Below are 72,089 nucleotides of genomic sequence, written 5' to 3' on the forward strand. Positions count from 1 at the left end.
CCCTCCACTGAATCAGGATCCTCCTCCGAGCCACCAAGGACGCAAAGGCTAATATTCCAGCCTCCCTCGCCTCCTGTACCCCCGGTTCCACCCCAACCCCGAAGATCGCAAGTCCCCATCCTGGCTTGACCCTGGACCCCACCACTCTCGACACCGTCCCTGCCACCCCCTTCCAGAACTCCTCCAGTGCCGGACATGCCCAAAACATATGTGCATGATTCGCAGGGCTTCCCGAACATCTAATACACCTGTCTTCACCCCCGAAAAACCGACTCATCCTTGTCCCCGTCATGTGGGCCCTATGCAGTACCTTAAATTGAATGAGACTTAGTCGCGCACATGACGACGACGAGTTAACCCTCTCCAGGGCGTCTGCCCATGTCCCGTCCTCTATCTGTTCCCCCAGCTCTAACTCCCACTTATCTTTCAGCTCCTCTACTGGTACCTCCTCCACCTCCTGCATAATCTTATAGATGTCCGAGATCTTCCCCTCCCCGACCCAGACCCCTGATAGCACCCTCTCACTCACCCCCCTGTCGGGGAGCGCGGGGAACCCCGCTACCTGTCGTCTGGCAAATGCCTTCACTTGGAGGTACCTGAACGTGTTCCCCGGGGGGAGCCCAAATTTCTCCTCCAGCTCTCCCAGGCTCGCAAACCTCCCCTCTATAAACAAGTCCCTCAGTTGTCTAATACCCGCCCTCTGCCAGCTCTGGAATCCCCCTCCTGTGTTTCCCGGCGCAAATCTGTGGTTCCCTCTTAGTGGTGCCCCTATCAGACCTCCCACTTCCCCCCTGTGTCGCCTCCACTGCCCCCAGATCTTGAGGGTGGCCGCCACCACCGGGCTCGTGGTATACCTCGTGGGAGGGAGCGGCCATGGTGCCGTTACCAGTGCCCCTAAGCTTATGTTGCCGCAGGACGCCCTCTCCATGCGCTTCCAGGCTGCCCCCTCCCCTTCCATCATCCACTTTCGTACCATCGATGTATTTGCCGCCCAGTAATATCCGGAAAGGTTGGGTAACGCCAGCCCTCCACTATCCCTACTCCGCTCCAAAAAGACCCTTCTAACTCTCGGGGTGCCATGTGCCCACACATACCCCATGATACTACTCGTTACCTTCTTGAAAAAGGCCCTGGGGAGGAAGATGGGCAGACACCGGAACAAAAACAAGAACCTCGGGAGGACCGTCATTTTAACTGACTGCACCCTCCCTGCTAGCGACAGCGGCACCATGTCCCACCTCTTAAACTCCTCCTCCATCTGCTCCACCAGTCTGGAAAAGTTCAACTTGTGTAGGGTCCCCCAGTTCTTTGCCACCTGCACCCCCAAATACCTAAAACTTTTAACTGCTCTTTTGAAGGGGAGCCTCCCAATTCCCTCCCCTTGGTCTCCCGGGTGTATTACAAAGACCTCACTTTTCCCCAGATTTAATTTATATCCCGAAAAGTCCCCGAACTCCGCTAGTATCCCCATTACCTCCGGCATTCCCCCCTCCGGGTCTGCCACATACAACAACAAATCATCCGCATAGAGCGAGACCCGATGTTCCTCCCCTCCCCTTGTCAGTCCTCTCCACCCCCCTGAACCCCTCAGTGCCATCGCCAACGGCTCAATCGCTAATGCAAAGAGTAAGGGAGATAGGGGACATCCCTGCCTAGTACCTCGATGGAGCCCAAAATATTCTGACCTCCTCCCGTTTGTTACCACACTTGCCATCGGAGCTGAATAGAGCAGTTTTACCCACTTGATAAATCCCTCCCCAAACCCAAACCTTTCCAACGTCTCCCACAAGTATTCCCACTCCACCCTGTCAAATGCCTTCTCCGCGTCCAGCGCTACCACTATCTCCGCCTCCCCTTCCACTGCTGGCATCATAATCACATTTAACAATCTCCGAACATTTGTGTTAAGTTGGCGTCCCTTCACGAACCCCGTCTGGTCTTCATGGACTACCCCTGGCACACAGTCCTCTATCCTGGTTGCCAGGACCTTTGCTAACAGCTTGGCATCTACATTTAAGAGGGAGATAGGCCTGTAGGACCCGCACTGGACCGGGTCCTTGTCCCGCTTCAAAATCAAGGAGATCAGGGCCTGCGACATTGTTGGAGGCAGAACCCCCCCCTCGCGCGCCTCATTGAAGGCTCGCACCAGCACTGGACCCACCAAGTCCACAAATTTCCTGTAAAACTCCACCGGGAACCCATCCGGCCCCGGCGCCTTCCCCGCCTGCATCTGGCCTATCCCTTTAATTAGCTCCTGCAGCTCTATCGGCGCCCCCAACCCTTCCACCAGCTCCTCCTGTACCTTTGGGAACCCCAATTTGTCGAGAAAGTTCTTCATTCCCCCTCTCCTCTTCGGCGGTTCAGACCTATACAATTCCCTATAGAAGTCCCTAAAGACCCTATTCACCTCTTGCCCCTTCTGCACTACATCCCCACCCCTCTCTCTCACTCCCCCAATCTCTCTGGCTGCATCTCGCTTACGAAGCTGGTGTGCCAGCATCCTGCTCGCCTTTTCCCCGTACTCATACGCCGCACCCTGCGCCCTTCTCCACTGCATTTCCGCCTTCCTAGTGGTCAGTAGGTCGAACCTGGCCTGCAAGCTACGCCGCTCCCTTAATAGCCCCTCCTCTGGCGCCGCCGCATATTTCCTATCTACTTCTAGGAGCTCCCCCACCAGCCTCTCCCTTTCCTGCCTCTCCTTCCTCTCTCTGTGTGCCCTTATGGAGATCAGCTCTCCTCTAATCACTGCTTTCAAGGCCTCCCAGACCGTCCCCACCTGCACCTCACCTGTGTCATTCGTACCCAGATAGTTCTCAATGCCCGTTCTCACCCTTCTGCACACCTCTTCGTCCGCCAACAGCCCTACATCCAGGCGCCACAACGGGCGTTGGTCCCGCGCCTCCCCCATGTCCACGTCCACCCAATGTGGTGCATGGTCCGATATCGCAATGGCCGAGTACTCCGTGTCCTGCACTCTCGGTATCAGCCCCCTGTTCAATACGAAAAAATCGATCCTAGAGTACACTCTGTGGACGTGGGAGAAAAAAGAATACTCCCTCGCCCTAGGCCTACCAAATCTCCATGGGTCTACCCCTCCCATCTGCTCCATGAACCCCCTTAACACCTCTGCCGCTGCCGGCCTCCTATTCGTCCTGGAACTCGATCTATCCAGCCCAGGGTCTAACACCGTATTAAAGTCCCCTCCCATGATCAGGCCCCCTGCCTCCAGTCCCGGGATGAGGCCCAGCAGGCGCCTCATAAAACCCGCGTCGTCCCAGTTCGGGGCATACACATTTACCAGTACCACACTCTCTCCCTGCAGCCTACCCCTCACCATCACGTACCTGCCCTCCTTGTCTGCCACCACCTCTGCCGCCACAAACGACACTCTCTTTCCCACCAAAATCGCCACCCCCCGGTTCTTGATATCCAAGCCTGAGTGGAACACCTGTCCCACCCACCCCCTTCTCAGGCGGACCTGATCTGCTACCCTCAAATGAGTCTCCTGCAGCATTGCTACATCAGCCTTCAGTCCCTTCAGGTGTGAGAAGACCCTTGATCTTTTGACCGGCCCATTCAGCCCCCTTACGTTCCACGTGATCAATCGGGTCGCAGAGCGACCCGTCCCTACTCCCTGTCGATTAGCCATGTCTTGTCCCTTGCTCGCCCCGGGTCATCCCTTCTTTTCTGACCCGCTTCCCATAGCGATGGCCCCCCCCCCCCCCCCCACCCCCCCCGGCTCTCCCCTTCTCGTCCCTGGTCTTTCTAGCAGCAACCCGGTGTCCCCCCCCAGTCCCCCCCCCTTCCCCCCCCCCCCCCCCCCCTGGCTAGGACCCCTCCTAGCCGCGATGTACCCCACATCGTGCTCCCGAGAGTCAGCTGGTCTCCGCTGACCCGGCTGCTCCTGCCACATTCCGACTCCTCCCGGTTCACCCCATCTGCGCCCGTGAAAGATCCCCTTAAAACCCCCGAGAACGACCCGCATAATCAACCCGCTCCCCCCCGTCCCGTCTCCCCAACTTAACGATATAAATACAAATACCCAATGGCAACTAAATACATAAATACTTAACTACATACTTAAATAACAAAATAATTAACTAACTATCAACTAACCGCGTGCCCAACCATCACCCTCCATCAAACAGTATAAATAACCGCAGATAACCATAACCCGAAAAGAAAAAAAAGGAACCAAAAAACCCCCCAAGCACCCAAAGAAAAAGGGTAGGAGGGGTAAATAACTAAGGGAAATTGGAAACGGGAAAAAACACCCCATAAGAAGCTAACGACCCACAATAGAGATTTCAACAGTACAAATATACAGAAACACCCACCAACTCGAAACCTTCAAAATATTCAGAAAAGTCAACCGTTCGAGAAAAAACACCCCAAACACTCCACGAAACTGTTACCCAGTTCCGACCTGGCCTGAAAAAGAAAAGGGCCACTTGCACAATCAAGAGTCCCCCGGCGGCTACGACCGCCGGTGCTCCCAGGTTTTAGTTCGTGTCCAACTTTTCCTCTTGTACAAAGGTCCAGGCCTCCTCTGGGGACTCGAAATAATGATGTTGGTCCTTGTAGGTGACCCACAAGCGCGCCGGTTGCAACATTCCAAATTTGATCTTTTTCGCGTGTAGCACCGCCTTTGTCCGGTTGTACCGGGCCCGCCGCTTTGCCACCTCCGCACTCCAGTCCTGGTACACCCTTACCGTCGAGTTCTGCCACTTGCTGCTTTTCTCCCTTTTAGCCCACCTCAGGACTTTCTCTCGATCACTTAGCCGCTGGAACCGCACCAGCACCGCCCTCGGGGGCTCGTTTGCCCTAGGCCTCCTGGCCATGACCCGGTATGCCTCTTCCAATTCCAGGGGCGCCGGACCGGCCCCTTCCCCCATCAGGGAGCTCAACATCTCCGCCACATATCCCGGGAGATCCGACCCCTCCAGGCCTTCTTCCAGGCCCAGGATCCTCAAATTTTTCCTCCTCATCCGAGTGTCCAGCTCCTCGAAGCGGCTCTGCCACTTCGTGTGGAGTGCCTCGTGCGCCTCCACCTTTGCCCCGATGACTGTGGCCTCCTCCTCCCTCGCGGCCATCTCCTGCTGCAGATCTTTAATCGACGCCTCTTGGATCGCCTGGGCTCCCACCAACCTGGTGGCCGTCGCGTTCATGGACTCTAAGAGTTCCACTTTCATCTCCGTGAAAAAACGGAGGAGAGCGGCCTGCTGCTCCTCCGCCCATTTCTTCCACTCCTCCGGTGCACCGCCGGCCGCCATTTTGATTTTCTTCCCCCGCTTTTTTTGGGGAGCTGCTGCCGTTTTTCTTGCCGCTCCACTCCGGGTACCGACCATAAAATCGGTCTAGTTCTCCTCAGGGGACCTTCCCCCACCGGGATTCGTTTTTTCAGCGCCGTTGGGGCCCTCCAATTGGCCCAAAAACACCTTTGTTGCAGGAGCTTCCAAATGTGCGGCTTAGCTAGTCATAGCCGCAACCGGAAGTCGTGACTGCCCATCTCATCTGCTGTTGAAGCTTCATTCATATCTTTCGTTATTTCTTGTAAATTTTACCTTCTATAATCTCTGATGCCTTAACTCACAGCAAGTCCTGTTCACATATCAGCCCCTACACGCTCGGCTGAAATGGCTCCCAGTCACGCAACATCTTAATTTTAAAACTCCTGGTTAAAAATGACATTGGGCCCGATTGGATGCCCTCGTCGCACCCGTCTCGGGACACGATGAGCCCGTGAATTCTCACGAGAGGCTCCTCGCAAGATTTGCAACACCTCACGAGATCTAACAAGATCTCACGAGACATTGTGATCCGGATCCCACCTTCGGCGGACAGGATCCAGATTTGCATATTTCAATCAACAGTTAGCCTCATTTAAATATGTCGGTGGCGGAGTCTCCCAAGCACAGCGATCAAACACCCACGTCTGAGACCGAGCTGTGGTGCTATTTAACTCTGGTCCAAACAAACGTGGACCAGGCATAACGGCACTTGGGGATTCTCCCAGGCCATCGGAGGCTCCTGGGCAGGCTGGTACACTGACACTCCCACTGCCATGCAGGCATCTTAGCACTGCCAGGGTGACAGTGCCAAGGGTGCCCCGGGGATTGGGCCCAGGGTGCTCTGCCCTTATGAGGTGGGGTAAGCTGGAGGACCCTTAACAAGTAAATTGGGGGGGGGGGGTCCGTAGGCCGTGGTAGGGGGCTGAGAGATCGGGGCAACATTTAGAAATGGTGACCAATCTCTTACTGTACTGACAAGCTCATCAGTGCAGGAAATTAAAGTGCAGCCTAGGTGGAGCGTTCCACGCTGCGACCAGAATAAAAAAGGTCCCATTTGATAGCGGCGTCGTTCTCAGCGCTGCAGGCAGTGAGGAACACACCACCAAATGTCCCCAAAACAGGACTGTTTTCCCCCCCCGTTAAATCGCACCCGTTGTTTTCAAATCCCCATGGAATGGTCCTTCCTTTCTCTGTGAGCTCCACCAGCCTCAAGGCCTTCTGAGATATCTGCAGTCCTTTAATTCAGGGTTCTTGACCATCCCCAATTATAACTGCTCCACCATTGGTGGGTGTGCATTCAGTCGTCTAAGTCCCAAACTCTGGAACACCATCCCGACATCGCTCCGCTTTCCAAGCTCGCTTTCTTTGACCAAGCATTTAATCATTCGACCTAATATCTTCTCGTGGCTCAGTATCATAATTTGTTTTATTAGGGCAGCACGGTGGCACAGCGGTTAGCATTGCTGCCTCACGGCGCCAAGGTCCCAGGTTCGAATCCCGGCCCTGGGTCACTGTCCGTGTGGAGTTTGCACATTCTCCCCGTGTCTGCGTGGGTTTCACCCCCACAACCCAAAGATGTGCGGGTTAGGTGGATTGGCCACGCTAAATTGCCCCTTAATTGGAAAAAATGAATTGGATACTCTAAATTTATTTTTAAAAATAATTTGTTTTATAATGCTTCTGTGAAACGTCTTGTGTTGTTTTGTCACACCAGCCGTGTTTCATAAGTATAACATATAAATGTTCATCAGCTGAGGGAAAGCTGATCAGCAACTTTCCTTCCCGTGTCTGAGCCAGTATCATAAAACTTCACGTGGTCTAGTGTCATTGCTTGCAGGATATGTAATTCTGGTTGGACAGGAGATTCCAGGGATGGTGATAATGGAGTCAGGATTGGTTGAAAGGTATATGAGTAGACTATGCCAGGTCATTGCCGGTCGAGTCTCTGGGAAAGCTTTCCCAATTTTGGCTTCAGTCCCCAGGTGTTAGTAAGAGGACTTTGCAGAGTCCTCGGATGGTGGGTGGTGAGTCTGGTTTTATTATTCAATCTTTATGCAGCTGTTAGCAATAACTGAGTGGCTTGCTGGGCCATTTCAGGAGGCAGATGAGAAAGAGTGCTGTGGGTCCAGAGTGACATAAAAACCAGACTAGGTAAAGATGGCAAGTTTCCATTCCCAAAGGATGTTTTGAATCACGTGGGTTTTTATAAAAATCTGGTCGTTTTATGCTGAATCTGAGGATGACTATGTCAGGCTATTCTCTGACCAGTCTGTGGGCCAGGGTTGACTTGGCTGGGTGTGCCTCCAGTATTTCACTTTTACTGATGCTAAACTGCAATAACTTCACATTTCTATTAAGTACTAATCAGCTTTATAGAAAATAATTTGATATAATGTACAGAAATCTGTCTGTTTCTTGAAAAGAATGGACTAAGAATGTCAAACTCTCAGAGAGAAGTTATTACTTTGAACACAGAAAACATTTGGGGGAAAAATTCAACTTTATTCTTAATTCCGTTGAATTGGGAGGTTGCATGGTCAGGCTCAACTTGCCGGTAGAAAACTATTGGGCTCTCAATCGCTCCTCTGACAAAGGATATTTTAGTCCATGCATCAAATGTGAATACATGTACAGCATTGGATTAAAATCAGACTAACTTCTTCAGAAGAAACTACAGATACTATTGGGTGTGGAAGGAAGTGCGGTTAATAAATAATTCACCCATTGGTTTATTTTCAGAATACATTGGAAAAACAAACTCAGCTGGAAGAAAAAGTTTCAAAATCGAGAAAAATACATTTTCAATAAATGATATTTTACAATCTCTCAGTGTAAACACATGATAGAATTCATAGAATTTACAGTGCAGAAGATGGTACTGTCACTCCTCACACTGTGAGCACGGTTCGCTTTGTGAAGTAAAATAGTGCATTTGATTGTGGTCAGATTTGAAACTTAAAAAGACTATTAAAATTCAGTGGCTAGCTGGTTTTCAATTAATTTGGAAAAGCAAAGGAACTCAAAGGTCTGCGGTAAAAGCTTTTTGTCTGCTGGGTCAAGCTTATAAATCATGCAATTGAGCATACACAGACAAACACATACTAAAATCTGGTAACTTCCATCAGTTGATCGCATTTTGAGAAACAAATCAACTTCAAGCTGAGGGTTTGAACATCGGTTTTTAACACAGGCCCATACGTACAAACCTCAATGATAGAACTCAAAAGACATAGGAGGCAAGTTTAATTTTAAATGTTCTCATAGAAATTTAACTTTTAATCCATGCTCAGGTATAGAGGTAAAATGGTACACATCAATATTTTCATGAAGTATTTTGTGTGATTTTATTGCTTCCCTTTTGCATTTTTATTAATGGTAGCTTCTGCTAACTGGGCAATAAGGATTCTCCAGAGAGAAGGTTAAGAGCAAATTCAACAGTTTTTTGAGAGTAAAGAGGGAAAAACTGTTTCTACTCACAGGAAGACACGGAGCTAAGATCATTGGTAAACACGCCCGGAGTGTGGGTAAAGTGGTTTTTTGGAGCGATTATTTTAGTGATTTACTATGATCTGGAATATGCAGTCAATAACTTCCATAAGGCAATTGGAATCTGAACAATCTGCAGGACTATGGGGGAGGCTCAGGGAGGGCGGGGGGACTATGGGGGAGCCTCAGGGAGGGCGGGGGGACTATGGGGGAGGCTCAGGGAGGGCGGGGGGGACTATGGGGGAGGCTCAGGGAGGGCAGGGGGACTATGGGGGAGGCTCAGGGAGGGCAGGGGGACTATGGGGGAGGCTCAGGGAGGGCGGGGGGACTATGGGGGAGGCTCAGGGAGGGTGGGGGGGACTATGGGGGAGCCTCAGGGAGGGCAGGGGGACTATGGGGGAGGCTCAGGGAGGGCGGGGGGACTATGGGGGAGGCTCAGGGAGGGTGGGGGGGGAACTATGGGGGAGGCTCAGGGAGGGCAGGGGGACTATGGGGGAGCCTCAGGGAGGGCGGGGTGACTATGGGGGAGGCTCAGGGAGGGCGGGGGGACTATGGGGGAGGCTCAGGGAGGGCGGGGGGGACTATGGGGGAGGCTCAGGGAGGGCGGGGGGACTATGGGGGAGGCTCAGGGAGGGCAGGGGGACTATGGGGGAGGCTCAGGGAGGGTGGGGGGGACTATGGGGGAGGCTCAGGGAGGGCGGGGGGACTATGGGGGAGGCTCAGGGAGGGTGGGGGGGACTATGGGGGAGGCTCAGGGAGGGTGGGGGGGAACTATGGGGGAGGCTCAGGGAGGGCGGGGGGACTATGGGGGAGGCTCAGGGAGGGTGGGGGGACTATGGGGGAGGCTCAGGGAGGGTGGGGGGGACTATGGGGGAGGCTCAGGGAGGGTGGGGGGGAACTATGGGGGAGGCTCAGGGAGGGCGGGGGGACTATGGGGGAGGCTCAGGGAGGGCGGGGTGACTATGGGGGAGGCTCAGGGAGGGTTGGGGTGGACTATGGGGGAGGCTCAGGGAGGGTGGGGGGACTATGGGGGAGGCTCAGGGAGGGTGGGGGGGGGGACTATGGGGTAAGCTCAGGGAGGGTGGGGGGGATTATGGGATAAACTCAGGGAAGGCGGGGGGGGGACTCTGGGATCAGGTCGGGGAGGGGGGGGGGTGACTCTGGGATAAGCTCAGGGAGGGCGGGGGGACTCTGGGATAAGCTCAGGGAGGGCAGGGGTCGGAGGTACGATTAACTGGATAGCTCTTTCAAAAGCAGAATGGTCTCCTTCTGTGCTGCAAGATTTATGATTAGTTTTTTTTTCAGTCAGTCTTTGGTAATTTTTCATTGATAATTTCCCACCTGTTTTGGGTTGAGTTTCTCTTCCTTCTCAGTTCTGATTTGCGGCTCTTCCGATTGATAAAATCAACTTGGTGTGGCACCAGAATGTGACACATAGTGAGACTGAGAGAACATGCAAATATATCTTTTTTAATAGACAAGATATGCACACATACATAAGACAGTTAGATTTAGGACCATGATTCTCCTGTTCAGTATGATAAAAGGGTTAAATTATGAGGACATGTTATTATGAGACTCGATCTGGTGAAAAGTCATTGACCTTAAAAGTTAACTGCTTCGCTCTCCACAGATGCTGCCAGACCTGCTGAGTATTTCCAGCATTTTATGTTTTTATTTCAGATTACCAGCATCTTCAGTATTTTGCTTTTGTATGGACTAGACTTCTATTCCTTTTTGTAGAGACGATTGAGGGCTGATCAAATTGAGATTTTCAACAAAGACGTTAGTGGACTGGTAGACAGAAAAAGTATTTCCTCTGTTGGATGAGTCCACAACTAGGAAGTAGAAACTTAAAACTGGAGCGAGGGTGATGTCGGCAAGCTGTTGTGACGGGGGTTAATTGAAAATTGCGAAACCAAGGTTGCTAGGTTGTCAGCTAAAAAGGATATTAAGGTTACGAAACTAAGGCAACTGAATGCTAGAACTGGCCCAGAGGAGCTTGCTCCTGTTCCCATATTCCAGTTCTGTCAGTAAGCTCTACAATCACCAAGTTACCGTGAAGATAAACTTATTCTCTGTGAAATACGTTTCTAAATAGGGTACAGGATCAAAGGCATCTAAGGTACAGATACACAAATCACTAAAAGTTGCAACACAGGTTAATAAGGCCATGAAAAGGCAAACACAGTTCACTTCTGAAGCAATAGGACTGAAAAGCTTACATTTAAACAGGTACAGACCTTGGCTAGATCACACTTGGAGCACTCAGCAGAACTCTGGTGTCTGTATTACAAAAAGATGGACGAGGATGAGACTAGAACTGAGAGGTTATCCATATCACAGGGTAGGGTTCATTTCTCTGGAGGAGAGAAGGTTGAGGAGTGACCTGACAGAGGTTCTTTAAGGTAATGAAAGGGTAGACATAGAAATGTTTCCACTTGTGGGCAAGACTAAAACCGGAGCCATTGCTGGAAGATCATGATTAATAAACCTAAAAGGAAATTCAGGTGAAACATCTCTACCCAGCAAGTGACACAAATGCGGAACATGCAGTTAAATAGTTGCAACGAATAGCATAGATGCATTTAAGGGAAGTTGGACAGACACATGAGGGAGAGGAATAGAAGGATCTGCTGATAAGGTTAGACAAAGGTGGGAGGAAGATTGTGTGGAATTTAAACATCGATATGGACCAGCTGGGCTGACTAGATTGTTTCTATGCTCTACATGTTATAATTTTCTATGCTGTACAATTATTGATATTTTCCAGAAAGGTGAATACAACTTCCATTAGGTTTGCTACAAGACATGTCCATTCAGATTCTACGCAATGTCAGAAGGAAAGACGGCAAGCTGTAGTGAAAGTAAATGCCATTTATTCAATTCAGCAGTGCTGTACATGCCTAGTGTCTTCCACTCCCACATTACCCCTTTATGTGTCATGCAGGTTCTCCGTGTTGCTTGTGCATATTGCCGACTACTAAGCGATTTCTGGTTAGCACTGGCAGACAGCGCTATAGCCAACTGCATAGGATGCTGACCCAGGGAGCAGAAGCCTGCAACTGCACCCCGAGTGTTAATAATAGGGGGGGAGCATTAACCTTCCCCCGCCCCCAAATAAGAATGATATACATTATCGTGCCTGGATCAGCTTGCTGCCTACCCAGCCTATAGGTTTTGGGACTCTGGAGAAGCAGCATACCTACAGATGGGACAATTCATTTTCTTATTTAGTATCTTTTTTTAATGCCAGGTAGGAGTGGGAGAAGAGGGGAGGGAAGGGGTTTGTTAATCTATGAAAATTTGGCTTGTCTGACAAGGGCAGCACGGTAGCATGGTGGTTAGCACAATTGCTTCACAGCTCCAGGGTCCCAGGTTCAATTCCCGGCTTGGGTCACTGTCTGTGTGGAGTCTGCACATTCTCCCCGTGTGTGCGTGGGTTTCCCCCGGGTGCTCCGGTTTCCTCCCACAGTCCAAAGATGTGCAGGTTAGGTGGATTGGCCATTCTAAATTGCCCTTAGTGTCCAAAATTGCCCTTAGTGTTGGGTGTGGTTACTGGGTCATGGGGATAGGGTGGAAGTGTGGGCATGGGTAGGGTGCTCTTTCCAAGAGTCGATGGGCCAAATGGCCTCCCTCTGACTGTAAATCCAAGAGCCGGTGCAGACTCGATGGGCTGAATGGCCTCCCTCTGACTGTAAATTCTATGAAAAAAAAATGAAAACATAGAAAGGTGGGCCAACGAGCAGTGTGAGCAGAGGGTACAATCTTTGTGTTTCAAAATTTAAATTGAAAATGCTTAATGCACCCATAGCATATTCCTGTGTGTGCTACTTAAATAGGTTAATGCTTATGCAGATGTGGCACATAGGAATATCCAGGGCAGCTTTGCGCATTTGCTGGTGAACTTCACCATTCGGATATTTTACCCTTTCCAAACTCAAGGTTCAAACAGGAAATCAGGCAATCTCCCAGCAGCTTTATTCTATTTATGTTGAAAGTTTTGAATGAATAAAAAAAACTACAGAAGGGTGAGTGAGTCACTGGTGTGTTATCCTGCACCATTCTAAACTCTGCTTGCCCACTTGAGGCTCGATGGTTTGTCTCCTGCACTCAGCCAAGTACGGATGCTGCCGACAGCCCCTCACCAATTCTGCTGCTTGGGCCTGTCCCCGTTAGCCAGACTGCAGAACAAGTCACCCAACAGCCAACACGGGCTTTTCTCACCAGGACTTTAAACATTTTAAACTTTAATTTTAAATAGACGCACATTTTAAAGTACACCACACTGAGAAGAACACGTGTTGGCTACATCAGCAGCTGATTTCTGTAAGCAGCTAATAACTTCATGTGTGGTGTTAACAGTGACAGGTTCAGCATCCAGAACGAGACAGGGAGGTTCGGGGTGGGAGTTGGGGGGGGGGGGGGGGGGGAGAAGCATCAGGACCCGGCGCTGATCCCCCAGCCTTTCTGCACTAGTTGACAGCTGGTGCCAACTCTGTAGCTGCATCGAATACAGAAGTCCTGCTACTGTATCTGCTACTAACCCTGATGCACCTTCATCAGTCCCAGAGGTCTCTGATGCTGTGTCGCTCTGGGCTCCAGATTTTCAGAGACAGCACCTGCAGTCACCTGTGGGGAATTTTTTGATGGCACCAAACCCCCACTAGAATGACTGCCACCTGGACGAGCCTGTGCTATCCCAGTCGAGGAGGCCAGCTTTTCACGCTGACCAATAATCTGAGTGAGCATAGAGCACTGGGCTTCTATCAGACTTTGGAATCCCTCGGCCATGGTTACCTGCAAACGCTCTCCAAGTGAATTGAAGCCTGCCTTGACAGCTTCTTGGAGTTTTGATCCCAAAACTTCTATAGCAGCAGAATGAGCATTCATGAGCGATGTGCCGACTGTGTCCAAGGCCTGAGTAAGTGAGGTCTCCACCGCAGACGCCACTGGTGTTGCCACGTGCTCAATAGCAGACTGCAATGCACACAACCGTTGGTCCAACATAACCATGCCATCTTCCACTGTTGTGTGTATGGAGGCAAGTGACTGTTCAACGCTGAACTCGTGTTCCAACAGTCTTCGTTTGAAAGCAGGCCCACTGAGATCTGTATCTGCATCTGCCTCAATCGGAGGACCCAGTACATGGGGCCTCCACCCTTCAAAGGATGACCTCTCATCATCTACCAATATTGGTCCCCCATCCTCACTAATGTTCAGTGACTCACCCAGTTCCTCCTCATCCTCAACACTATCAGCTCCTCCAGTGGGTGTATCTATGCTGGTGCCTGCTTCAGCTTGGGGTGATGATATTTGGTACTTCGGTGTATGATGCTGTTTTGCAGCTGTGGTTGATGATCCACTTGTTTCTCCTTGGTCTGTGAAGAGATACAAAATGAGAAGGTATGAGTACTGAGGCTCACACTCTGAGGTTTCAGTACAAAGAGTTGGATGCCTGGTGCACAGCCTGTGTACGAACACATTATTGTAATGTATTTGTTCATCCATAAACACACTCACCGCTGAGTCTTGACATAACACTGAGATCTGCAGTATCAAGGCCTTCAAAACTTTCTTTCCCAAAGAGAAGGATCATATCATTCTCGAACTCTGTCAATGTTTTGATGTCTGGCCGGTTGCCGCATGATAACTGACGCGCTCTTCTGTTATAGGCGAGTTTTTCCTTGAAAGACAAAAGCAGCAGAAATTAGATCAGTGATTCACGTCACACAAGTGCCAACCTGCAGGTCCAACGTACATTATCCATCACATAGTTTACATCATACTTGTATTCACTTTGAACACTTGACATTCTTGCTAACGTTTCGGTGTTGCCGGTAATGTGTGCATGTCTTTAATAAAAGTAACAGTCACGCTCAAGGTTGCCCTGAAATCTCCAGCAATTAAGGATTAATCACCAGGCCACTGCTGAGAGGAACCCTGGAGAAAGATCTTATGGGCATTAAACTGCAGGGAGCAGTTGAGGTAAACAGCATGGATGCATTTAAAGGGAAGTTTGGTAAGTACATGAGGGAAAAAAGGTGGTATTTTTAAAGGATAGTCTTGCAGACCGCCCAGGTACAAACAAACGAGGTCTTTATTGGGAAGGTGTTTACTCTACAGGCTGTTCGGATAGTCTGCTCATTAGCCTGCGCAAACGGCCGATGATGTCATCAATATGTCACGTGATCGGACTCTTAACGTGACCTTGTTCCACTGGGAACAAACATGAAAACACAACACTTTCCTCCCACTTTTACATTCGAGGTTCCTGCAATAAAACACAAAAGAACATTAACAATCAAAATTTACAATATGAACAATTAGCAGTCAATAAGGTAGACATTTCGGAGGATGCCGATTTCTTTTTCGTTGTCGGCAAACCTCAGGCGCCTGCGTTTTTTGCGTTGACTGCAACCTCTGGTGTTTGGACGTCGCCCGTGGTTGCCTCAACTGAAGTCAACATAGTGTTCAGGGGTTGGCTCAGCGTTGAAATGTCCTCAATCGGGGTGCTTGCCTTCCACAGTTGTTTCTGGTTTTGTGAAGTTCTCAGGTATGTCTCGGTCTTCCCTCTCAGTTGACTCTGTTTCTGGTAAACTAGTTGCAGTTGCTAAAAGTTGATCAGCACGTCTCCGCCACACTACATTGTCTCTGGTTTGAATGGTGTAGGAGACCAGTCCTGTCTGTGCCAAGATGATGGCAATTATCCACTTCTCACTGGCGGTGTAGCTCCTTGCCAATACTTCCTGACCTTTCTGAAAAACACAGCGTTTAACCCTGTTCTCGCGTCATAAAACCTGACTCTGCTGCTTCCTCTCAACAATTTCTCTTGTCTTGGGCAGCTTCAGCAAATCAAAGACTCTTCGTAACTGGTGTTTTGCCATGAGTAATGCTGGAGAACTTTGGGTTGCCAAATGTGTTGTATTCCTGTATATCATCAGGAATTGGCTTAGACATTTAGGCAATGATCCTTGTTCACGAGTTACCTTCAATGAATCCTTCATTGTCTGAACAAACCTTTCAGCCAGCCCATTTGTGGCAGGGTGATAAGGAGCAGACAGGATTCTGTTCTCCTTTAGATAATTTGTCAACTCTTGCAAAATGAACTGTTGTGGCCCAGAAAACTGGGTGGCTTGGACAATTTGGGCCGAAGGGCCTGTTTTCATGCTGTAAACCTCTATGACGCAAACAAGTTGTGCAGGGTAACCGAAATTTGCAAAAAATCTCACCCAGTCTTTCTATTGTTTTCTCTGAGGACATAGTCTTCATAAGAGCGACTTCAGGCCATTCCGATTGCGCATCAAACACAATGAAAACCTTCATCCTTCGAATGGTGCAGCATAATCTATATGAATTATTTGCCATGGCCCATTGGCCATTCCCAAAGAAGTAATGGCAGTAGCGGTGACAGGTTTCGAACCTTCGCACAAGCTGAACATACATACACCTTTGCCTGGATTTCGCTCTCGTGCTCTGGCCATTGAAAACTGCTTCTGGCTGTCTCCTTCATCCTTTCTATCCCACAAAGGATCTTCATGAAGTTGGCAAAATGGTGACCCTCATTCCCCAAAAGAGAAAATAAAACAACCATATGGATACTCTGAGTCTTTGGGTAACATGGCTTCAACTTCAGGTTTGCTCCCGAGGTCTTGCTACGAAGCAGCATGTTCATAACTTTTGACAGCAGTGGATTCTTTCTGGTATACTTCCTAACTTGTCCTGCCGTTACAGGACTGTTAGCAACTTATTTGAAACAGAAAATATTACCACTCGAACTATTCATTAATAACTCATTAGGTAATAGTAATCTGGAGAGTCCATCAGTGTTCCCATGGAGATGTTATTGTCAATATTTTATCGTCTATGTATGTGCTGACAACAGCGATGTCCATCTCTGCACCCAGCTCACTGCTCGAGATGGAACACCAGCGTACGACCCCAGTATCTTTGTTAGTGGTTGAGAATCTGTTAGTAAAGTAAATTTTCTTCCATGTAGGAGTAGTAAAAACATTTGATTCCGAACATGATGTTTGGAGCTTCCTGGCAGAACTGTTCATTTCTGCTGTTGGCTTCTCTTCACCGTTGCGAATTATGGGAGAAACCACAGCTCCCACCTCATAAGGTGATGCATCATAGGTCAGTTGCAAGGGTGACTTCAGATCAAAGTGTGTCAGGACTTCCAACTTTAGTACTGCCTCGTCAGCTTGTAGGAAGGCTTTCTCGCACTGATCCACCCATTTCAGTTCCTTTTTGGACACAATAAATTGTGTAAAGATTTGAAGATAGTTGCTGGGTTAGGGATAAACCTTCCATAATAGTTTAATAAGCCCAAAAACCATCAAAGTTGACTTACGTTTTGAGGTGCAGGTGTCTCAGTTGTTTGCAGGCGATTTGTGCAGTTCCTTTACATCTGCAAGGTGTCCCAGGTATTCAATAGAAATTAGAAGAATTCACATTTATCCTTCCATACTTGTCATCCATAATCTTCTAGTCTCTGGAGTGGAACATCTAAATTTTGAAGATGCTCTTCTTTATTCTTTCCAGTAACTAAAATATCATCCAAGTAGCAATGGACTCCTTCCAGTCTGTTTGGAATTTGATCCATGGCGTCCTGGAACAACATAGGTGTGGATGTTGTGCCAAATGGAAGTCTTTTATACCTCAATAGTCCTTTGTCACGATTGTCAAATATTATTGTGAATCTGGATCCACATTTATCTGGAGATAAGCTTGACTAAGGCCACCTTTACTGAAATGCTAGCCAAGCCAGCAAATAAATCACCAACTGAGGGCAGAGGGGACTGCTCTGTACACAGAACCAGATTGATAGTGACTTTAAAATTGCCACATATGCGTACTGAACCATCTTTCTTTATCACAGGTACTATTGGCGTGGCCCAATCACTTACAGGTTCGAGGACTCTTGTCTTGACCAGCCTCTCCAATTCTGCTTCAACCTTAGGCCTGATGGCAGACGGCACTGACCCAGCCTTTAAGCAAATTGCTTTTACTTCACCCCTAATCCTTGGCTTGACTGAGATCTCTTTCATGCTTCCTAGCTCTCCATTAAAGGGACTGGCAAGTTTCTTTAAAATCTTCAATAGATTTGCTTCGACTCCCAACATGAGATTCGCCTCAGTCCAGTTTAGCTTGATTCTCTCCAGCCAGGTTCTCCCCATTAGGCTGGAGAGCTAACTTTGATGACGTGCAGGGACAAGTCTGCAGCCTGTCTGTTTAGCTGCACATTCACATCGAGACGGTCCCTCAACGGAACCACTTCCAAGTATAGGTTTTTAGTTGAGGGTTTTAAGGTATTATATCGTAGTTTCTCTTGGTAAACAGTTTCTGGTACCAACGAAACTGCTGCTCCAGTATCTACCTTCATTTTTACCAGTTGTCCATCCAGTAAAGAACATAAGAGCTAGGAGCAGGAGTAGGCCATCTGGCCCCTCAAGCCTGCTCCGCCATTCAATGAGACCATGGCTGATCTTTTGTGGACTCAGCTCCACTATCCAGCCCAAACACCATACCCCTTCATCCCTTAATTCTTAAAAAAACTATCTATCTTTATCTTAAAAACATTCAATGAAGGAGCCTCAACTGCTTCTCTGGGCAAGGAATTCCATAGATTCACAATCCTTTGTCTGAAGAAGTTCCTCCTAAACTCAGTCCTAAATCTACTTCCCGTTATTTTGAGGCTATGCCCCCTAATTCTGCTTTCACCCGCCAGTGGAAACAACCTGTCCGCATCTATCCTATCTATTCCCTTCATAATTTTGTATGTTTCTATATGATCCCCCCTCATTCTTCTAAATTCCAATGAATACAGTCCAATCTACTCAACCTCTCCTCGTAATCCAACCCCTTCAGCTCTGGGATTAACCTAGTGAATCTCTTCTGCACACCCTCCAGTGCCAGTACGTCCTTTCTCAGGTAAGGAGATCAAAACTGAACACAGTACTCCAGGTGTGGCCTCACTAACCTTATACCTTATACAATTGCAGCATTACCTTCCTAGTCTTAAATTCCATCCCTCTAACAATGAAGGACAACACTCCATTTGCCTTCTCAATCACCTGCTGCACCTGTAAACCAACTTTTTGCGACTCATGCACTAGCACACCCAGGTCTCTCTGCACAGCAGCATGCTTTAATATTTTATCAATTGAATAATAATCCCTTTTCCTGTTACTCCTACCAAAATGGATAACCTCACATTTGTCAACATTGTATTCCATCTGCCAGACCCTAGCCCATTCACTTTACCTATCCAAATCTCTCTGCAGACTTCCGGTATCCTCTGCATTTTTTGCTTTACCACTCATCTTAGTGTCGTCTGCAAACTTGGACACATTGCCCTTGGTCCCCAACTCTAATTCATCTATAAAAATTGTGAGCAACTGTGGGCACTAATTGCTTCTTTTTTCGAAACAGGTTACCCCTCAGCTCAGCCTGTTTCCTTCCAAGTTTTGGAACACCCTCAGCTTTAACTGTTGTTCCAGGGTACTTGCTACTCACAGTACTCCCTGTACTGTTCCAGATCTTTCCAGACACAGCACGGGGCAAGCTTCTTTTCCATGTACTTTCCACCAAAATCTACGTTTAAATTTCAGTTCTTTCGATGGCTGCTACCAATATTTGACACCCCTCCATCGGCAGCTTTGGCGTCGTGAAGTTTTTAGTTTTATAATCCTTTTTGGATGTCTGTGCGTGGTTTGACGATTTTTCTATACTTTTATACAGCGTAGTTCCAATTTCCTCCTCGCCAGTTTTCTTTGTGGTATTTTCAAAGGATAGGCTTGCAGACCACGAAGGTACAAAGAAACAATATCTTTACTGGAAAGATGTTTACTCTAAAGGCTGTTCGGATAGACAATGATATCAAACAGCAAACAGCCAATGACATTGTTATACGTCACGTGACTGGATGTGACCGTGTTCCAACTCGGAACAAATATGAGTACAAAGTAAAAGGTAATTGGGTATAATTTTTTATATTTGTTCCTGGCATCATTGGCAAGGCCAGCATTTGTCTCCCATCTCTAAGTGTCCTTGAAAAGGGGCAGAAGACAAGATGAGTAAAATGAACAGATGGAAAGGAGGATCATGTGGTTAATAAAAACCGCCATGGACCCAATGGGTAGAATGGCCTTTTTCTGTGTTGTAAGTTCAATGTAATGTAAAATTGTGTATTTTTCCTGATTGTTTATTTTACATAATACTTTAATACTAGGCAAGTTTTTAAAAAAATAAAGGCTGCTAACTGGGTGGGGCAGTTAGAAAACTAGGCCAGGATTAAAAATAAATAAGGAGGCTGAGTGGGGCGGTTAGAAGCGGGGAGGACAAATTTTCACAGTAACTTTGCTGCAGTGTTGAGCCTATTTGTGACACTAATAAAGATTATTATCATTACGTGTTGAATATATCCAACCAGAGTTTGCAATCCGAGCCATTCTTCACAACGCTTGCAGCTTCACTCAGAGGGAACAGATGCACTGGCTTTGGATTCGTTGATGAGGCGGACGAGCGTTGAGATTGATGGGGTGGAGGGGTTGGCGGTTGATACCAATCAATCCAGTCGAAACAGTAGTTAACAAGAACTGTGGTTTTAATCAGCTAGAATGTGCCCACCAGTAGCTCCTCCCGCACTGAGAGGCTGTCCTGGATCGATGGGTTATATACCTTCCCAGAGGGGCGGAGCCAACAACAACATAACAGTAACAGTGAGTAAATACAATATACAACAGCCATAGGTGGGTCACCACAGAGAGGCTGAGATAGACCCAACGGTCTCACCTCCCTTCGGGCTATCTCGGTGACCTTACCTTGGTGCTTTTCTTCAGGTCGTGGACCTTCTTCCGCACCTCCTCCCAGGTCCTGCGAGTGCCAGACACGGCGTTGACTCTCTCCATGACGAAGAGCCAGGCTTGGCGGCGGCTCTGCATGGTGGGCGGCTGGCCACCCTCGCCGAAGATGTCGCCCCGCCGCTCCATGACAGAGTCGATCAGCACGCGGAGGTCACGGTCCTTGAAGCGGGCTTTACGGATACGGCGGTCTGGCATTTTCCGGAAGGGTGGCACGCTCCACAGCTGGTTCCTCATTTTCACCCCCCACCACCCCACAACTTGCAGAGGGTGGCAAGTCCACCCGTGATTTGGGTTGAAAAAAAAATTCGTTAAAAACCTGTCACATTTTCGTTGGGAAGAGCAATGTCGGCAGCTGGCAGCGCCGCTCTGCACACACTGCAGCAGGAAACTACAACTCCCAGTGGGCACAGCGGGCACGGGCCATCACCCCCTGGCGCGGCGCCTTGTGGGAACGGTAGTTCCAGCGGCCTCCCCCGCAGTGGGCGGGGCGGAGGGCAGAACTACAGCACCCAGGGGGCGCCGCGGGAGGAGCCTGGGAAGCTGGAGGCGGCGAGCCTGCGCACTCGCGCCGCGGCCTAGTTGTCGGAGGCGGTGCGGGCGTCCGTCGCCCTTCGTGTATTTTTCACCTCAGGGGAACCGAGGCCTGGGGATGAGGAGCAAGGCCGGCCGCTGGTCGGTCAGCCGGCCGGCGGGAAGTGGCCTCAGGCGCGGGCTGGATGCGAATGGGCAGGCTGACGGTGAGTGACTGGGGCCGGGGCGGAGGGAGAGGGTCATTGCTGAGGGGCAGCGGCGGCGGCGGCGGCGGCTCTGGGTCAGCGGCCCGGCCGCCATTTTACTGAGGCCTGAGATGCAGAGCGAAGCCTGGGGGTGGACAGGGGGCAGCCGGTGGGCAGACTCGCTGCCTTCACCATGTACAGCTGCTGCGCTGGACACTGCACAGAATCAGAGACAATTACTGCCCTTCGGCCCATCCTGCCTGTACTGGTTCTTTGGGGGGGGGGGGGAAACAGTGAAGGAGCTTAGAAATGCGGCAGACCCCTGTTTCTGTTCTCTGAAGGATGTGAAGGCTCTGGAGAATGGTCCCAAAGATGAGGAAGACGATGGGCAGAATGGCCTCCTACTGTTCTAGAAGCACTCCCTCACTAACAGTGATGGGGAGATGCTGGCGTTGGATTGGGATGAGCACAGTAAGAAGTCTTACAACACCAGGGTAAAGTCCAACAGGTTTGTTTCAAACACGAGCTTTCGGAGCGCAGCTCCTTCCTCGGGTGAATGGCGAGGTATCCTCGCCATTCACCCGAGGAAGGAGCTGCGCTCCGAAAGCTCGTGTTTGAAACAAACCTGTTGGACTTTAACCTGGTGTAAGACTTCTTATGCTCACTAACAGCATAGTGGGTGTACCTACACCTCCGGGTCTCTAGCAGTTCAAGAAGGCTGCTCACCACCACCTTTGGCACGGCCAGTTAGGGATGGGCAATACATGTCAGTGATGCCCACACCCTGTAGTTGAATAAAGGACAGCACTGGTTAGCACTGTTGCTTCACAGCGCCAGGGTCCCGGGTTCGATTCCCGGCTTGGGTCACTGTCTGTGCGGAGTCTGCACGTTCTCCCCGTGTCTGCGTGGGTTTCCTCCGGGTGCTCCGGTTTCCTCCCACAAGTCCTGAAAGATGTGCTGTTAGATGAATTGGATATTCTGAATTCTCCCTCTGTGTACCTGAACAGGTGCAAGACTGGCGACTAGAGGATTTTCACAGTAATGTTATTGCAGAGTTATTGTAAGCTTATTTGTGACAAAGATTATTAAAAATTTATTTAAAATCTGGCTAAAGCCTTCCTTTTTTGTCTTGTCCAATCCTGTATTTCCTTTGATATTTTGGTCCCACCGTTTGCCTTTCCAGGAACATGATGGCTTTGTACTCTTCTCTATTTCCTTTTAGAATGACTCTCACAGCTCTGATGTGAATTTTCCTACAAGTAGCTGCTCCCAGTGCATGTCAGCCAGATTCTGTCTTATCCTATTAAAACTGGCTTTTCCCCAATTTAGTACCTTTATTTTCGGCCCATCTTTTCCATAACTACCTTACATCTTACTGAGTTATAGTCATTATCACCAGAATGCTCCCCACTGACATTTTTACCACCTATCTGGCTTCATTCCCTAAAATTAGGTCGGGTAGCACCCCCTCCCATCTAGGGTTTTCTCCATGTTGGCTCAAAAACATCTGGACAAGGGGGAGCTGCAACAAGCCAATTGTAAACAGCTTTTGAAGACATCCAGCCAGCGCTTCTGGCTGGGTTGCCGAACGGAGTCAGATCTGTTCTGTAAAGCAGTGTCAAGCGGTCTCTCAAAGAATAACTCTAAAGCAAGTATTTTTCTGTGCCATTGGTATTTAGAGTGGATTGAGAGCTGGGATATTCATTTTCATGTTGTTTAAGTGGGAATAAAGATAGCAGTTAAGGGTATGGTATTCAACTGTGTTGAGTAGTATTGTTCAAGGGGCAATTAATGCTATTTTCGGGTGTGATGTTAAAGATTGTGTTTGTAATAAAGTTTGTTCTAAAATACCAAATCCTTATTCGTGGAATCACTCCTGGAGTGGGGTATCCTGTCCTCACAGTCTTGGGTTTCACAGAAACACCTCTCTGCGAACCTCACTAACTAGTCTCCTCCCACTACTGCTCTTCCACTCTTACCATCTCCCCCTTTGTGCAGTTGAACTACCCACAGTGCCGTGAACGTGTCTCTGCGCTCCCCAGAGGAATCGGCACTCGCTGTTTACCAACACGCACAAAGAGCTCCTGAGTGAGATGCACGCTAGGGTTTTCCTCACTACCTACCTGTGTCCCCACTTTACTGAATGCTTCATTTTTCGTCTCCCTGTTTGCAACTGCTGCTGAGTGTGGAAAGATAGCTTGCACTTTCATCTTTAAGAAACTACCTCTAGTCGTAATATTAATTCTCATACTCACCTGACATTATACCTTGGCTTTCTTACAACAAATCCCAAACCTATAAAATCATCTCTGGATTTCTTGCAGCAAATCCTAAACCTCTATTTACTTATGCTGTCAACTCCAAACCTATATAACAATTACCTTAGTCACCACTTGGTTTTTTTTCCGGTAAACCCCAACATCTGACTTTCTTATGATCAACCCCAAGCCTTGCTTGTGAGCTGGCTCAACTACTAACTTCTAACTCTTCCAGCAAGACTCTTGTTCTACAAGTCTCCTGAGGCTAATGTCACTTGCCTGTTAAATGCAAAATACCCCAGTGCTGCTGCTCTATTTTAATACAATTTTTGCAGGCAATCTGCACTGCAATTCTGAGCATCTATGTAAATACAACTAGTAACCATTTGTAACTCCTGACCAATGGGCAGTGAGCTCATGGCTTCCCTGCAACTTAACCTTAACTTCATACCTTATATTTACAATTCTTGACCAATGGGAGAGTATTTGGGCTTCCCGACACCAAGGTAACCTTGACTTGTAACCTTTTCTTGAAAGTCTAGCACTCTGACCATTCTTTTAGCTAATCAGTATCAGTTTTGGCTTCTGGTCACTGCTAATGCTGGACTCGCTGGATTCCGAATGCAACATGTGTTTCAGTTCATTCCTGTTGTTTTTTTCTCCTTAAAGCTACATTTATAGTATTTGTACTTGGAGATGCCAATTTAACAATATTCCAATAATACATATAAATTAGTGGTGGCACGGTGGCGCAATCGTTAGCACTGCTGCCTCACGGCGCTGAGGACCCGGGTTGGATCCCGGACCCGGGTCACTGTCTGTGGAATTTGCACATTCTCCCAGTGTCTGTGTGGATCTCACCCCACAATCCAAAGATGTGCAGGTTAGGTGAATTGGCCACACTAATTTGCCCCTTAATTCGGGAACAAAGGAATTTTGTAAAAATAACACATACAAATTAAGACTTCCCCATCGCTGAACTCGTGTACATTACAATTTGATAATTAAGCCTTATTTATTACACAAATGTGTCAATGGGTTAAGTCCAACATGTGGCTCAGTATCAATTTTGTTTGATAACTATCCTGGGAAACAGTTTCGGAGATTTTACTACGTGAAAGACACTGTATAAATGCACGTTGCCCATACTCCGTCATCCCCATCTTTTCCCTATCCATCTTAATTGCGCCAACACCACATAACCCAATCGCCCTTCGATTATGGCAACTAATTCACCCCCCTCGATCCTTTTAGAACATAGAAAAATACAGCACGGAACAGGCCCTTTGGCCCACGATGTTGTGCCGAACTTTTGTCCGAGATTAAGAACAAATTAATCTACACCCCATCATTCTACCGTAATCCATGTACCTATCAAATAGCCGCTTGAAGGTCCCTAATGTTTCCGACTCAATTACTTCCACAGGCACTGCATTCCATGTCCCCGCTACTCTCTGGGTAAAGAACCTACCTCTGACATCCCACCTATATCTTCCACCATTCAGCTTAAATTTATGTCCCCTTGTAATGGTTTGTTCCACCCGAGGAAAAAGTCTCTGACTGTCTACTCTATCTATTCCCCTGATCATCTTATGAATCTCTATCAAATCGCCCCTCATCCTTCTCCGTTCTAACGAGAAAAGGCCTAGCACCCTCAACCTTTCCTCGTAAGACCTACTCTCCATTCCAGGAAACGTCCTGGTAAATCTCCTTTGCACCTTTTCCAAAGCTTCCACATCCTTCCTAAAATGAGGCGACCAGAACTGCGCACAGTACTCCAAATGTGGCCTTACCAAGGTTTTGTACAGCTGCATCATCACCTCACGGCTCTTAAATTCAATCCCTCTGCTAATGAACGCTAGCACATCATAGGCCTTCTTCACAGCTCTAGCCACTTGAGTGGCAACTTTGAAAGATCTCTGAACATAGACCCCAAGATCTCTCTGCTCCTCCATATTGCCAAGAACCCTACCATTAACCCTGTATTCCGCATTCATATTTGTCCTTCCAAAATGGACAACCTCATACTTTTCAGGGTTAAACTCCATCTGCCATTTTTCAGCCCAGCTCTGCATCCTATCTATGTCTCTTTGCAGCTGACAACAGCCCTCTTCACTATCCACAACTCCACCAATCTTTGTATCGTCTGCAAATTTACTGACCCACCCGTCAACTCCCTCATCCAAGTTATTAATGAAAATCACAAACAGTAGAGGACCCAGAACTGATCCCTGCGGTACGCCACTGGTAACTGGGCTCCAAGCTGAATATTTGCCATCCACCACCACTCTCTAACTTCTATCGGTTAGCCAGTTCGTTATCCAACTGGCTAAATTTCCAACTATCCCATGCCTCCTTACTTTCTACATAAGCCTACCATGGGGAACCTTATCAAATGCCTTACTAAAATCCATGTACCCTACATCCACTGCTTTACCTTCATCCACGTGCTTGGTCACCTCCTCAAAGAATTCAATAAGACTTGTGAGGCAAGACCCACCCCTCACATATCCATGCTGACTGTCCCTAATCAAGCAGTGTCTTTCCAGATGCTCAGAAATCCTATCCCTCAGTACCCTTTCCATTACTTTGCCTACCACCGAAGTAAGACTAACTGGCCTGTAATTCCCAGGGTTATCCCGATTCCCTTTTTTGAAAAGGGGCACGACATTCGCCTCTCTCCAATCCCCTGGTACCACTCCTGTTGACAGTGAGGACGAAAGGATCATTGCCAACGGCTCTGCAATTTCATCTCTTGCTTCCCATAGAATCCTTGGATATAGCCCGTCAGGCCCCGGGGACTTGTCTATCCTCAAACTTTGCAAAATGCCCAACACATCTTCCTTCCTAACCAGTATCTCCTCGAGCTTACCAGTCTGTTTCACACTGTCCTCTCCAACAATATGTCCCCTCATTGATAAATACTGAAGAAAAGTACAGGTTCAAGACCTTGCCTATCTCTTCAGACTCGATACACAATCTCCAGCTGCTGTCCTTGATCGGACCTACCCTCGCTCTAGTCATTTTCATATTTCTCACATATGTGTAAAAAGCCTTGGGGTTTTCCTTGATCCTACCCGCCAAAGATTTTTCATGCCCTCTCTTAGCTCTCCTAATCCCTTTCTTCAGTTCCCTCCTGGCTATCTTGTATCCCTCCAGCGCCCTGTCTGAACCTTGTTTCCTCAGCCTTACATAAGTATCCTTCTTCCTCTTAACAAGACATTCAACCTCTCTTGTCAACCATTGTTCCCTCACTCGACCATCTCTTCCCTGCCAGACAGGCGCATACATATCAAGGACACTTTTCTATCGGATGTCCAGGTATGTCAGTTGTGTGACAGCATTGTGACATTGGAAACGTGTCTTAGAAATATATGGACCACAGTGTAGAAGGTGCACCATCATATATTACTTATTAAAATCAAAAGTTTGTTATACAATATATTAAAACATTTATGTTGATGCTTTTAAAGTGCAACCGCATATACATTTATGCATAATAATGAGTCTTTAATGATGGCAGGTGAAGTCGCAAAGGCTGTTTTTAAAAAGGTGTGTGGGATGCTCCGCTTTCTAAATAGAGGCACAGAATGCAAAAGAGTGATGCTCGATCTTTATAAAACACTGGTTAGTCTCCAGCTGGAGTATTGTGTCCACTTTTGGGCAGCACTCTTTAGGAAGAATGTCAAGGTCTTCGAGATGGTCCAGCGGAGATTTACTCGGAAGGCACCAGAGCTGAGGGATTTCAATTATGTGAAGAAGAAACTAAAGGAATTGGGTTGTTCTCGGTACAGAAGCTTTAGAGGTATTCAGAATTGTGAAGGGTTTTGGTAAAGTAAATGGGAGAAACTGTTTTCAGTGGCACAAGTGTTGGTAACTCCCAAGACCCAGATTTAAGGTGATTAGTAAAGAGCAGGAAGCAACAAAAAAATGTTCAGCAAGTCATAATGATCTAAAATGTACTGCTGGAAAGGACAGTGGAAGCAAATTCAGTGATAACAAAAGTCAATTGGATAAATACTCAAGGTGGAAAAATTATGAGGAAGATCAGGAAAGGAACAAATTCAATAGCTCTTTCAAAGAGATGATAAAGGTACAATGGTCTAAATGGCCTACTTTTGCTGTGTTGTATGTTTATACAGTATATTAATAAATAAAAGCAAAAGCCTTCTGATGCATCATGAAATGTTACACATTGTGGTATGTATTCCCAGTTAATGCATTGTAACAGATTTTAATTGTCCAAATTAAATATCTCTTGCAGTTACCTGTAAAATAACTGTTTACAGTGCTACAGATGTGTTAATGGAGTTTCACATATATTTTCAGGAAGCGTGTCAAAGAATATACGAATGATTAACTCAACCAAGGAGCTGCCACAGACTCAATGGGCCAAACGGCCCATTGTTGTATCGCTGATAATGTACATCTTCCTATGACATACTGAACATTCTCCAAATGTATATCCAGTCAACATTTTCCATTATAAATTACTATGTTTCTATCAATAATGCAAACTTGTCACACTGTAATTACACCTGTTCTCCTGCAGAGGTGCTGAAGTGTGGCCACTGACTAGAGGGTACAATTGCAGCATGGCAAGTTTACATTGGATATTTCCGTTTTTAGTGACATTAGAATGCTTAATGTATAAAACCAAGGTCAACGAGTGTTAACCTTAAAATACCGATCGAATTATGTCTGCAATCCTGTCCAATTATGGGCTGTTGACGAACACTGCTTTACGTGAAATTTTACATTTGTCCCTGATTCCCTAAGTATAATACCATGGTAGGTCAATTAAGAGCCATGTGTTTTTTGTAAAGTCTATACTATCTTATATTCTTATTCACACTTTGTCAATTGGTTTAAAAATAAACTGAAAATTGAAGATACCGAGTTATGGAATACACAAATCAAAAATGAGGAAAGCAACTGGAAAACAGCCACTGAAAGCGAACTCCCAACTAATCCTGAATCATCAGGCTGACTAGTTCTGAATTGGACAGAAGTGGTTAATTGAATATCTAATATGCTTAAACAAGATCTCAAACAAAATAAAATTTCACAGCCTGAGAAAATTCACCCATTAAATTTCAAGGACAGAACCAAAAATCTGATTAGATTTCATATTCCTGCCTATAGCTGCCTTCAGTCACTTAGCTGAAGGCAGATCCTACAGTCTGCGCATGTGTGCTTTCGCCCACTTTCCGCGACGCACCAGTTGATTCAGTCACCCGATTCCCGGAACATTCCTCTCCGGCTTCTATGGCTCCAATGTTTGTTAAAATATAATAGAGACTAAGAAATTTTCTAAAGGCTTCATTCAGGTAAGATTTATATTGAATATTTTAAAGAGGCAGTGAGCGGGAAAACAGTTCTGCTTCAAGTGTGACAGAGTGGACTTGATTACACAGTTTTGCAGCTTTTGGATGTTTCGTTATAAACAATCTTCTTTATGTTTCTCCATGGGAAAGCCCAATTGCGTTTCTGTCAACAATAATATTTTAGGATGTGTATTTTTTTAATTGATTCATGGGCAGAGAAGAACATGAATTTAAGTAGGTTTTCAATTAACCTTTTGCATAAAATCCACTTCATTTTTACTATTGATAGTATTGAGCTGGGGGTGGGAGACCATGAAGGAATACAGAGAAATAGTGTCGTCTCATCCCAGTCTGAATGCTTTTTTAAGAAATTATCTCAGGTCAGTAGAGAGGCTCTGATTAACATCACGCAAGTATTCTAATCAGCAACAGCTATGAGACATTGATACAACAAGACACGTCCTGGAAGTGATCACAAAACAATGAGAAGTGTTTGAAGAGATGTTTTAGAAACACATCTCTGCTGCCAGAACAACCTTCCCCCTGATTGTTGCCTGTCCAGTTTGTACCTCATTCCACCTGACCGGCAGACTCCAGGAATCCGTTCATGAGCTACACCCTGCATTCTCATCTCTAGTTCTGCTAAATGCCATCTTTTTCCCCACAGTGGGTTTGAGTCATATAGCAGGGACTAGATAGTCTAATCTGCTACATCATTGCAGTGCTGAGAGAGTGCTGCACTGTTGGGGACGCTATCTTTTGGATGAAGCATTAATCTGTCTGATGCCTCAGATGGATGTAGAAGATCCCACTTTGAGGAACAGCAGGAGCAATTTATATCATGTTTCTTTCATCCATGGCATTCCATTTGCTATACCATTTATTATGTAATCCACACATACTTCATTGCCATAGGTTACATGTTCATTTCAAACATGAGATTTCTGGCTGGCTTGGTACTTGTCGTGCTTCCTTCTTCAATGGTTACTGCTGACATAGGTATACTGATATAGATTTCTTGCTATATATGCCAAATTTATTGGAAAGATATCTCGAGCTGTGCCCTGTAAAATTATAAATTTTATCTAGAGTTCGCTTCAGTTTTTCTCTCTGCTGGAACTGCTCTTTTTCAGGTGCCCCTGTGTTTTCACTCGTAACTCCCACCCACCCCCAATCCCATCCAAATAGCTCACTTGTAGCCATCCCCCACCCCTGCCTTTATTCTGCTGCCATCAGATCCGGTCGCCTTCCAGTCGTGCTCAATTCCCCAAATACATTTCCAGAACCAATGATTGGTGGTCTTCAGAAAATGGAAGTGTGATCAGTCTTTCCCATTGCTGTCTTGGGGCTTTTGGTTGTGTTCTCTCATTTTCTGTATTGTTAAATATTAGAGCCAGTTAATTTAACTTTCCGTATTGTTGTCAGCCGTTCGTCAGAGGGAACCACGTTTAACTCAATGAGAAAATTATAATTTAAAATCCTGCTCCAGAAACTGAACCATATATTCCAAGTTGACATTCCCAGTGCAGTACTGAGGGATTGCTGCACTCTCAGATAAGACATCAAGCTAAATCTGAAGGAGTATTTTCAGCTTTATAATATTATGGTGAATTGCTGATAGTTGCAGTTTCCAAGTGGCGCGGGGCTGAACCTGGCTGGGTTGGAGCAGGTGAAGGCAGATTTTAAGAGGTGGGATGTGCTGTCGCTGGCAGGGTGTTGCCAAGGTTTCTGTTTGTGTTTCAAAATCTCTCAATCTTCCTCCCCAAGTCATTTTTTTAAGGTCAATGTGCTGATCTCTGGGTTTGTGGGCAGGGAAGACACTGCAGGTTAGAAGGGCTTTCTTGGAGCAGGGTAGGGGGCGGTAGCTCTGCCGAATAGGATGACTTACTGCTGGGCGGTGAATATCGCTTTGGTTAGGAAGTGGCCTATGGGGAAGGGGTCGGCATGGGGATAGATAGAAGCGGCATCGTGTAGGGGAACATGTTTAAGGGCTATGTTGTTGATGCCTCTACCGTTCTGGCGGCCAGGTACTCCATGAGGCCAGTGGTGATGTCGGCTCTAAGTGTGGGGGGGTAGTGGAGATAGCATTTGGGGCTGGAGCGTGTCTCAGTGTGGATACTGATCTGTGATAGCCACAAGTTTGTATCAGCGGGGCTGGCCACGAGGTTTCGGGGGTGGCAGCAGGCAGGGCTTGAGTGCTTTGGCAATCTGTTTACAGGGGACAAATGTCCAAAGTGGAAGGACCTGGAGAAAGTGTATGAGTTGCCAAGGGGAATGGTTTAGCAACCTGCAGGTTTGGGACTTTGTAAGGAGAGAGGTGTTGTCCTTTCCTGGGCTGCCGCCCCTGAGGTTGCAGGACAAGGTGCTGTTGAGGGAGGAAATCGGGTAGGGGAAGGTATCAGATGTCAAAAAGGAGTTGATGTAATGGGAGGGAGCCCTGGTGGGGGACAAGTGGGTAGATGAGCTGGATGGGGAAGTGGGGGCCGAGACATGAACAGAGGTCTTGCGGAGGATGAACATGTCCTTATTATGTGCATTCAAAGTGGTGCATATGATGGTGACGAGGATGAGTAGGTTCTTTGAGGGGGTGGAGGATAGGTGTGGGCGGTGCGCGGGGGGTGGCTGTCAGTCGCATGCACATGTCCTGGACGTATCCAAGATTGAGGGGTTCTGTCAGTGGTTCTTGAACGTGATGCCCAAGGTGCTGGATGTGGAGATGGTCCCGAGTCCAGAGGTGCCGACATTTGTGGGTGTCAGAAGATCTGGAAATTCAGGGGGTGAGAGGGGCCGATGTTCTGGCCTTTGCTTCCCTGATAGCCCAGAGACTAACCTTGCGCGGGTGATGGGACTCTGAGCCGCCAAACCGGCGGGGGGGGGGGGGGGGGGAGTGAGGCAACCTGGTGGAATTCCTGAGGTCAGAGAAGGTTACATTCGCTTTGAAGGGGTTGGCGGATAGGTTCACCCGGCGGTGGAAGCCGTTTATTGAATTCGTTAAGGTTTGAGAGGTTAGCAAGGTGGGGGGGGTTGCTGGAAAGAGGGTTAAAATTGGGAAGATGGTATGTGAGGAGGGAGTGTATTTTGAATAAAAGACTTCCGCAGCTCAGTGCCCCCCCCCCCCCCCCCCCCCCCCCCGCCATTTCCAATATTTTTTGTATCTGGTCAAGAGGATTGTTCAAAGTGTCCCAATAGACATTCTGGTGAGCATCCCCGAAGAAGAACCAGTATTTGAGTCTTGGATGGAGTTGGCCTTGACAGATTTTTGAACGGGAAAATAAAATGTTTGTCACCAGCGGTTGAATAGGTTGGGACTGGTCAACATATGTCTGTTAAGTTCATGCATCATATTTGGAGCTACTTGATGCATCTCCAAGAAATGTTATACTTCATCCATCTCTGGTTCTTGTAAAGATGGAGAACCCTTTGTCTCCTGGTTATCTTGTACCGAATGTAGTTCATCGAGTATCCAGATGCTGCCTTATAATCACACTCTGATATACATTGTTCTCTGTGGCTGCCATTGATTGAAGTAGCTCTCGTCACCTTATTACACAAACTCATCTTTACCAGACCCTCAGCGCAGCAGACTCTCAGCACAGCAATGCAATTTGTGCTCCGATTGCTGTTTTGACCCTCTCTGTATTGAAGTCTGAACTATTTTAAAGCAAATTGCTTGACTGGCCCCAGTGGAAGTTGCAATCTTGCCAATAGCTGAGTTGAGCCATTAATATGAATGCCACGTTGATCTGAATTTAGCAGTCCATTGACTAATCTCTACCATGGTCTTTGGTGTGGATTTCACTTTTTCCAGCATTGGTTTCATTCTGCCACCAACTGCAATAATAATCATCATCATCTTTATTGTTACAAGTAGGCTTACGTTGCAATGAAGTTTCTATGAAAAGCCCTTAGTCACCACATTCTGGCACCTGTTCGGGTACACGGAGAATTCAGAATGTCCGATCCACCTAATAAGCACGTCTTTCGGGACTTCTGGGGGGAAACCGGAGCACCCGGAAGAAACCCACCCAGACATGGGGAGAAAATGCAGACTCCGCACAGACAGTGACCAGCCGGGAATCGAAACTGGGACCATGGCGCTGTGAAGCCACAGTGCTAACCCCTGTGCTTCCGTGCTGCTGAAATATCAGGGATTCTCGTGTTCAGCAAGAGTGATGTTATCAAACAGGGTAGGTAGCCAATCACATTGAAGAACTCTCAGTCAACCAGGGTGAATGCAGCAGGTTTTATTTACTTTTGTAATTTGACAAGTGAAATAAAGATCGGAACACGCCCATGAAGCTGCAATATCAGATGTTTCAAAAAGCTTTTGAATTGTTATCATGAATTGAAGAAATTGGACAGTCCAATAAAAAACCAGTTTCTCCGGACCAGAGAGGATGTTTAAGAGTCATTATCATTTTAATATGCCATCAATAACACAGTTATACTTAATTAAACAAGGTTGAACTTTTTCAAATGTTTGTACAGTGAGGATATGAGAGTAAAACATGGAAGTTTATGCCACTTCGGTAATTTCTAATTGATTTCCATTTGTGAGGACTTCAACAACACAATCCCTGGAGAATCATAGAATTTACAGTGCAGAAGGAGGCCATTCAGCCCATCGAGTCTGCACCGGCTCTTGGAAAGAGCACCCTACCCAAGTCCACACCTCCACCATAACCCAGTAACCCCACCCAACACTAAGGGCCATTTAGGACACTTAAGGACAATTTTAGAATGGCCAATCCACCTAACCACATATTTGGACTGTGGGAGGAAACCGGCGCAGACACGGGGAGGATGTGCAGACTCTGCACAGACAGTGGCCCAAGCCGGGAATCGAACCTGGGACTGTGCAGCTGTGAAGCAATTGTTCTAACCACTGCGGTACCGTGCTGCCCATGAGAATCTAATGTCAACTCTGAAGTCCTCCTTACTAACGTCAGGGGCTTGTGGATTGGAAGAACTGCCCCACAGACTAGTCAGGCAACAGCCTGACATTGTAAGATATAATTCTGTGAGTATAACTGTCCCGGACATCACAATCCTTGAGTATGTCCTATCCCACCAGAGGTGGCGGCACAGTGATATACGGTTAGGAGGGAGAGAGTTGCCCTGGGAGTCTTCAACACCAACTCTGGGCATTGTGAAGTCTCATGGCATCAGGTCAAACATGGAAACTTTCTGCTGGCGCGATGAATGTAAGAATTTCAGATATGTTGTATTCTAGGTATTTGGTGCAATAAGGATTAAAAGCCTGGGTTAGTGTGTGTGACTGCTGCAGTCTTGTTTTTGAAATAAATCCCAGTTTGAAAGACGGCTAGGGTTTGGAGTCAGTGGTGCAGTTAAAGCTTGGGCTAATAGAATGTTATTTGAATTAAGGAAATTCTCTAGAAGTAATTATATTTCAGCTTGGTAAGATGATGTAATTACTGGGAGGAGCCATGGTATCAGGAATTTTGCAAACAATCTGTGTTAGTTGAGCTGGGTGGGGGGGGGGGGGTGAATGGACTTAAATTGTGTTCTGGACCCTATGCTGGATAGGTCAAGTCCCAAGTCCGCTGCATCTGGGGTGGCAAAGGAGCTGTCGGTGATCCTGGAACAGATGGGGTTTCCGACCCGTGGAGATTTAGGCATCTGAGTGAGGTGGGGTTTTCTTTACCGACAATGATCGGGTTTATCCCTGGAATGATTTCTCCTTGGTGGGTAGGTCTTTGCTCCCTGGGGTTAAGGGATGGAGTACTTGGTGATTGTAATATTGGATCATGCTCCACGTCATGTTCATCTTTTGGTGGTGCCAGGCTGATTTCAGCGACCCCCCCCCATGGAAGTTTTTATTTCTTCATTCTTGGGATGTGGGCATGGCTGGGATGGACCAGCATTTGTTCCCCATCCCTAATTGCCCTTGAACTGAGTGGCTTGCTAGTCCATTTTAGAGGGAGCAGGTAAGAGTCAACCACGTCGCTGTGTTAGATCTGGAGTCACAGAGGCCAGACCAGGTTAGGATGGCAGATTTCCTTCCTTGAAGGACATTCGTGAACCTGATGGTTTTTTTTTATGACAATCGGCACTGGTTTCATGGTCATCACTAGATTTTAACCCTTTCATGTTCTCTGTAAACTAATGGAACAGGGGGCCTTTGCCCCCCCCCCCCCCCCCTTGAGGATCAACCATATCCTCCCCATGAGACAATCCGCAGGGCCCAACCTGCGATAGCTACAAGTCCACCCAAGCTGGCCACCATTACCTTCATCAAGCCAGTTCAGAAACAAAGAAACCTGCACTGTCAACAAGCTCACCCTCTTCCCCTCCCCCACCCCAGACAACCAGCCCACCAACCCCACAAAAACAAACAAAAAACTGAAGCTCATTACCTTAAGAAACAAATGAACCCCCCCACCCCATAGTTAACCAGCTTCAGTCATCTCCTGTACCGTTAACGAGCTAAACTGGCAGTGGGGTGAAAGCAAAGTCTTTCCCACAATGGATCAGTGACCCGCCCCCCCCAACCCATACCCAACTTTAATACCAAACATTACAGGAAAATAGAGAATCACACCCAAATCCCCTCCACCAGACAGTTCCAACAGTACAGTAAACAATGCCCAAATGCCACCCTAAGGGCAAAGTTTAGAGGAGATGTGCAAGGCAGGTACTTTTACACAGAGGGTGGTGAGTGCCAAGAATGCGTTGCCAGGGGAGGTTGTGGAACCCGCGACCTCTGCCACCAAGAAGGACAGGGGCAGCGGGCACATGGGAGCAGCAACAGCTGCACATTCCCCTCCAAGCCACACACCGTCCTGACTTGCAACGATATTGCCATTCTTCACTGTCACTGGATCAAAATCCTGGATCTCGCTCCCTACCCGCACTATGGATGTACCTACACCACATGGACTGCAGTGGTTCAAGATGGCAGCTCAAGGGCAAATGGGGATGGACTGGAAATGCTGGCTGAGTCAGCAATGCCCACATCCTCTAATAGACTGTGGAAAAAAGGTGAACGCAGACAGTTTTGCTGTCATTACAGAGACACCATCTGGGCTGTCTTAGCTCTTAACCTGCTTGTGAAAGCAAAGCTAGTGTATAAGTTCACAGAAGTGATTTGGAGATGCTGGTGTTGGACTGGGGTGAGCACAGCAAGAAGTCTTACAACACCAGGTTAAAGCCCAACAGGTTTGTTTCAAGTCATTAGCTTTCGGAGCACTGCTCCTTCCTCAGGTGAATGAAGAGGTGGGTTCCAGAAACATATATAGACAAAGTCAAAGATGCAAGATGATGCTTTGAATGCCAGCATTTGCAGGTAATTAAGTCTTTACATAGAATCATAGAATTTACAGTGCAGAGAAGGAGGCCATTCAGCCCATCGAGTCTGCACCGGCTTTTGGAAAGAGCACCCCACTTAAGCCCACACCTCCCTATCCCCGTAAACCAGTAACCCCACTTCAGCTAAGGGCAATTTAGCATGGCCAATCCACCTAACCTGCACATCTTTGGACTGTGGGAGGAAACCGGAGAACCCGGAGGAAACCCACGCAGACACGGGGAGAACGTGCAGACTCCCCACAGACAGTGACCCAAGCCGGGAATCAAACCTGGGACCCTGGCGCTGTGAAGCAACAGTGCTAACCACTGTTGCCATGCTGCCCTTAGATCCAGAGAGGGGTAATCCCAGGTTACAGAGGTGTGAATTGACGAAGACCTTGGATTCATGTTGCATTACATTCGCCCCCCACCATCTGGCCTGGGCTTGTGAAATCCTACCAACTGTCCTGGCTTGAGACAATTCACAGGATACGGGATTTAAAAAACTGAGTAGTGATGAATATTTTTGATGCTGAGTGTAATATTTCAGATTCTACAGCCCTATTAAATTGATCTTGCTGTAATCCAGTAAATTAGCATGATTGCGAAACTCCGATTTTCACACTTCCCACATCCCCAAAAAAAAGCCAGGTCAATCTTGTAGGAGAAGCCAGTTCAATTTCAGCTTGATGCACCTCTCCCTGATATTCAGCAAACAACATCCTGCAAAAGACTGAGACAAGACCAAACGTCGCATTATCAGTGTCCAGCGGCTTGGTCCCGGCCCTGCCAAGACTTTTGTGGCCACTTAAGTACAGACAGCGAAGCTTCAATTTAAAACATTTGATCCCTGTTCCCAGTAATTCACAGCTGTCTTCAGATCCTGATACTAACAGAAAAGAACAGTGTTAGGATTTATCCACCAATGAGGTAACTTTTTCAAACTGCAAGGCTGGCAAGATTACAACAGGATTGACGGTGGATAATGAGTTCGACCCAAAGAAGACTGAGTTCCCTGGGATTGGGGTCTGGCCTATGACTGCAATTTGAACCCCTTATTTATTGTCCACAGGTTGTTCAGTTGAAGGAGCACTTTATGCTCGGAGTGCTGGAAGTTTTAAACCAATGCTCCATCTGCCCTTTTAGAGAAATGTAAAAGGTCCTACGGCAATATTGAGAAGAGTTCTCCCTCAACCAATATTATCGAGACAAATTAACGGTCCATTATTGCATGGTTGCTTGTGGAATCTTGCTGTGTGCTGAGTTGCCTACATTACAATCGTGACTAAACATCAAAAATATTTACCCGGCTTTATAGTGCTTTGAGAAATCCTGCGGTTGTGAAAGGCGTAAAAGTACAAGTGTGTCTTTTTCAATGCACATATTACGCACTTTGTTGTGCGATTGATAGCTGCCAATACTTCACTCTAGCGGTACACAGTTCAAACTCCTATCTCTGCGGACATCTACCCCGTTTGAAAGGGCAAAATCCATCATTTTACACCTTTTGCCTGGTTCAAATGGACTTGCATGAAGTTTTCATGTTATTCTCCTGAAATTTAGATTTCTTTATGAATGACAGTGTGTGGACGTCACTGTTGGGGTTTTTATTTTCCATCTCTGTTAACACCAGCCTGGTGACTTGCTGGATTACCTCCGAAGTCAGTTAAGAGTTCCCCATGTTGGTGTAGATCTGGAGTCACATATCTGCCTGGACGGAGTGTGGACAGCAGGTTTTCTTCCCTAAAGGAGATGAGATTTTTAAAAATGCCAATCCAATAGCGTCTTTGTTACTGCGATCAGTTTCCCATTTCCAGCTTGCTGAAAGAGAGAGGTTTTTGATGTCAAATCTTTTTTGCCTTTCACGCTTGAGAACATTGGTAAGAATACAATTTTAAACTAAATTCAAATTTTCAAATTGCCATGGTGGGATTTGAACTCCTGTGCTCTGGACGACAAGTCCAGTAACATCACAGCACTCCTGCTCCACTCACTAATCCTGTCCGAGTTGGTCCCTTGCCTGGGTTTAAACCAGAAAGTGTTGCACTCCTCACTGCAGACAGCTGTCTACACATCTGATGCACATGTGTCTCCTGCTCCTGAGGAACCCTCCGATATGTAGCCGAGCTCGAAACTAACACAGCTCTGCTGGACTGTGACCAGCTGACTTGGCAGCACAGCAGCCAGTGTGGGGACTGCTCCAGTGGACCGGTGAATGCAGTCGAGCATCAGCGCCTCCCTTCGTGGGTTCAGCAGCAGCGGAAAGCTTCCTTTGCTTGTTATTACTGCAAACCTTCATCCCGGCAAACACCTGTCTGTGCATACAAGGTACATGTTGAAATTCTATTACATTGATGATGGTTTTTACTGCAGGTTATTCTTCCATGTCTGGTGGCTGTGAGACAGCTGTCTGCGTGCAAGTGAGAAGGCAGTCTGGAAGTTGGGACAAGTGGTTAAAATTGCAGAATTATGAGCTGTAAAAACACTGCAGATTGTTCACACTGAAGAATGACCCCTGTCAGTGAGGAATTGACAGCAGGCAGCATCCACAGAGCGGAAGGAGGAAGCAGCAAATGACTATTTGAAGCTGTCTGTTTGAGTTTCTCCCTGATGTCACAGCTACCTTTATTTGGGCATTTGTCAGAAACGCTGAAAGTTCGTTGAGATTTCTATTCGTTCAACTTTTTCATCTCGGCTGCAGCTGTGGTTTTACACGCTTTATAATGTCAGCTGGCCTGTTTATTGGGAAATGTGTGCCACAGTAAGTATCTCAACCAGCTTTGTTCTCTAAACCTCCAATTCCCACACAGTGATGGGACGGGGTCTGTGTCTGTGACCCCCACACGGTGATGGGACAGGGGTCTGTGTCTGTGACCCCCACACGGTGATGGGACCCGGGTCTGTGTCTGTGACCCCCCCACACGGTGATGGGACGTGGGTCTGTGTCTGTGACCCCCCCACACGGTGATGGGACGGGGTCTGTGTCTGTGACCCCCACACGGTGATGGGACCCAGGTCTGTGTCTGTGACCCCCACACGGTGATGGGACCCGGGTCTGTGTCTGTGACCCCCACACGGTGATGGGACCCGGGTCTGTGTCTGTGATTCCCCCACACGGTGATGGGACGGGGTCTGTGTCTGTGACCCCCCACACGGGGATGGGATGGGGGTCTGTGTCTGTGATTCCCCCACACGGTGATGGGACGGGGCCTGTGTCTGTGACCCCCCACACGGGGATGGGACGGGGGTCTGTGTCTGTGATTCCCCCACACGGTGATGGGACGGGGTCTGTGTCTGTGACCCCCCACACGGGGATGGGATGTGGGTCTGGGTCTGTGATTCCCCCACACGGTGATGGGACGGGGGTCTGTGTCTGTGATTCCCCCACACGGTGATGGGACGGGGGTCTGAGATTCCCCCACACGGTGATGGGACGTGGGTCTGTGTCTGTGACCCCCACACGGTGATGGGACGGGGTCTGTGTCTGTGACCCCCACACGGTGATGGGATGGGGGTCTGTGACCCCCCACACGGTGATGGGACGGGGGTCTGTGTCTGTGACCCCCACACGGTGATGGGACGGGGGTCTGAGATTCCCCCACACGGTGATGGGACCCGGGTCTGTGTCTGTGACCCCCACACGGTGATGGGACCCGGGTCTGTGTCTGTGACCCCCACACGGTGATGGGACGGGGGTCTGAGATTCCCCCACACGGTGATGGGACCCGGGTCTGTGTCTGTGACCCCCACACGGTGGTGGGACCCGGGTCTGTGTCTGTGACCCCCCACACGGTGATGGGACGGGGGTCTCTGTCTGTGACCCCCCACACGGTGATGGGACCCGGGTCTGTGTCTGTGACCCCCACACGGTGATGGGACCCGGGTCTGTGTCTGTGACCCCCACACGGTGATGGGACCCGGGTCTGTGTCTGTGACCCCCACACGGAGATGGGACGGGGGTCTGTGTCTGTGACCCCCACACGGAGATGGGACGTGGGTCTGTGTCTGTGACCCCCCACACGGAGATGGGACGTGGGTCTGTGTCTGTGACCCCCACACGGAGATGGGACGGGGGTCTGTGTCTGTGACCCCCCCACACGGAGATGGGACGTGGGTCTGTGTCTGTGACCCCCCACACGGTGATGGGACGGGGTCTGTGTCTGTGATTCCCCCACACGGTGATGGGACGTGGGTCTGTGTCTGTGACCCCCACACGGTGATGGGACGGGGTCTGTGTCTGTGACCCCCCCACACGGTGATGGGACGGGGTCTGTGTCTGTGACCCCCACACGGTGATGGGACGTGGGTCTGTGTCTGTGACCCCCACACGGTGATGGGACGTGGGTCTGTGCCTGTGACCCCCCACACGGTGATGGGACCCGGGTCTGTGTCTGTGAATCCCCCGCACGGTGATGGGACGGGGGTCTGAGATTCCCCCACACGGTGATGGGACCCGGGTCTGTGTCTGTGACCCCCACACGGTGATGGGACCCGGGTCTGTGTCTGTGACCCCCACACGGTGATGGGACCCGGGTCTGTGTCTGTGACCCCCACACGGTGATGGGACGTGGTACTGTGATGGGACGGAGTCTGTGCCTGTGACCCCCAACATGGTGATGGGACGGGGTCTGTGTCTGTGACCCCCACACGGTGATGGGACGGAGTCTGTGCCTATGACCCCAACACGGTGATGGGACGGGGTCTGTGTCTGTGATCCCCCCACACGGTGATGGGACGGGGTCTGTGTCTGTGATCCCCCCACACGGTGATGGGACGGGGTCTGTGTCTGTGACCCCCACACGGTGATGGGACGGGGGTCTGTGTCTGTGACCCCCACACGGTGATGGGACGGGGTCTGTGTCTGTGACCCCCCACACGGTGATGGGACGTGGGTCTGTATCTGTGACCTCCACACGGTGATGGGACGGGGTCTGTGACCCCCACACGGTGATGGGACGTGGGTCTGTGCCCGTGACCCCCCCCCCCCCCCCACACGGTGATGGGACGGGGTCTGTGCCTGTGACCCCCACACGGTGATGGGACGGGGTCTGTGTCTGTGACCCCCACACGGTGATGGGACGTGGGTCTGTGCCTGTGACCCCCACACGGTGATGGGACATGGGTCGTCCTTGCAATTTTCCCCATTTCCAGAGCTGAATTGAAACATGCTTTGCTGTGCATTTGCCAGTTGAAGCCAGATAGTTCCACTCAGCAAGTGGTGTGGATTGGGAGGTTTGCTGCTTTTGAAATACAGCTCCATTATTAGTGATTCCTTTTACTTTGTATGCTGACTTAGATTGTTTTCTTTCCTATTTACAGTCCTTTTTTTGTTTTTTGTTGGGGAACAAGTTAAAGGGAGTGAGCCCGATTTTCTGTTCTACCCAGGTCCCACAGGCAGCCTGTGAACAGAGATGAAAAAGTGTAGCTAAGGGTGGCACGGTAGATCAGTGGTTAGCACTGCTGCTTCACAACTCCAGGGTTCCTGGTTCGATTCCCGGCTTGGGTCACTGTCTGTGCGGAGTCTGCACGTTCTCCCCGTGTCTGCGTGGGTTTCCTCCGGGTGCTCCGGTTTGCTCCCACAGTCCAAAGATGTGCAGGTTAGGTGGATTGCCCATGATAAAGTGTCCAAAAAGGTTAGATGGGATTACTGGGTTACAGGGATAGGGTGGAGGTGTGGGCTAAAGTGGGGTGCTCTTTCCAAGGGCCAGTGCAGACTCGATGGGCTAATTGCCGCCTTCTGCACTGTAAATTCTATGATTCTATGAAATGACCCCTCACAGCATCCCAGGAAAAGTCAATGCAGCTGAAGGCTGACATGCTTAGTATCAAGTTACTCCAAATACCAGTGAGAGAGGTTTGTGAACTACCTCCCTCACCCCAATACTTCCCTATAAATTATAGAGGTCAAGCAAGGTATTCTGCAAGCATCATCCAACTCTGAAATGGGCAGCACGGTAGCATTGTGGATAGCACAATCGCTTCACAGCTCCAGGGTCCCAGGTTCGATTCCGGCTTGGGTCACTGTCTGTGCGGAGTCTGCACATCCTCTCATGTGTGTGTGGGTTTCCTCCGGGTGCTCCGGTTTCCTCCCACAGTCCAAAGATGTGCAGGTTAGGTGGAGTGGCCATGCTAAATTGCCCTTAGTGTCCAAAATTGCCCTTCGTGTTGGGTGGGGTTACTGGGTTATGGGGAAAGGGTGGAGGTATTGACCTTGGGTAGGATGCTCTTTCCAAGAGCCGGTGCAGACTCGATGGGCCAAATGGCCTCCTTCCGCACTGTAAATTCTATGTATATCTATGTATGAAATGACCAAAGTCTATAATTGAACTAGTGGTGTTTATCACCGATCAGTTGGGCACAGAATAAAAAACGCAAGTTCTCCTGCAGTTTTTTTACTGAAATCTTTTGTGCTACTTACAGATCCTATTTAAAGCTTTACGTCATGCATGACTAGGAATCTATCTGTGAAAAGATTTAGTTCCCTGCTTTCTTTAAAGATACATTAAGTATGTAATGGGCTCTCTGCAATGGGAAATGTATGCACTGCTAGTACCTATTGTAGTATAAAAGGTTAAAATAAAGTTAGTGCACGGTGCATGATCAGTTTTTGGCTTTCCAGGTGGAATCCTAACTTGCACAAGGGAAAATCGCTGATGCCTTTGACTGAGAATTCGGTATGTGGCATTCCTAATGTGTAAGATACAGTTGCTGGGAGTTTGGTATCTGACTGACTTAGTGATTGGAAAAGGGCTGGGGTTCTGTAGAGGGTGGAACACGGGAACCTGTTGTTGGCTCTTTCACTCTGGTCTTATCTGGTTGTTGCGTTGTGCTTTTGCCTACCGTCCATCTCATTGTGTTCCTCTCAATCCACAGTGATCGGTGTCCAGGTCTCTGTTTAGCCTGCTCCAGTCTAGCGGACAGCATCCCCTGCTGAAATGCCTTCAATCCTCGGGGACTGGCACTTTTGCCCCCTTCCAGGTATACTCTTTCTGTGCATCTTTCCACCTGATATGCCTGCCGCTGTTCTGTCGTGTATCTGGTTTACAGGAAGTGTCAGGCTCTTGCTGCGTTCCATGTCTCTTACTCAGATACCTGTCTGGTTGAGACAAGGAACAAAGAACAAAGAAAAGTACAGCACAGCAACAGGCCCTTCGGCCCTCCAAGCCTGTGCCGACCATGCTGCCCGACTAAACTAACACTTCCTGGGTCCGTATCCCTCTATTCCCATCCTATTCATGAATTTGTCAAGACGCCCTTTAAACATCACTATCGTCCCTGTTTCCACCACCACTTCCGGCAGCGAGTTCCAGGCACCCACTACCCTCTGTAAAAAAAACTTGCCTCGTACATCTCCTCTAAACCTTGCCCCTCGCACCTTAAACCTACGCCCCCTAGTAATTGACCCCTCTATCCTGGGAAAAAGCCTCTGACTATCCACTCTGTCTATGCCCCTCATAATTTTGTCGACCTCTATCAGGTCGCCCCTCAATCTCCATCGTTCCAGTGAGAACAAACCGAGTTTATTCAACCGCTCCTCATAGCTAATGCCCTCCATAGCAGGCAACATCCTGGTAAATCTCTTCTGCACCCTCTCTAAAGTCTCCACATCCTTCTGGGAGTGTGGCGACCAGAATTGAACACTATACTCCAAGTGTGGCCTAACTGAGGTTCTATACAGCTGCAACATGACTTACCAATTCTTATACTCAATGCCCCAGCCAATGAAGGCAAGCATGCCATATGCCTTCTTGACTACCTTCTCCATCTGTGTTGCCCCTTTCAGTGACCTGTGGACCTGTACACCTAGATCTCTCTGACTGCCAATACTCTTGAGGGTTCTACCATTTACTGTATATTCCCTGACATTGTGACATGATAATGTCATTCTTTTCATTGATCTCCTGTTGAGAATAGACTCAATTTTTTGGATCACAGTATAAAATTATCTGTTATTTGTCTACAGAACAAAACTTCTGGGGCTGGTTTAGCTCACAAGGCTAAATCGCTGGCTTTTAAAGCAAACCAAGCAGGCCAGCAGCACGGTTCGATTCCCGTACCAGCCTCCCCGGACAGGCGACGGAATGTGGCGACTAGGGGCTTTTCACAGTAACTTCATTGAAGCCTACTCGTGACAATAAGCGATTTTCATTTCATTTCATTTCATTTCATTTCATTTTCATTTCATTTTCATTTCAAAGTGATTGTTAGCTATGCAGAACTTTGGGATCTTGGGAATGTGAGATGCTCTGTATGAATGGAAGTCCTTTGTTTGCCAAACTATGAATGTGGTACTTTTGTCAATTCTCTCGCCAGCAGTCAACCAGACTCTGTGCCTGGTTAGTGCATAATGAGATGTAACCGACATTTACATCGCATGGCAAGAGGCCATTTGGCCCTTTGTACATGGGACGGCTGTTTCAATGGGCTATCTAATCAGTCCCATAGCCCTGTAAATGTCTCCTTTTCAATATCCACTTCCCTGGTTTTGAGCTATGGGCCTGAAGGCGCTGTGAACTGGGATAAGACTGTCTAAACTCTTCCCACAGGACCCTTGCAATCTGCTGACAGGAGAGATTCACCCCATTGGTCTGATCAGGGTTTGTGCTAGTTCCCTGCTTCGTCAATCAAAGTGTTGCTCCTGATTGCTAAACTACACTGCCAAAATATACAGAGACAGCGAACTTCATTCAGATAGTCTCTTCCACTTGGGACTTCTTCTCCATGTACAAGTTCACTGCTGTGTTCTAATGGTGTTGCTGCATTAAACGGATTGTAATACTCCAGTAGCCTTTATGTTTGAAAAGTAAATTGCTAACCGCAAACACTTAAAATCCTGATGGGTAATGGGTTCTTATTAAAATGATATAAAAGTTAATCCTGCTTTTTTTTTTTCACAATGTGATATGTACAGCAAGCTGCCCGCCCCTGCTCCCACTGTACACACTGGTTGATGATGGCACGAGTAGAATCTTGTCTGCGGCCTTATTCTTTTGTTAACCCATGACATATATTTGGTGAAATCGCTCATTCAAAAAGAAGGGATTACCGGAGGTTTGGCCATAAAAGTGTAAGTGCCACTTCAGTTTCAATCAGCCCTGGGAGCAGTTAGCTGCTGCTGTTCTGGAAGGATGCTCTTCCTGCGGATCATTGATTTATTTTGAAGAAGTTACCTTCGATTGCAATGTCAGCATTCCGATGGTGCTTTGATGTGTCTGTCCCCCCCCCCCCCCCCCCCCCCCCCGCCTAATTGCAATTTGCATGTCACGCAGCGGAATCCCTTTGTGATGAGGAGCTGACTATATGATATGCTGCCACAGTACGGGAGCACCGCTAACTACAGGTGCACACTGCATCCTCGCCTGCTGTACTTTGCAGCATAAACCAGCCAGCTGCCATCGGTCAGATCACAACTACTACTGGAAGTAAATGAGTAGAATGAGCCCTGCAGGTTAGGACTTGTTCGTAGCCCCCCCCCCCCCCCCCCATAAACGGTTCAGCCCAGCGGTACTGCAGAGGGATGAGCTCACTGACAGGTATAAAAATGGAGAGTGACACATGGTGCTTACAAAATGGCATGTGGAGTTCTCTCAAATATAACTTACAAATACATAGAATGTAGAGGGCAGAAAAAGACCATTTGGCCTGAGTGGTCTAATCTATTCAGTTTACGCTCTATTCGAACCACCTCCCATTTAACTTTGTCTAACCCAGGGGTGGGCAAACTACGGCCCGCGGGCCGCACCAAGATCAAGTCAGGGGGCTGTTGGGTTACTGGTATAGGGTGGATACGTTGACTTGAGTAGGGTGATAATTGCTCGGCACAACATCGAGGGCCGAAGGGCCTGTTCTGTGCTGTACTCTTCTATGTTCTATATGAGGCGCCCAGAATCGTAACCGGGTGAAGCGCCATTTTTGAAAAGTAGAGAAAAAGAGGGCTAAAGGCAGGATGCCGCCGGGGGAAGCGCTGAGGTATATGCCGTACGCTAATTGGTTACAACCGGGACTATTAATTAATATACTATGCGGCCCTTTAAAATTGTGAATTTCTGAATGTGGCCCTTGCATGGAAAAGTTTGTCTAACCCAATCGGCATAATCAACCGTTCTTTTCTCCCTAATGTCCTTGGCCAGCTTCCACTTAAATGCATCAAGCTGTTGGCATTAATTTATCCCTGTCGTAATGAGTTCCACTCTCGTTGAATAAAGGAGGTTCTTCTAAATTCCCTATTGGATCTATGAATGACTATCTCGTCAAGGCTCACCAGATAGTACCTTCCAAATCCATGGCTGCTTCCACCTAGAGGGACCAGGACAGCAAACACATGGAAACGCCACCACCTAGTTCCCCTGCAAGCCATGCACCATCCTAACTTGGAAATACATCACCGTTCCTTCACTCTCACTGGGTCAAAGTCCTGGAACATCCTCCCTAACAGCATTGAGGATGTGCTACATCCTCCAGTTGTTCAAGAAAGCAACTCGCCTCCACCTTCTCCGGGGCAATTAGGGATATGCAAAAACGCTGGCCTAGCCAGCGACGCCCACATCCCATGAATGCATGAAAACACACTTTACATTTATAACTCCTAGATTTGGTGTTCCATACAAGTGGAAGCATCATGTCTCTCTGTTAACCCGATCAAACCCTCCACCAGTGACGTATAGTGGCAGCAGCGTGTACCATCTACAAGATGCACTCACCAAGTCTCCTTCGACAGCACCTTTCAAACCCACAGCCTCTACCACCTATAAGGACAAGGACAGTAGGAGCATTGGGAAACTACCACCTGCAAGTTACCATCCAAGCTAGACATCATCTTGATTTGGAAATATTCACCGTTCCTTCACTGTCGCTGGGTCAAAATCCTAGAATCCCTCCCTAACAGCACAGTGGGCATACCTACATCACATGGGCTGCAGTGGTCCAAGAAGGCAGCTTAGGACCACCTTCTTTTGAGGGTAGTTGGGGGTGGGCAGAAAATACTGGCCAAAGAACAAAGAAAAGTACAGCACAGGAACAGGCCCTTCGGCCCTCCAAGCCTGTGCCGACCATGCTGCCCGACTAAACTAAAATCTTCTATTCTTCATGGGTCTGTATCCCTCTATTCCCATCCTATTCATGTATTTGTCAAGATGCCCTTTAAACATCACTATCATCCCTGATTCCACCACCTCCTCCGGCAGTGAGTTCCAGACACCCACTACCCTCTGTGTAAAAAAAAAAAAAAAAAAATGTGCCTCTTACATCTCCTCTAAACCTTTTACCCCTCGCACCTTAAACCTATGCCCCCTAGTAATTGACCCCTCTACCCTGGGGAAAAGCCTTTGACTATCCACTCTGTCTATGCCCTTCATAATTTTGTAGACCTCTTATCAGGTCGCCCCTCAACCTCCATCGTTCCAGTGCGAACAAACCGAGTTTACTCAACCGCTCCTCCTAGCTAATGCCCTCCATACCAGGCAACATCCTGGTAAATCTCTTCTGCACCCTCTCTAAAGCCTCCACATCCTTCTGGTAGTGTGGCGACCAGAATTGAACACTATACTCCAAGTGTGGCCTAACTAAGGTTCTATACAGCTGCAACATGACTTGCCAATTCTTATACTCAATGCCCCGGCCAATGAAGGCAAGCATGCCGTATGCCTTCTTGACTACCTTTTCCACCTATGTTGCCCCTTTCAGTGACCTGTGGACCTGTACACCTAGATCTCTCTGACTTTCAATACTCTTGAGGGTTCTACCATTCACTGTATATTCCCTACCTGCATTAGACCTTCCAAAATGCATTACCTCACATTTGTCTGGATTAAGCTCAATCTGCCATCTCTCCGCCCAAATCTCCAAACGATCTAAATCCTGCTGTATTCTCTGACAGTCCTCATCGCTATGTGCAATTCCACCTAACTTTGTGTCGTCTGCAAACTTACTAATCAGATCAGTTACATTTTCCTCCAAATCATATATATACTACGAACAGCAACGGTCCCAGCACTGATCCTTGCAGAACACCACTAGTCACAGCCCTCCAATCAGAAAAGCACCCTTCCATTGCTACTCTCTGCCTTCTATGACCTAGCCAGTTCTGTATCCATCTTGCCAGCTCACCCCTGATCCCGTGTGGCTTCACCTTTTGTACCAGTCTACCATGAGGGACCTTGTCAAAGGCCTTACTGAAGTCCATATAGACAACATCCACTGTCCTACCTGCATCAATCATCTTTGTGACCTCTTCGAAAAACTATCAAGTTGGTGAGACACGACCTCCCCTTCACAAAACTGTGCTACCTCTCACTAATACGTCCATTTGCTTCCAAATGGGAGTAGGTTCTGTCTCGAAGAATTCTCTCCAGTAATTTCCCTACCACTGACGTACGGCTCACCGGCCTGTAGTTCCCTGGATTATCCTTGCTACCTTTCTTAAACAAAGGAATAACATTGGCTATTCTCCAGTCCTCCGGGGCATCACAAAGATTTCTGTCAAGGCCTCAGCAATTTCCTCTCTAGCCTTCTTCAGTATTCTGGGGCAGATCCCATCAGGCCCTGGGGACATATCTACCGTAATATTTTTAAGACGCCCAACACCTCGTCTTTTTGGATCTCAATGTGACCCAGGCTATCTACACACCCTTCTCCAGACTCAGCATCCACCAATTCCTTCTCTTTGGTGAATACTGATGCAAAGTATTCATTTAGTACCTCGCCCATTTCCTCTGGCTCCACACATAGATTCCCTTGCCTATCCTTCAGTGGGCCAACCCTTTCCCTGGCTACCCTCTTCCTTTTTATGTATGTGTAAAAAGCCTTGGGATTTTCCTTAACCCTATTTTCCAATGACTTTTCGTGACCTCTTCTAGCCCCCCTGACTGCTTGCCAGTGGCCAGTGACAGCCACATCACTTGAACAAATGAATATCGAATCAAACTTCCCTGTTTCTCAGTTCTGCCCTTTTAGAAAAAGACCCCCAGTACGTGGTTTGCTTTTTTTTATGGTCTGGTTTCTATAGTATGAAGGACCTAGTGGCTCATTGATCTGGGACATCAAGCAGTCCTGGAATTCACAGATCCACACGTTCACAGGTTCAAAGCTCAAAACAGACTGGTGCAAAGAAAAAAGCAGCAACCAAGTGTGAGTGATTCATACATGATGAGAAGAAAAAAATATTCATTTAATTCATAATAAATACAGAACAGGCTGAAATGTCATTGGGCAACGTTTTAAAAAACTTTAGATTACCCAATTATTTTTCCAATTTAGGGGCAATTTAGCGTGGCCAATCCACCTTCTCTGCACATTTTTGGGTTGTGGGGGCGAAACCCACGCAAACACGGGGAGAATGTGTAAACTCCACACGGACAGTGACCCAGAGCCGGAATCGAACCTGGGACTTCGGTGCCGTGAGGCAGCAGTGCTAACCACTGTGCCACCGTGTTGCCCTTTGGGCAACTTTTAGAAAAGAACAGGAAGGTTGAATTCTTGAGAAAAGAAGAAGAATGATCTGTGAAGTGCTTGTGATTTTTCTTTTTTTCCTCTCCAACCTGTTTTCCATGGTGCTGTTACTTTGTTCATCTGAAGAGGCTGGGGTTGTCCTCCCTGAAGCAGAGAAGGTTAAAGGTAGATTTAATGGAGGTGTTTAAAATTCTGAGGAGTTTTGATAGAGCATATATGTTGGCAGGAGTGTTGGTAGTTACAGGGGACAGATGAAGAAAAACATTTTTACTCGAGTTTTTATGATCTGGTATGAACTGCCTTGAAAATGTAGCGAAGATAGAATTTACAGTGCAGAAGGAGGCTATTCAGCCCATCGAGTCTGTACTGGCCCTTGGAATGAGCATCTCACTTAAGGCCATGACTTCACCCTATCCCCTTAACCCAGTAGCCCCACCTAACCTTTTGGACACTAAGGGGCAATTTAGCCTAGCCAATCCACCTAACCTGCACATCTTTGGACTGTGGGAGGAAACTAGAGCACCCGGAGGAAACCCATGCAGACACGGGGAGAACATGCAAACTCCACACAGTCACTCGAGGCTGGAATTGACTCAGGTCCCTGGAGCTGTGATGCAGCAGTGCTAACCATTGTGCTACCGTGCCTCGTAGAGAGATCAGTTCAGTCCATAAGAGCGTCATGGGAATGTCACTTCATGAAATGTTTGTCTGCTCAAGTGGCTGCAGTGATGTCAGAGTGTGGGTGGAGCTGAGCTCTGGCTCTGCTTTTTAGTTTCGCTTTGAGAAAAGCTGGGGTGTGTCTGTGTTTTGGTTTTGTTTTAGATTTGGAGAAGCTGTAATCACAGCAGGATGTGTGTGAATCTCTGCAAGCTTATTATTTGGTGATTTCAACGTGGTAAATGTTCTCAGTAGTGAAGTTAAGCCTGATGCCTTTCTGTACAAAGGGTTATTTTTGCCTTATGGATGTTAAAAGGAAAGTTTAAGGATTACTTAGGGTGTTGTATTCTTTGGGGGGTGTATTTGAATTGATGGTTGCTAAGATATTCACTATGTTTTAAAGAGGTTGACTGAATTCATAGAATAAACATTGTTTTGTTTTAAAAATTACTTTTCGATTTCTGCTGTTCCACACCTGTAGAGTGGGCCGTGTGCTCCCCATACCACAATCTAGTAAAAGTTGTGGGTCAGGTGATCTGAGTTCTCTGAACTTTGGCCCATAACAAGAGATTCGTTCAGGAGTCTGGTAACAGCGGAGAAGAAGCTGTTTTTTAGTCCATTTGTGCGTATTCTCAGACTTTTGTATCTCCTGCCCGATGGAAGAAGTTGGAAGAGTGAGTAAGCCGGGTGGGAGCGGTCTTTGATTATGCTGCCCACTTTGCCAAGGCAGCGGGAGGTGTAGACAGAGTCAGTGGATGGGCTGTGTTCATGACTCTGTAGTTTCTTGCGGTCTTGGGCCGAGCAGTTGCCATGAACACCTGTGTGTTAGCTAAAGGCAGGCTGAGCTGAGCTAAGGGATCTCTTGCAATGAAATATCCCTTTGGCACTTTGCTCTAGATCGTGCTTGACTAGGAGCTCCTTGGGTGAAAGTAAGGTCAGCAGCCCTTGAAACAGGACGAGGAAGATGGAAGAACAAGGAGTAAGAAGTATAAATTAAATAGATTAATGCTCTTGAAATTTTGATTGTATTACGAAGCAATGTAACTTGAAGAGTCCGTGTTGGCCCATCACAGACGCACTGAAGAACCATGGCAGATTGTGCCACTTTTCATACTTGAATATTGAAAAAATGTTTTATTTTTTACAAATCCTTTTTAAAACCATTATTTACTTTTTAAGACACATTTCCCAGTCTCCAAATGTCTTTCAGAACTCTTTCCTCTCTCGATCACCAGTAATGGTCCTCAGCTCCTCAGCCAGCACATAGTGCCAGTAAATCCCTCCAGAAATGCCGTTCTGTAGCAATCTGCTGCAAGATGTTTACAGCAAGCCCACAATTATTTACCCCCTGGTTAATTTATGACCAGCTGCAGTGAGGGGTGATGCCTTGCACCTCTCCTTGACAGACCAACCACCATCAGGAAATTTGTATTGCAGCACAGGATTCTTGATCCTTAATAATAAATCGCTTATTGTCACGAGTAGGCTTCAATGACGTTGCTGTGAAAATCCCCTAGTCGCCACATTCCGGCGCCTGTTCGGGGAGGCCGGTACGGGAATTGAACCCGCGCTGCTGGCCTTGTTCTGCATTACAAGCCCCCTAACAGCCTCCTTGTCACCTGCCTAATATTTCCACTGCTTAAATGGCATGAGAGCAGGAAATGTTACCTCAGGAATTGAAAAATCAAGGAGCTAAATTGTGAAATTGGGGCGAAGGCCCACAACGCAAGACTTTATCATGGAGGTTGAAAGATGAGGTAACTAGAGTTGTAGTGATTGGAGGAACAAAAGTCAGGGGTGTTAAACCTGCCAAAGGAAAGAGAGTTTTCAGTTCCTTGAAAAGAATGGCTAAGGTTGGCGTTGGCACAATGGATCTTCAGCCTGCAATGGATTATATGCCTCAGTAATACTTCATTGGCTGAGAAACACTTTGGGACATCTAATAACATGATGAGCAGCACGGTAGCACAGGTGCCCAGGTGATAGCGCACATTCGAAGACTGATGAGAGAAAGTGATGGACTCCTCCAACCAGCCAAGTCCTCTAAACATTTCCTCAGCTAGCCGTTGGTAGCAAGTCTTTTGAAGGGGCTCTGTGATTAATTGTAATATAATAACTGCTCCCTCACCCAACCACATCCCTTCCCTCAGTACACACAATAGCTAACCAACAACAACTTGCATTTCTGTAGCACTTAATGGTGTTAAATGTCCCGAGGTGCTTCACAGGAGTATAATTTTAAAAAAATAAATAAATTTAGAGTACCCAATTATTTTTTCCAATTAAGGGGCAATTTAACGTCGCCAATTCACCTACCCTGCACATCTTTTGGGTTGTGGGGGTGAAACCCACGCAGACACGGGGAGAATGTGCAAACTCCACACAGACAGTGACCCAGAGCCGGGATTCGAACCCAGGTCCTCAGCGCCGTAGGCAGCAATGCTAACCACTGTGCCACCGTGCTGCCCCGAGTATAATTTGATACTAAGGCACACGAGGAGGTAGTAAGACTGATGATCAGAAGCTTGATCACAGAGGCTAATTTTGTGCTGAATCTGAAGATATCAGTGGAAATGTTTGGGGACCGAATTCTAGAGCCTGGCGCCAAGTCACATCTGCCAATGATGAAGCAAAGGAAATGTTCAAGGGGCCAGAATTCGAGGAACACCGATCTCGGTTGTAGGACTAGAGGAGATTAATACTAGTTATTCCTGGTTCTGGCTTTTCTAAAGAAGCCATATAAATGTTTCTTTCCATTGTATTATAGCTGATTGTTTGTATTTAAATTGGGGAGGAGGGGGGATGGGCACTTTGCTTCGCTATTCTGCCCTCTTGGATTTAGTTTGTTAAAAATAGCCTCGAGTAAAATGTTAGCTGGATTGTAAATATCTGACATTTGGAGCGAGGTGTAAAGATCAATTGAATTTTGTTCATGTCTCCATCGTTGTGTTGGCACTTTCAGGAGAGAGCTGTGCAAAATCATCTCTTTAATGGTTTTCAAAAGCAAATGATTCCCCAGTGTCAAGATCAGGAATGCCTCGGAGAAGGATTGTTGCTGTTGCACAGCCCTCTGCCTAGCCTGATGAAGCAGAGTTTGTGCAGGTTCGAAACGGTCTGTGCAGAATGTACTGCTCCCATCAAATTAATGCACATCGTTCTACTCCACTATTACATTTCCAACTTGCTTCTGTAATGCACAAGTCCTGATATAAGCTTTAGATTTTGTGTTACACTAGTCACACACTTACAAGATACAGCTGTTATAATGCTGCTTGCCATATATAGAAAATGATAGAATTATTTTTCCCTCCAACAAAACCCGTAGCCTATGTCAAACTGGCATCAAATGACTGTCATAAAAAGGCTTTCCCATCACAACCTTTTGCAAAGGTATTGAGCCCTGCTGGGTATAATTCTTTGGATGCCAACTATCAACATGCCAATGAGAGATGGCACACTGTTGGACTTTGGAGGATTGGGCACAGTAACTGACTTAGTCTACACTGGTCTATATCTGTCCGTATGTAATGTTCAGCCTCAATAAAAACAGGTCTCCAAACTCCCTCTCCCTCCATTTGTTGCTGAAATCAGTTGATCAAGCATGTGACTGACACAGTGGTTAGCACTGTTGCTTCACAGTGCCAGGGTCCCAGCTTCGATTCCCGGCTTGGGTCACTGTCTGCGTGGAGTCTGCACGTTCTCCCCGTGTCTGTGTGGGTTTCCTCCGGGTGCTCCGGTTTCCTCCCACAAGTCCCAAAAGACGTGCTGTTAGGTAATTTGGACATTCTGAATTCTCCCCCTGTGTACCTGAACAGGCGCCGGAATGTGGCGACTAGGGGCTTTTCACAGTATCTTCATTGCAGTGTTAATGTAAACATACTTGTGACAATAAAGATTATTATGATTATTGTTATTAGCTGTATGTCTTTGGTTTACATTAAATGTTGTCTTTACCAATCCAGTCATTGGAGGACCTATTTTTTAAAACATCATTTTACGGGATGTGGGTGTCGCTGGTTAGGCCAGCATTTATTGCCCATCCCTCGATGCACTTCAGAAGGTGGTGGTGAATTGCCTTCTTGAACTGCTGCAGTCCCTGAGGTGTAGGCACATGCATAGTGCTGCTAGGGAGGGAGTTCCAGGATGTTGCCCCAGCGACGGTGAAGGAACGGCGATATATTTCCAAGTGAGGAGTGATTTGGAGGGGGACCTCCAGGTGGTGGGGTACCCAGGTATCTGCTGCTCTTAACAATAATAATAGTAATAATCTTTGTTATTGTCATAAGTAGGCATACATTAACACTGCTGTAATGAAGTTATTATGAAAATCCCCTAGTTGCCACACTCAGGCGCATGTTCGGGTACACAGAGGGAGAATTCAGAATGTCCAATTCACCTGACAGCACGTCTTTCGGGATTTGTCCTAGATGGCAGTGGTCGTGTTCCCGTACCAACCTCCCCGAACAGGCGCCGGAATGTGGCGACTAGGGGCTTTTCACAGTAACCTCATTTGAAGCGTACTCGTGACAACAAGCAGTTTTCATTCATTTTCATTTTGTGGGTTTGGGAGGTGTTGTGTCAGGGATCTTGGTGAGCTACTGCAGTGCATCTTGCAGATGGTAGACACGGCTGCCACTGTGCATCGATGGCGGAGGGATTGAATGATAGTGGAAGGGGGAGCAATCAAGCAGTCTGTTTTGTTTCGGATGGTGTTGAGCTTCTTAAGTGTTGCTGGAGCTGTATTCATGCAGGCAAGTGGAGAGTATTCCATCACACTCCTGACTTGTGCCTTGTAAATGGTGGACAGGCTTTGGGAGTCAGGAGGTGAGTCATTCGCCGCATGATTTCTAACCCAGGGTGAATGGTCAGAAGCCTTTTCCAAGGGTAGGAAGACTCAATTACAAGGGGGCACAGGTACAAGGCGAGAGGGACAAAGTTTTTCACGCCGAGGATGGTGGGTGCCTGGAACACGTTTCCAGTGGAGGTAGGCATGATAGCAACGTTTAAGACGAATCTTGATAGAAACGTGAACAGGTGGAGACTGGAGGGTTATAGATCGTTTGGGCAGAAAGCAGTAGGTCTAAAGAAATCTGGATCGGCGTGAGGTTGGTGTTCCGAAGGGCCTGTTCCTGTTCTGTAATCTTCTTTGCCTGTAATCAAACCATTGAATGGTTGAACACGGTGTGTGGTTACTAACGAACCTGTGCTGCAATGTACCAGAGTTTCATAGAATTTACAGTGCAGAAGGAGGCCATTCGGCCCATCAAGTCTGCACCGGCTCTTGGAAAGAGCACCCTACCCAAGCCCATACCTCCACCCTATCCCCATAACCCAGTAACTCCACCTAACACTAAGGGTAATTTGGACCCTGAGGGCAATTTAGCCTGGCCAATTCACCTAACCTGCACATCTTTGGACTGTGGGAGGAAACCGGAGCACCCGGAGGAAACCCACGCACACACGGGGAGAACGTGCAGACTCCGCACAGACAGTGACCCAAGCCGGGATTCGAACCTGGGACCCTGGAGCTGTGAAGCATTTGTGCTAACCACTATGCTACCATGCTGCCCACTTGCTGGTCTAATGTGTGCCATTCAGCCTCCCAACCTGTATAAAATGAGGTGCAATGTAAAATCAGTGTTGCAGCCTATTTCAGTTTCCCAATGGGTGATTTAGGTTAGACCCCCTTAGTGAATTGTGTGATTCTGCATTAGCGTTCGGTTGGACTCGATATCCATAGAATGTTACCTATTTCGTATCCTGTCTGCAATGTAGAAAAATGCCCCATCATTAGCATAAGATTATTTAGGAAGAGAAGTCAACTATTAGTCTCGTGTCTGTCTGGTCACAGTACCTTTCCAGGTCCTCTTCATTCTTTCTTTGACCTAATCGACAGACTTTAATGCTTCCCAAACATTTTCCTGGTCTAACCCCATTTTAATGCTCCAGGCTTTGTGTGACTCGCAGAGTGAACATTAGGGCGATGTGAGAGTTTATGAGGGGTATTTTTCACCTGCTGCTGAGCAAGCAGGGTATATGACATGAGGCTGAGTATGGTAGGAAGTATTTAAACTGCAGGGGTTTCAACCAAAAAGCACTTAACTTTTCACAGGATTTTTTGCAGCAGGAATCTTTGCTCAAAGATGCCTGTTAGGCCAAAGCCACCATGAGACACAAAGCGAGGATTTAAAGGGGCCTTGTTGCTGTTGCCATTCAGTCCAAGCTCCACAGCACCTATTGCTACCTTGGCACTCAAAATCTCATCTTGTGACCCCACTGGGGGGGCCACGAATCACAGTTTGCGAAGTCTGGACTTGGGTTTTCCTTGAGAATTTACTTCATTGCCACAAGTGGCAACAGTCCCATTTGATTTTCTTTCTCACACTCATCAAAGAGTGGGGGAATAAAACAGTTCCTGTCTCGGGCACAAATTCACCTCTTATTGACAGACTGAATAGCTCGGCAAGGAAATGCCATCGGGGAACATCAGAGGCTGCAGAGATCATCTCTCTGATCGAGGCCAAGACTCTTTGACAAAAATTCCTTCCACATTGTCCCAGGAAAGTGGCTCCGCTCCCACCTCACTAGTCCACCCTTACTGCTATCAACCTTGTGCTGCTTTGAGTGACATTGAAGGCTGTCAGTTTCGAACTGTGCTCAGGAGGAGCTGGGCTGAGACTCGCCAAATTTATTTTACATAGAAAACCTGTAGCCACTGGCATAGCAAAGCTTCTACCCTATTTGTACCCAGTTCCTAGCAGTGAAAGGATAGTGTCTAACCCACTGAACCACCCAATCCCTTTCAAAATGTATTACTTGTATCTTGAAATTGATAATTTGTTCAATTCTAATTTTGCATTTTATCTGGTTCTTGTAAACATTTAGCAGGGTTGATGGGATGTGTACTGAAAGACTTGCTTACAAAAGGCTAAATTGAATCGCTGTCTGAATAGGAAACATTTGCAGGGCTACGGGGAAAAATCAGGGGAATGCACTCGGTGAATTGCTGCTTTGGTGGGCCAGTACAGATGCAATGGGCTGAATGGCCCCCTTCTGTGCCATAACCATTCTATAATTCTATGACTTGTTGGCGAGTTGGACCATTGAGGCATTAACTGTGCCCAGAATGGCGGAATGTGAATTTGCATCCGCAGATTGGTTCCATTACCTTTGGTACTCAACATGGTCCAGGAGGAGGTAGTGAGTGTGTGTCGGGGAGTGGGGAATACATGGAAAAGAACACAGGTGTATATACATCACATCAGGAGTCTCTTTTTCTTTCCTCTATCCCCTGCTGGATGCTTTAATATTGAAAGAAATAAAGTACTATAAGGTTGCAAAGGGAAAAGCTGGTGGTTTTGAGCTGCGTAGTATTTGGTGCTCCTTAATTCTCAGCACTGGCTGACAGAATGGGACCAACTGCACTCCCTAGACCTGTAAAGGGCAATGTTTCAGAAGCAGCCCTCGACGGAAGCTGGTTAGAGACATCCATATCCTGGCTTGATGAGCCCCGTGTTGCTTAAGAGGCTGTAAAGGCAATGCTTTTGAGTGGCAAGCCAAGACAAAAGACTCATTCCAACTGACAGGCATGGTGGATCATGGTGGTAAAAATGTCAGGCTCTCTCGGCTCGAGTAGCAGCCCCAGGCTTCGAAAGACTTTTTTTTTTTGTCTTTGAGATGGAAACATAAATTGGATCCCTGCCCAAAAGCTCAATCTAGACTGTAATTGTATCTCTCAGCTTGGAACCGAGGGAACATGTGCAAAGTGGCCCGTAAATGATTCCGTCGGAGGAAAAAAATACAAGGTCACGTTCGTGCATCGGTGATTCCACCCTCCCCCCCTCCCCAGCCAGAGTCTTGACCTCTATCAGAGACGATATCTCTGCAGCATTTGATATTCCCTGATGGCATTTCCTTGCCGAGCTACTCAGTCTGTCACAACAAGAGGAGAATTACAGTGTTGACGGATCGGTAATAGGACATGAGAAAGTGCTCTTGTGTCACTCGCTGATGTCTCGGAACATGCTCTCTTTCGCAAAATATTTTTCCGCAGGTGATTGACAGAGCCGGAGATTTATTTTGGCAAGCTGGGTGCCATGCAGCACACGGACTGCAGGATGGTCTTGGAGCAGACCAGCGCTTGGCAAAATGAGGGAGGGGAAATCGGGGGAGAGCTCCCATGGTTTGCAGTGCGAGGCAGGAGTGATATCAAACTGGCATTCTGCCGAGCAAACATCTGGCAATTTCCCCAACTACCTCCATCTCGGGACAAGAGTATACCAGTCAGCCACTCCAGCTGTTACGCAGGAACAGAAGTAGACCATTCAGCCATCCAACCTGTTCAATTACTTAGATCAAGGCTGATTTGTATCTCATCTGCATATCTCTCAGGAACATCAGAAATACGAACAGGAGCAGGTCCTCTGACTCCTCAAACTTGCTCCATCATTCCTTAAGGTCACAGCTGAACATTCAGATCAGCTGTACTTTCCCACCTTATTCCTATTTTCCCAATACCCCAACCAGCAAATATTCTTCAGTTCCTGTGTTGAAAGCTCCTTTTGGAAAAAGAGGGTTTCAGATTTTCACTTCATGCTGTGAAAATATATTTCACTCCTGGCCTAACTATAGCTTGTACTGGACTCGTCATAGCCCCCCACCCCTACCCCAACCAGAGGAGATAGTCTCTCCCGATGGACCTTATCAAATCCTCTTATCTGAAACACCTCACTTAATTCCGTACAGGTAGACTGCCACTCTGAGGAGTAATGAAGCAAACAGTGATACAACATCAGAGCTCCAACAGAACACGGCTGTCTGTTTACCCACCCTTGACTGTTAGACTCCCAAACCCGGCCTTCCCACAGAGGGGTAGTGCTGTATTGAAGCCTACCACCCTAACAACAACTTACACAGCATTTATGTAACTCCTGTAACACAAAAAAAGGTTTCAGCTTTTGGCGCAAGCAGTTTGAATGGTGGAGAAAAGCACTTCACCATGTCATCCACCTCAACGGTGTTGAGAATGTTTATTCCTGTTCTTGGCCATTGGCAGAGGGACCTATACAGGCTGGTTTAGCTCAGTGGGCTGGAAAGCTGGTTTGTGATGCAGAACAAGGCCAGCAGCACTGGTTCAATTCCCATACCAGCTTACCCAAACAGGTGCCGGAATGTGGCGACTAGGGGCTTTTCACAGCAACTTCATACTTGTGACAATAAAGGGTTATTATTATTACCTTGTATTTCTACAGCATTCCTCAATCCCAGAAATACATTAAAAAGCACTTTAAATGAAAAAGAAATTGATTGCTGATTAGGAGGTGTGAGGGGGCAAATGGATTACGTGAGGTTTGGGGGGGGGGGGGTGCTGCAGTGGGAGTGAGGGGGTAGCATAACCAAGAAAGAATTTATTTCTGTAAAACTTTTCTTGACCTCAAGACATCCCCAAGTGCTTTAAAACCAAATACTTTTAAAATGTACGTGTTAGAATGTAGGAAATGTGGCAGCCAACTTTGTTTGCAGCAAGCTCCCACAAACATCAATGAGATAAATGAACAGATGTTCACTTTTAATACTCTAAAGAGGAGTCACACGGACTTGAAACGTTAACGCTGTTTCTCTCTCCACAGATGCTGCCAGATCTGCTCAGCATTTGATGTTTTGTTTCAGATTTTGAGTATCTGCAGCAGGTCGCTTTTATTCTGCTTTAATGATGATGGGTGAAGAACAAATATCGGCCCAAAATACCAGGAAAACTCTCCGGCTCTGAAAAGTACCTCTGGTACCGCCTTTTCATCCACCTGAGATGGCAGGAGGGGGACTTTGGTTTAAAGTCTCATTGGAAAGAGGACGCCTTGGCTGGCTACTATTCTGTTGGTACAGGTATCAGCCTGGATTACGCGCTCTGCATTGTTACTGAATCCAATAATGTCTGACTCCTGAGGCCAGAGGCAAACACCAAAAGCTCACGGTTGAAGCTACGAGCTGTGAGAATGCATTTAGAAGCAGAACGCTACGTCTCGTGGCAAAGAAAACTTGGCAGGGAGCTCCGGAGGAAAGGAGCACAGAGGCTGAGAGAGTAACTACCAGTGACGGAGGAGGCGATCTTTCTCTCCTGCTTGGGCAGTCCCTCAGCGTGGAGGATGACTCGCTTCCACTCCGGGGAGGTGGGTTCTGCGGCGGCCGAACAGTCCGATCCTGGATCCGCAGACTCTGCCACAGGTTTGGCAGGTGATGCTTGATGAGGTGGGTGGGTGGGACTCTCTAGATTCTGCGCGCTCCTTCCGCTGTATATGCTTGGCCTCTTCGTGCTCCATCCTATGAGGCTCGAGTTGATTGGCACCTTCGTAGATGCTGTTTTTTTCCAGCTTGTGTGTTCTAAGGCAAGCGATCCCCACGTGTCGATGGGGAAGTTGCATTTATTTATTGGGCAGCACGGTAGCATGGTGGTTAGCATAAATGCTTCACAGCTCCAGGGTCCCAGGTTCGGTTCCCGGCTGGGTCACTGTCTGTGCGGAGTCTGCACGTCCTCCCCCTGTGTGCGTGGGTTTCCTCCGGGTGCTCCGGTTTCCTCCCACAGTCCAAAGATGTGCGGGTTAGGTGGATTGGCCATGCTAAATTGCCCGTAGTGTAAGGTTAATGGGGGGATTGTTGGGTTACGGGTATACGGGTTACGTGGGGTTAAGTAGGGTGATCATTGCTCGGCACAACATCGAGGGCCGAAGGGCCTGTTCTATGTTCTATTTAGGGAAGACTTCAGAGTGTCTGTACTGCTCCTCTGCCCTCCGAGTGATCACTTGCCATTGCGGAGCTCGGAGTAGAGCACTTGTTCTGGGAGTCTTGTGTCGGGCATGTGGACAATGTGGCCCGTCCATCGCAGCTGGTCGAGCGTGACCAGTGCCTCGATACTGGGGTATTGGCTTGGGGGAGGACACTGACGTTGGTATGCCTATCCTGCCAGTGGATTTTGCAGGATTTTGCAGATGCAGCGTTGGTGATATCTCACCAAGGATTTGAGGTGTCTGCTGTACACTGTCCATGTTTCTGATGCATACAGGGGGGCGGGGACCACGGCTGCTCTGAAGACCATGAGCTTGGTGCTGGGTTTGAGGTCTCGGTGTTTGAACACTCTGTTCCTCAGGCATTCGGAGACTCCACCGGCTCATTGGAGTCAATGCTGGATTTCGTCGTTAATGTCTGCTCGCACCGAGAGGAGGAGGATCCTGAGGTCTGGGAAATTATCCATATTGTCCCAGGGTTAACCGTAGATCTTGATGGTAGGGAGGCAATTTTGTGTGGCAGGAGTGGACTGGTGTTAGAGCACGTGGAACACCAGATTGTCGGACATCAGTAAGATAGAATTGGAACAAGGGACTTGAAAGTGATGCAGAGAGTTTCAAGTCAATTCATTGAAGCTCATATGGAGTTGGATTCTCCAAAAATGGGGCTATGTCCCCATGCCAATGCTGGCGTTTCACTCTGAACTTTCCTTAAGAAAGTCCTGAGCGATTTTCCCCCAGCTGCAGGGCCCTGGAGTGCTTCTCACAGCTCTGGCTGTGGATACGGGACCCTGCACATCTGGTCGGGAGTCTGTGCATACGCACGGCGGCGTCCATGCCTGCTAACACGGGTCAGTGTCGCCCGATCACTTGCCTGGCCGTCCATGAAGGCCCCCTCCCCCCGGTGATCGATCCCCCCCCCCCCCCCCCCCCCCCCCCACCAACCGCCTCCAGAGGTTCACAAACGGCGATAGGTGGTTAGAATCACGCTGTCGGGAACTCGGCCAGTTGGGAGCGGAGGATCATTGGGCTGGTCTCTGGCAATGGCCCCCTCAGCCACGCGGAGTATTCCGCGATCACGGCAATTCTGGGGTCCCGGAGAATCGCCGGACTGGCACCGGGCCCAATTTCGGTGTGAAGGTTGATTCTCCGCCCCCGCGCCAAATGCGATTTCGGCACGCGGCTGCGGAGAATCCAGCCCCTAATGTTAAATGTAATTTTGTAATTGGGTAGCACTTACTGAGCAACATACACGCTAAGTGCGCTAATAGGTACACGAACAACCATTGGTGAAAACAATACCATTGTACTCTGGGCCTGTCCTTTGCAAATAAAAGGAATGTGTTCAAGCCTTTTTTGAATTACCCAAACGTTAGGGAGTCTATAGATCATCATGTCTTGGCAAATCAGAGTCAACTTGCTAACCAATCAGCACCTTTTTCTCCTGTCGTTTAAATTGTTATGATTGTCGAGTACAAGGCCAAAAAACTTCAGCAATATTTCTATTTTCAGCCGTATTCAAGTTCTGTAATACCAAGCGGCAGTTTTTCAAACAGATTTGTGTGGTGAAGCAGACGTCTGAGAATCGGGCAGAGACTGTGTTGCAGTGTGTGACATACAGTTGGAAAGGACAGAAGGGCAAGGAATCATGGCTTGTTCACGACCCATTGCTGTTGTTTCAGTGTGGCCAGAGTCCAGCAGACCATTTAAAAATGTCAGAGAAGAGCGTCCCTGAGGATTCTGTGCCATCAGGAGTAGCGTAACCCAAGTGAGCAGGAGTTTGGAGATGTATACTTTGCCAGTGATAATGCTGTCCAGTAACTTTGAGTGGAAGATGGCCGCTGGTGTGTACGACTCGAGGGCCGAAGTGATTGGATGGCAAGTGAGAGTTGCCACATAGAGAAGGCCAAGTTAGAAATAACTGGGAGAAGCACGTGGTCCCACATTTGTGCAGGAAGTAATGTGAGTGCGTATAACTATGTGAGGCGTATCTTTGTTGTATCAACAATTAAAGTAAAATGTACCTTAATTTTAAAATATCCTTTACTTGTTAAAGTTTGATTTTAGTTGATTTACATTAAAATTTTTGAAATCTTGTCCAGCATCTTTTTTTATTTCTCTTGGTGTTGTGGGGATTCCTTTCTTTTTAGAAGATTGTCACTCTCTATGGGGATCAGAACGTAAGGATCAACAATATAAAGAGTGAAGTAACAAAGAACAAAGGAAAGTACAGCACAGGAACAGGCCCTTCGGCCCTCCAAGCCTGCGCCTATCACCATGCTCTAACTAGAAACAAAACCATCTGCCCTTACTCGCTCCATATCCCTGTATATCCTCTTTATTCAATTGCCCATCCAGATCCTCTTAACGTTACAATCAAATACCTTAGCACTGATTTGGGTGCAGATTATTTTGATGTTCGCTCATGCCATGATTGTTAGACTAGTTGCACAGCACATTATACTCTGAAACGCTATTCCCTGGTGACAGGAAATCAAATTTATAATTCTAAGGATTGTCCCCAAACTAAAAACATGTATTTTTCTTGCTTCTTTCCAAAGAAATAGCAATACCTGAATTGATCTTTTCAGGTGTCTCTTGCGCAGGGGGTCCTTTGGAATGTGCCAATATTTGCAGTCGATCCCTGTCAGTATTTAGGGTCCGTGGGAAGGGTGATCGCAAGAATGATTTTTTTAAAAACCAGAACCCTGCCGAGTGGTAATAAAAAGTCTCCACTTTTCCACTCTCCTTGCAATAACTGCCAACATCCCAGTTGCCTTCCTAATCACTCACTGGACCTGAATATTAACCTTTTGTGATTCCGGAACCAGGACACCCAGATCCCCCGTAGTACTGAGTTCTAGAATCATCTTCCTGTCAAAGGACATTGTACTCCCTCTCCCGATTTATTTTGCATGCACTTAACCTGCCGATATCTTTTTGCAGATTCTACATCCTCCTGACAACTCATTTACCTAATAACCTTGGAGTCATCAGTAAATTTTGTATTTACAGTGTTTCCCTGATTGTGTCAGTATTTAAAGGGGGTCCCCAGGGAGTGTGTCAGTCAGTATTTACAGGGTGTCCCCGGGGAGTGTGTCAGTATTTACAGGGGTCCCCAGGGAGTGTGTCAGTATTTACAGGGGTCCCCGGGGAGTGTGTCAGTATTTACAGGGGGTCCTCAGGGAGTGTGTCTGTATTTACAGGGGTCCCCGGGGAGTATGTCAGTATTGACAGGACGACCCAGGAGTGTGTCAGTATTGACAGGGGGATTCCTCAGTGAGTTGAAATGGCAAGTGTGTTAGTATTTACAAAGATTCCCCAAGAGTATATGTTAGTCTTTACAGAGGATCCCCAGGAATGTGAGAATATTTACAGAGCATCCTATGGGAGTGTGTCAGTATTCAGTGTTCCCCGGGAAATATGGTAATATTGTGGGTCGCCTGAGTGTGTGGCAATATTTTCACAATATACATTAATGATCTGGAAGAAGGAACTGAAGGCACTGTTGCTAAGTTTGCAGTTGATACAAAGATCTGTGGAGGGATAGGTGGTATTGAGGAAGCAAGGGGGCTGCAGAAGGATTTGGACAGGCTAGGAGAGTGGGCAATGAAGTGGCAGATGGAATACAATGTGGAAAAATGTGAGGTTATGCACTTTGGAAGGAGAAATGGAGACATAGACTTTTCTAAATGGGAAAAGCGTAGGAAATCAGAAGCACAAAGGGGCTTGGGAGTCCTTGATTCTCTTAAGGTTAATGTGCAGGTTCAGTTGGCAGTTAGGAAGGCAAATGCAATGTTAGCATTCATGTCGAGAGGTTTTGAATGCAAGGCCAGGGATGTACTTCTGAGGCTGTATAAGGCTCTGGTCAGACCCCATTTGGAGTATTGTGAGCAGTTTTGGGCCCCGTATCTAAGGAAGGATGTGCTGGGGCCTTGGAAAGGGTCTAGAGGATGTTCACAAGAATGATCCCTGGAATGAAGAGCTTATCGTATGAGGAACGGTTGAGGACTCTGGGTCTGTACTCGTTGGAGTTTAGCAGGATGAGGTGGGGATCTTATTGAGGACACAACCTCAGACTAAAGGGAAGATCCTTTAAAACACAGATGAGGAGGAATTTCTTCAGCCAGACGGTGGTGAATCTGTGGAAGTCTTTGCCACAGAAGGCTGTGGAGGCCAAATCACTGAGTGTCTTTAAGATAAATAGGTTCTTGATTAATAAGGGGATCAGGGGTTATGGGGAGAAGGCAGGAGAATGGGGATGAGAAACATATCAGCCATGATTAAATGGCAGAGCAGACTCGATGGGCTGAGTGGCCTAATTCTGCTCCCATGTCTTATGGTCTTTTGGTCTTATTTACAGCAGTCCCTTGTCTGTGTCTCAGTGTTTACAGGGGGACCCCAAGGAGTGTGTCAGTATTTACAGGGGGGTCCTGGGGGGGAGGGGTGTCAGTATTTACAGGGGGTCCGGGTGGGGGTGTCGGTATTTACAGGGGGTCCCGGGGGGGGGGGTGTCGGTGTTTACAGGGGGTCCCGGGGGGGGGGGGGGTGTCGGTGTTTACAGGGGGTCCCGGGGGGGGGGGGGGGTGTCGGTGTTTACAGGGGGTCCCGGGGGGGGGGGGGGTGTCGGTGTTTACGGGGGGGTCCGGGGGGGGGGGGGGGGGGTGTCGGTGTTTACGGGGGGTCCCGGGGGGGGGGGGGGGTGTCGGTGTTTACGGGGGGTCCCGGGGGGGGGGGGGGGGGGGGTGTCGGTGTTTACAGCGTGCTCCCCAGGAGAGTGCCGGTATTTACTGGAACTCCATGGACATGTGTTATTATTTACACAGCTAGGAAAGTTCTCTGCAGCTTCCACTCCAGAATTGGCTCAACCAGTGTCACTCAATCAGTTGTATCCTGAGATCCTGAAAGACGCTACTTTAAAATTGTTATTCCCCGTACGAGACCCACAGGGACAAACCAATTAATCTTCTCGTGAGCCTCGGAGAATCCGGGTTCCGCGCGGAGGAGCAATGGCCCAGCAGTGGGCTAGTTATTGAGCAGCATAAAAGCCAGCCCAGCTATTAGCCAAGCCGCAGAGTGGTCCCGACTGGGACTGTCACTTTTAAAAACATTCTTCTAGGAAATTGTTGTGAGCAATTGTTATTGGCTCCGTCTGTGGCTCCGCCCCTCTGGGAAGGTATATAACCCATCGATCCAGGACAGCCTCTCAGTGCGGGAGGAGCTACTGGTGGGCACATTCTAGCTGATTAAAACCACAGTTCTTGTTAACTACTGTTTCAACTGGATTGATTGGTATCAGAAATAAACGTTGTTTTTGACTCTTTCGGACTCCTCTTTGGTGACTAAATTGGCGATGAGGATAAAGTGGCACTATAGTCGGCACTGCTAACCATTTGGAGCACAGGCACCTCCCTTCCCGAAGGAATAATGTTTGAACCATGTTTGCACCTCTCTTCTCTCTTTTTTAAAGGCAAAAGCTATCGTTTGGGATGATCACCAGACGGTGATTCTTCTGACTGCCTGTGGGGCTCTCACTTTCAGCTTTATAAACAGTTTGACATACCACATGCCCCACACTCCAAAACGTTCGAAGAGTTAATGGCACACGTGACAAACCACTACGACCCCAAGCCGTTGTTATCAGCCAGAGATACCGATTTAGTAAGGCCGGGAGGACCTCGGTGGGCGAGAGGGGGAGTCCATTCCTGAGTTTTTGATGCCATTGTGCAAATTGGCAATTTTGTGACTGTCCCATCAACCCGAGATGCCAAGGGGCCGTCTTGTATACAGAGTAAATAATATGGCAACCCAGCGGAAATTGCTGGCTAAGCTGATGCTGGAGGGAGTCCAGCAACTATAGGGGATGTCAGAGATGGAGGTCAACTGTGTCCAACCCCGGGTCTGGACTGGGACCCCCAGAACCCCTCCCGAGTACGGCCGGGACCAGGAATGTTGGTCAAGGGCTGCTACAGCCAGGCGGGACACCTCCCCGGAGTTGATGGAGGATGATTGAAGGAGGTGTGGCACTAACGGCCGGCCAAACTGCAGGCATAGGAAACCACAGGTCAGCCAGCAAACAGGAGGGAGACCCAGCCCAGAGGCCTGACCCTCCACTGAGAACAAGCTGATGGAGAGGAGTGTATGCGTTGCTACACCACGATCGCCCCCATCAGGATTACCGTCCAGGTGAATGGCCAGCCGGTAGAGATGGAGTTGGACACGGGGGCCAGTGTTTCAGTAATAAGGGGGCAGACCTTCGAGAGAATCAGGATTGGAGTTGGGTTTGCCGGATATGGAGGCAAGGCCCCTATTCAGGAGAACCCCTAGCCAAAGTGGCACGATGATGACCTCAGTTTGTTCAGGGCAAGAGTTCGTTAGGCTGCCGTTAATAATAGTGCGGAGCAGGGGCAGCACGGTGGCCTAGTGGTTAGCACAACCGCCTCACTGCGCTGAGGTCCCAGGTTCGATCCCGGCTCTGGGTCACTGTCCGTGTGGAGTTTGCACATTCTCCCCGTGTCTGCGTGGGTTTCGCCCCCACAACCCAAAAATGTGCAGAGTAGGTGGATTGGCCACGCTAAATTGACCCTTAATAGAAAAAATAATTGGGTAATCTAAATTTAAAAAAAAAAAAATTTGAAGAAAAAAAAATTTGAAAAAAAAATTAAAATAATAGTGCGGAGCCCCAGACCGGGTCTGCTGGGCCGGGATTGACTATAATGCCACCGGCTGGACTGGCAACAGATATTGAGGATACTGGAGGACTTTACAAAGTCTTGGGGAAGTACCCGGAGGTTTTCCAGGAAAGCTTCGGCAAGATTAAGGAGGCCATCGCCATGATATATGTGGACCAGCCTAAGACCTTCTGGGCCCCACCTGGCCCCCTATGCGCTGCTACCGAAACTCGAGGACAAATTCAACCAATTGGAAGGCCTCGGTATCACCCGGTCAGTACAGTTTGCTAATTGGGCAACGCCTGTAGTCCCGGTACCAAAAACTGACAAAACTGTACTCCTGTGCGGAGATTATAAGTTGACCGTGCTGCACTGTGACGGGTATCTCCGGCACCACTGTTAATGGGCGTTCCCCGATATTGGTGAGAAAGTATAACATGGTCAGGAACTGCAGAGGGAAAGCCAAGGCAGGCAGATGAGGGACAGGGGTTTAAAACCAGGGGAAACCGTGGACAACTGAAACTTAGAGGTCGGAGGATTCCAGGAATAGTGGCACATCAGACTGGACCAGATGCCGACTGGACGGTACGGAGGCACCTTGACCACTTCAAGAGCAACGGGCTGGTGTTAGGCCATGTCCCACCAGAGGAACCTCCTTCCAGCCATATCGCCCCAACACATTGAGGCCTGGGGACGTTTCCCGCACCCCCCTGCCCTGGGGGACCCCGACACTGCGATGTGAGAGGCGGCGGACTCCGCCTCTGAGGTGGAGACCCAGGCACCCGAGGTCTCCGACAGCGACTTGCCAGGAAGGAAGTGCCAGCGGTACCTCCCAGTTGGGCATCTTGGAAACGACGGTCCCCGACACGCTCGATTTGGAGGTGGGGGTGGGAGTGGGGGTTGGGCAGGGGACCCAAAGTAGCTGAGCCCCATGACTGGATCTGGGATTGTTTCCTGCAAATACGTCCTTCTGGGAATTAACCTTGGGCTGGATTCTCCGCAGCCCAATGCCGTAATCGCGGCCAACGCCAGGACGGGGAATCCAGTTTGACGTTGCAATCGGGCCTGGCGCCGATTTGGCGATTCTCCGGGCACCGAAAATCGGCGTCAGTGTGGAGTACGCTGTGCCACCGGGGGCCCTTTGCCAGAGGCCCGCTCAGCAATCCGGCCGAGTTCCTGACAGCCTGGCACTAATCGCCTATTGCCGGTCGGGATGCTCGTGTGGCGGCTGCGCCTTATAGGAGGCCGGGGAATTAATGTGCGGGGGTTGAGGCTCAGGCGCATGGCCGATCGGGGGGGGGGTCTCCTTCTTGGGTCTGGCTCCGCGGTCCATGTCCGCCATGGAGCACGGCATGACCTCCGACCCGGAAGTGCGGGAGTCTGTACCTGCAGCTAAAGCTGGAAGATTCACTCAGGGTCCCTGCTAGCCCCCTGCAGGGCATTAAATTCGTTTAACTTTTTTGCAGGATTTTCAGGAGTAAATCTCCACCGATTTGTCGCTGGTTTGGGGACATAGTCCCAATAATGGAGAATCCAGCCCCTTGTTTCTGACTCTCCTTTCCGCACTCCTCCACGACTACTAAAGAAATGCAAGTGTTTTCCCCTTTGCCTGTGATGCAGGACGACTGAAGCACTGGAAAATGCCCAGGAGATTGAATCCCAAATCATCCCATTTCTGAATTCCTGGATTGTTTGTTATAGTTACTGTCAGAGAGTGTGGGACCGACAATGTGGTAAAAATCATCAGACTTGGAATCAACATTGGGAAAGGAAATGTGGAATTGAGGGAAGGAGATTCCTGACTTCCTGGTGGGACTGTGATCAGTGTGTTTTCCTGTTCATCTTATTATTCCCTCTGAGAACAAACATTCCCTCAAACTCTGGACACGACCTGGAGAGGATATGTGTGCAGCACCGCCATCCAATGGCCTCGCCTGGAACTGCGTCTACCTCCCATGTCCAATCTCAGGGTTGGGACAAGTCCAGCAGAGAGACACAGCAAACCAACAGCTTCTGTGGGAAGAGAAATGAGAGCTCATGTTTTGGAATGGTCCCCTCTTTGGAACCAGTATTTTTACAAATAAAGAGCCTTTATAAAGCGACAGAATGAGGGAAGGAATCATCAACAACAGCAACATATTCATGTAGCAAGTTAATGACACCCAATTTCCCAAGAAGCTGCACAATAAAATAAGACAGCGAACCACACAGGGAAATACCAGATCAGAGTATCAAAATCCTGCTCAGAGAGGTAGGTTTTGAGGAAGCTGTTAAAGGAGAGAGAATGTGGGAAACCAGCCAGGGGTGTGTTGGAATCAAAGAACAACAATATAGCACAGGAACAGGCCCTTCGGCCCTCCAAGCCTGCACCAATCATGTGTCCAATCTAGAACAACCACCTGTATCCTTCTATACCCCTATCCAGATAAGTCTTAAAGGTCGCTAACGTATCTGCCTCAACCACCTCCCTTGGCAGTGCATTCCAGGCCACCACCACCCTCTGTGTAAAAAAACTTCCCCGCGCATCTCCACTGAACCTTTCCCCCCTCACCTTGAACTTGTGCCCGTGTAATTGTCATTTCCACCCTGGAAAAAAGCCTCCACTATTCACCCTATCTATACCCCTAATAATTTTATAAACTTCTACCAGGTCGCCCCTCAGCCTCCGTCTCTCTAGGGAGAACAATCCCAGTTTATTCAATCTCTCCTCAGAGCTAATACCCTCCATACCAGGCAACATCCTGGTAAACCTTTCATGTACTCTCTCCAAAGCCTCCGCATCCTTCTGGTAGTGCGGTGACCAGAATTGGACACAGTATTCCAAATGTGGCCTAACCAACGTTCTGTATAACTGTAACATAATTTTCAAACTTTTATATTCGATACCCCGTCCGCTGAAGGCAAGCATGCCATAGGCTTTCTTTACCACCATTTCCACCTGTGCTGCCACTTTTAAGGATCTGTGGACCTGCATGCCCAGATGTCTCTGTGTGTCTATGTTCCTGATGGTTCTGCCATTTATTTTATAGCTCTCACCTGAATTGGATCTACCAAAACGCATCACCTCACATTTGTCCGGGTTAAATTCCATCTGCCATTTCTCTGCCCAATTTTGCAGCCTATCTATACCCTGCTGTATTCTCTGACAATCTTCATCACTATCCGCAACTCCTGCAATCTTAGTATCATCCACAAACCTGCTAATCAGACCCTCTACATTTTCTTCCAAGTCATTTATATATATATTACAAAGAGCTGAGGTCCCAGTACTGATCCCTGCGGAACACCACTAGTTATAGACCTCCATTCGGAAAAACATCCTTCCTCTGCTACCCTCTGTCTTCTGTGGCCAGGCCAGTTCTGAATCCATCCAGCTAGCTCACCCCTGACCCCATGTGATTTAATCTTTTGCACCAGCCTGCCATGAGGAACCTTATCAAATGCTTCACTAAAGTCCATGTAGACAACATCCACCGCCCTTCCCTCATCAATCATTTTTGTCACCACTTCAAAAAACTCAATTAAATTAGTGAGACATGACTTCCCTCGTACAAATCCATGCAGTCTGTCCCTAATAAGACCATTCACTTCCAGATGTGCATAGATCTCTGACAATCTTTTCCAAATCATCAAGAGTGGAGGTAACAAAGGCATGAATGAGGGGTTCAGTCGCAGCTGGGCTGAGCTGAGGCTGGCATTGATGTTACACAGGTGGAAAGAAGCAGTCTTAGTGATGCCACAGATATGTGGCTGGAGGCTTATCTCGTGGTCAAATATAACACCAAGGTTCAGCTGGGAAGAGGAATGGAATCAGTGAGCTCAGGAACGGAAACCGATGGCTTCCGTTTTCCCACCGTTTTAGTTGGATGAAATTTCTGTTCATCCAGCACTGGATGTCAGATAAGGGCTAGGTTCTCCATTCCGCATCGGGGCAAAAAACAGGATTGACGCTCGATCCGGTGTTCCAATGCTCCAGCCAGCATCGAAGTCTGTTCCCCGCACTAGCGGGAGGATGAAAACGGGTTATTAAGACCGGGCCAAAGAAGGTTGTTAACGGAAAGATGACTTTAGAAGTCGCAATCTCTATGGAATTAGCAGCAGTCAAGGAAACCCAACAATGACGTTCAAACACTAGAATCCACAAAACATCGGACAACGGCAGAACACAGACACCAGTTTGAGATTGCCACAGACATTAAAAATCTTAGTGCGGGGGAGATTATTTCAATTAGGGCGCACAAGGTGAGGGGCGGAGGGGGCAGAGAGGCTGAGGCTGGTGGA

General features: G+C 48.0%; 1 protein-coding gene and 1 long non-coding RNA gene across 2 annotated transcripts; one reads left to right on the top strand and one right to left on the bottom strand.

The window, feature by feature from the left end:
• Positions 1-13,198: 13,198 nt before the first annotated feature.
• LOC119950757 lies at positions 13,199-21,046 on the bottom strand. The gene is made up of 3 exons (XM_038773485.1): positions 20,606-21,046; positions 14,301-14,463; positions 13,199-14,158 (listed from the first exon to the last, which is right to left on the bottom strand). The coding sequence occupies exons 1-3, from the start codon at positions 20,879-20,881 to the stop codon at positions 13,320-13,322; spliced, it is 1,278 nt and encodes a 425-aa protein (XP_038629413.1). The 5' UTR covers positions 20,882-21,046; the 3' UTR covers positions 13,199-13,319.
• A 132-nt stretch (positions 21,047-21,178) lies between these two features.
• LOC119979439 lies at positions 21,179-45,131 on the top strand. The gene is made up of 3 exons (XR_005463720.1): positions 21,179-21,384; positions 43,130-43,234; positions 44,803-45,131. It is a non-coding gene; the product is annotated as an uncharacterized LOC119979439 (long non-coding RNA).
• The last annotated feature ends 26,958 nt before the right edge of the window (positions 45,132-72,089 follow it).

The sequence above is a fragment of the Scyliorhinus canicula genome, chromosome 16, assembly GCF_902713615.1.
Source record: "Scyliorhinus canicula chromosome 16, sScyCan1.1, whole genome shotgun sequence".
Taxonomy (NCBI): Eukaryota; Metazoa; Chordata; class Chondrichthyes; order Carcharhiniformes; family Scyliorhinidae; genus Scyliorhinus; species Scyliorhinus canicula.

What these genes read in the sequence shown, in the direction of transcription:
- LOC119950757 (XM_038773485.1), bottom strand. Translation starts at nt 20,881, where the DNA reads ATGAGGAACCAGCTGTGGAGCGTGCCACCCTTCCGGAAAATGCCAGAC. An exon ending in ACCTGAAGAAAAGCACCAAG is followed by an intron (nt 14,464 to 20,605) that starts GTAAGGTCACCG and finishes TTGTCTTTCAAG; the next exon opens with GAAAAACTCGCCTATAACAG. An exon ending in TGTTATGTCAAGACTCAGCG is followed by an intron (nt 14,159 to 14,300) that starts GTGAGTGTGTTT and finishes ATCTCTTCACAG; the next exon opens with ACCAAGGAGAAACAAGTGGA.